Below are 72089 nucleotides of genomic sequence, written 5' to 3'. Positions count from 1 at the left end.
GGAAGACTTAGGAACTGTTAAAATATATAACAATGGGTATGCTTTCAGGATTGGAAAATAACAACAATTTATTCTGATTGAAATGATCTAGTAGAAAGGGAACAAGTGATGATGCAGAAGAGAGCAGGGCGAGCCGTTGGTGCTGTGTACATTACTGGGTGAGGATGTTCAAGCGCAGTAGAGGTGCTGGCCTGTGTGTGTACATCCTAAGCAATTTTTCTATGTTATAACATAAACTATGATAATAGAGTTATTTTTCCTTGTTATTTTTACTTAAACATTAGATTTTAATCTATATGTATCTCTATGCCATATTATGTATTTAAAAATAAATTATTATGCAGAGGCAATCATGTATGTTCTGTACACAATAGGATGAACAGAAGAAGTCTAAAAAAATTTCAATCCAATGCATGTCCCAGAGTTAAATTTGGTCTATATATCTTTCAGTTCTCTGCTGTATTTTAAGTTTTTATTGTTAACTTTACATTCAATTACAGGTGGAGTCTCAATATTCTAATAGTAAGTTAAGCCCCAATAAAATCATTCAGCTCTGTCAGACTTCCTTTTCACAGGAAGAGAAGGCATTATGACTCAAGGCAGCACATAAACAATAAAAACCAGAAATGATTTCTTTCAATTATTAACACCTATTTTAGAGTTGTTTTATTGTCTTGTTTGTTTGTTTGTTGAGAGAGAGAGAGAAAGCAAGCCGGTGGGGAGGGGCAGAGGAAGAGGGAGAGAGATCCTCAAGCAGGCTCTACACCCAGTGCAGAGCCCAATTTTGGGCTCAATCTCACAACCCTGAGATCATGACCTGAACTGAAATCAAGAGCTGGACTCAACCAACTGAGCCACCCAGGTGCCCCAAGTTGTGAATTTTTTTTTTTTTAAAGATCTTTTATTTATTTATTTGACAGAGAGAGATCACAAGTAGGCAGAGAGGCAGGCAGAGAGAGAGGAGGAAGCAGGCTCCCTGCTGAGCAGAGAGCCCCATGCAAGACTCGATCCCAGGACCCTGAGATCATGACCTGAGCCAAAGGCAGCGGCTTAACCCACTGAGCCACCCAAGAGCCCCAAGTTGTGAAATCCCACTGTCTCACTGTGTGCAGGTATCAGACATCACAAAGGCTTTATGACTGTGACTTCAAGCTTGGGCATGAGTTGTGATCTGTGATCAGAAAAGGTCTTTCTTCCTGTGGCCCTCAGATTGGCCTAGTCTCTTTAAGACAAGATTGTTTTATATGTCTCAGAAGGATAAACTTTATGCATCTTATAACATTTTGCTAATAATTTATGAAGAGAAAACAAAGTCCTTTTTTTGAGTAAATCTACAGATGTTTGGCCATTTGCAACTGGTTTATTTTTCACTACTAGAAACCATCTCTTCTGCTTAACTATAAAACTATAAAACTTAACTATTAAACTATAGTTTAATTAATGAGTGTCTGTAAGCTGGAATTAATTTATCTAGTAAATAAATTTTAAAGAACTTCTGTGTTTACTTAATGGTTTTATCCACCACAATTCAAATATTTAAAATATAACATTAAATGTAATAACCAATAATAATGTTAAAAAATGAACATTAAGGGACGCCTGGGTGGCTCAGTTGGTTAAGCTGCGGCCTTCGGCTCAGGTCATGATCCCGGGGTTCCGGGATCGAGTCCCGCATTGGGCTCCTTGCTCGGCAGGGTGCCTGCTTCTCTCGCTGCCTCTGCCTGCCTCTCTGCCTGCTTGAGTGTTCTCTCTCTCTCTCTTCTCTCTCTCTTTCTCACAAATAAATAAAATCTTTTTTAAAAAAATGAACATTAAGCTTTACCTAGTAACTTCAAGGTGCTTTTATTTGAAATTATATTTTATTTATTTTTTTAAAAGATTTTATTTACTTATTTAACAGAAAGATACACAGCAAGAGAAGGAACACAAGCAGGGGAAGTGGGAGAGGGAGAAATAGGCTTCCTGAAGAGCAGAGAGCCACATGGGGGGCTCCATCCCAAGACCCTGGGATCATGACCTGAGCTGAAGGCAGACACTTAAGACTAAGCCACACTTAAGACTGAAGAAATTTGACTCTCTCTGCTTGACTTATTTCACTCAGCATAATCTCTTCCAGTCCCGTCCATGTTGCTACAAAAGTTGGGTATTTGTCTTTTCTGATGGAGGCATAATACTCCATAGTGTATATGGAACACATCTTCCTTATCCATTCATGCATTGAAGGGCATCTTGGTTCTTTCCACAGTTTGGCAACCGTGGCCATTGCTGCTATAAACATTGGGGTACAGATGGCCCTTCTTTTCACTATATCTGTATCTTTGGGGTAAATACCCAGGAGTTATCATATGGTTTCACTTATTTGTGGAGCATAACAAATAGCATGGAGGACATGGGGAGATAGAGAGGAGAAGGGAGTTGGGGGAAATTGGAAGGGGAGGTGAACCATGAGAGACTATGGACTCTGAAAAACAGTTTGAGGGTTTTGAAGGGGCAGGGAGTGGGAGGTTTGGGTACCAGGTGGTGGGTATTATAGAGAACACGGATTGCATGGAGCACAGGGTGTGGTGCAAAAAATAATGAATACTGTTATGCTGAAATTTAAAAATAAAAAAAAAATTAAAAACAAAAAGAAACCAGAAACCAAATAGGATTACCCAAAGTAATATTAAGGAGGGCACATATTGCATGGAGCACTGGGTGTGGTGCAAAAACAATGAATACTATTACACTGAAAATAAAAGAAAGAAAGAAAGACAGAAAGAAAGAAACAAAACAAAACAAAACAAAAGACTGAAGAAATTTTACTTCTTAGTAGGACTTAGATGGTATCTCTGATATTTAAATTTTTGTAATGATTTTAATTGTTTAAACTCAAAATAACTTTATAGTTTTAACATTAGCAACACAGCTTTCAGATGTACAATAGGACTTCAAAAGGAGTGTTCCTTATAAAGAATGTGGATTTCACAGAAGAAGATACTTTTACTTCTGGGTGTTTTCAGTGTGATGTGATTGAGCTGCCAGAATTTCATTTTGAAACTCATCATGGTTCTTGGTGGCCTGACTTGCTACCTTGAATAAACAAGTTATACAGAGCAGAGAGAGCCAAGAGACCCAGACTAAGCACAAACTATTTCTGAGACCTAGTAGAGGATTTTTAGAACAAGTATGTCATGTTTTTGTGTTTTCCTTTCTCTTTTTATTTCCTCACTCCCACGCCCCAACACTGATTTCCCCTTCTGGAGATTTCAAGAAAATGCTCAGCTCTTGCATTTGGCTGTGAAAGGTCTTATCTGCTGGGATCATCCACCATTAATGGTTGTAGAAGAGAAAACAGCTGGTTCACACCAATAATTATCAAACAATTGAGCTGCTATTGTAGTGATGTAGGGATATCTTTTCCAGAACAACTGATGGAAATGACTCTGAGGTCACCTGATGAGACACAATATGTTTATCTAAAGAGATGCATTTCAATTTTGTTATATCACTTAAGATTTAGTTAAGTCATGTGGAAGAATCCCATACCTTAGCCTCTGGCTTTAGGGAAACAAGTATTTTCTGACCGACTGACCATTTAAGACCAATTTTTGATTTATCAGCAATAAACTAGTGTAAGCAGCTTGAGAATAGAGAGAAATATAACATATTTTGGAACTGACCTCTACATACCCAGCCAGTTGAGCTGCTTTTGATAAAACACCTTGAGTAGGAAATGGAGTCAATCAATAGTTCTCTTTTTCCAAAAGCAGTTTAAAAGTTAGAATTATCTCTAAGCATTTTCTTTCTTTGTTTTCAAATTTTCTACTCATAACTGAACTGTGTGGTTTTTACATCCTGGGATATTAACATAACATATTAAAAACCTAACCTTGAGATCCAAACCCCCTTGTGTAGAATCTAGATTCTACCTTCTATTAAAAGGGTGGTCCTGGGGCACCTGGATGACTCAGTTGGTAAAGTGTCTGCCTTCAGCTCAGCTCAGGGTCCCAGCATCTGAGATGGAGCCCCAGGTCAGCTCAGCAGGGAGTCTGCTTCTCCCTTTGCCCTTCCCCCTTCTTGTTCTCTCCTTCTCTCTCTCTTTCAAATAAATAAATAAAAATTTTCTTTAAAAAAAAAAAAGAATAAAAGGTGGTCTTCATCAATTTATCTAAATCCTCTTCTCTTCAGTGTCCTTATTTGTGACAGTTGAAGAATGACATGGTTGCCAATTTTGTAGGGCTGTAAACATGTGAAGGGATAATACATGTATTCTGAATAATCTATGGCACACAGTAAATGGTAAAACAAAGTGTGAGCTGTTATTTCTCTCAAGAGCATTTGCAAGTATGAACAGAGCAAGTATCACTGCACAGACACAAGGCTGAAGTTGATAAAAAGCAAACTTCTAGACATCATATAACAAAGATTTGCAAAGTTAACTTGCACAAGAGAGATGTTTGAAAAATTGGAGCTATTCTATTTTATATCTGTCTAGTGTGGTCCTTTGTCTGAGCGGACTCCAACAGATTAGGAAAAAAAGAAAATAAGTAAATATCCAAATTGGTTTAGAGTTAGTCTTACATGATTATTTAAATGTAATCTTTAGGAAAGTATCAATTCTATGGAAAAAAAAAAAAAAAACAACAACTAAGTCTTCTAGCATCTTCATCCCTCTCCCCAAAATGGACTTGATATATGTTGTGAGATCTAAATTTGATTTTATTCTCATCCTTATCTGTCCTCATAGGCATCTGTTTTCTCAGAGCCATATCCCTCTGTCCCCTGAGCATTGCTTCCCCTCCTGGTCATGTGAACTGAAGGGTTAGCTGCTCTAATGCACAGCCTGATTTTGTTTCAACCTGGGACATGTCCACTTGGGCATCAGCCATATTCCCCAACCTTCAGTCGTCCCAAACTCTGGTGTCTCACCTCTGCCAACAATAAACCTTTACCCACTAATTCCACCACTTTACTTTGGACATTTCAGCAAAATTAATTGGCAGGTGCCCCTTTTCCTGGCCATATCATGTTGTCCTATGGCAGCTCTCCATGTGGGTACACAGATTGGACCCCCATTTTGCAACATGAATCACTTACACAATACACATCTCCCCTTCTTCCAAGCCTTTGACTGTTTAGGCACAGGGTATTGGGAGACACCCTTCTGAACTTCTGTTCCCACAAAACCAAGGGGCATGGAAGAAGCTGGCTGTGCTTATCCTTCCTTCTCCTGTGTCCTCTCTATCCCAAACCTGTCCTGTCTACAATGTGTCAGATTTTTTCTGACAGAGAGTATGTGTAATTTTCTTGTTTTGAGGATTTGGACTTCAGCCAATGAGTTTCTGGAAGGATTATTTCCTCTAAACTAATAAAGTAAATCTGTAGATGCCACAAAGTGTAGACAAATTCATTACAAGACTGTTCGGGATCAACTAAATTGGAAGAAGACCTCATTTAATGGCTAATGGAGATACCTCTGATTTGGAGCACATAACAATTAGAGAAGTTAAAAGAATTAATAACATTGCAAGACAAATTTTTTCTATTTCAATATGTTAACTTGTGTTTCACGTATTTTCATAATACAGTTTATAACCAAGTCCAAAATGAGCACAAAAAGAAAACAGAATAGATGCTAAACTTAGTCTGATTTTAGAAATAAGTAAATTGAAATAAGAAATGGATATATGAATTGATTTTTAAAAGCTCCATCTACCCCAATTAATGATGCATTTCAATAACTCATTAATTTTTCTGTTCAAGTTATGTCTCAAATCATGAAATACATTGCATTATCAATTATTGACAAAAATGTATTCTTTTTTCTATTTTTTTAAGGATTTTCTTTATTTATTCCTTAGAAAGAGATCGGGTGAGGGGGAGAAGTGGAAGGGGAGGGAAATGGACAAGCAGACTCCTGCTGAGCACAGAGCCTGATGTAGGACTTGATCCCACAACCTTGAGATGACAACCTGGGCTAAAAGCAAGAGTTGAACACTCAAATAATTAAGTCACCCAGCTGCCCCCCAAAATAATATTTTAATTAAATCCAGAAAAAAATTAAAAACAAATCCTGACATTGCTGTTTTTAGTGAAATATTTTTGGCTAAGTCACTTAAATACTTAGTATCTTAGTTCTTTCCCATCTAAGAGACAACTAAAATAAGCCAAGTCATAGAGTATAGAGACATAAATTAGTTAATAAAAGCATGGTACTTCTATGCATACTGGGAGATAATATGCGCTTATGAAAAACATTAAACCATATTAGAATACTATAGTTACATTATTATTATCATCGTTAATATAGTTTGGTAGTGAGTTTTTTACTGCTGCTGTAACAAATTGTCAGTTTGTGGTTTAACACCTTAATTAATTATCAATAGCTGCACAGTTGGACATTTTGATGCAGATCTCAGAAAATTAAAATCAAAGTGTTGACAACACTTTGTTCCTTGCTAAAGGTTCTAAGGGAGCAAGCCTTTGAAGGAATGTCCTTCCTTCTTTAAGTTGTCAACATAGTTTAATTTCTTGTGGTTGTAGGACTGATCTTTGTTTTCTTCCTGGATATCAGCTGAGGGTCATTCCCTGTTCCCAGAGACCATTAAATTCCTTGGTTCATGGTCCCCTTCCTCCATCTCAGGGCCAGCAATGGCAGTTGAATCACACTGACACTTTGAATCTCTCTCCTTTTTATTTTTCCTGCTGTTGTCTCTCTCTCACCTAAGCTTCTGCCTTCCTCTTTCACTTTTAAGGATTAAACTGGACCCACCTGAATACTCCAGAATACTCTTTCATTTCAACCTTATCCTTCAGCTCTTCTGCAAAGTTCCATTTTACCACGTAAGATAACATAATCACAGGTTCCAGGAATTAGGGAGTGACACCTTTGGGGTCCATTATTTTGCCTATGACATATAGAATCTAAGTATTTTCATTAGTGTATTGAGGGTCCAATAATTGGGAGTTTGTATCAAAGCTTTAAGATATATTATTAATGCCATGATGTGGGTCTATTTATTATCCTTAAAGGCTTGCATTGTTTTCATAAAGTTCTGAGTAATAAAGTACCACTCCAAGAATTTTTGCATATAAACCCTCCCTATATTTAGCCCAAAACTTTGTCACATATAAGATAATATGAAAAAAAAGAAAACCAAACCTTTTAAAGAATATTGCAAAAATGATAAAAATCCAAATATAAAAATACTAACCAGGTCAATTTATTTATAGAAGATAATTTGTCATATGTGATACATTAAATTTGGTTTATGAAGATTAGCTATTGGATAGGGAATGCTTATTATATGATATTAAATTTGAAGGGATCAAGATACCAAATAAGTATACAGTAATGTGCCAATTTTATTAAACAATATAATGCATACAAAGATACAAAGAATTCTCATCTATAATGGAAGTATGAATGGATTACTTTTTAAAATTTTAGCATATATTAGCATTATTATCTTTTCTATAATTAGTTTGAATTATTTTATCTTCTTTTTAAAATTTTTCAGACTTTTTAAAAAATTAACATATAATGTAGTATTAGCCTCAGGGGTACAGGGCTGTGTATCATCAGGCTTACACACTTCACAGCACTCACCATAGCACCTACCTTCCCCAGTGTCCATAATCCAACCACCCTCTCCATCCCCACTCCAACCTTCTTATTACTCAGAAGGGCAGTTGCCAAAACATTCTTATTATTTAATAAAAGTAGCTGCCTAAGTGTCATAGTGGAAGATTTTGCGATTGAAACTACCTACGACCCATACATTACAGGCTGCATTGTCATTCTTGTAAAGCATTTACTTTCATTAGTATCAGCATTGCTCCTACGTCATATAGAATAGTCTTGCATCTTAGAAAAGCTTTCAAAATTATGTTAAGTATAAAATGTGACTCAAGAATTCAAGTAGGGTGTGGCTCAGTCGGTTAAGCTTAAGCATCTGACTCTTGATTTCACACAGGTCATGATCTCAGGGTCTTAAGAGGGAGCCCCGTGTAGGGACACAGCACAGAGTCTGCTTGTCCCTCCCCCTCTTCTCCTCCCCTCACATTCTCTCTCTCTAATAAATAAATAAATAAATAAATGTATAGATATATAATCTTTAAAAAAAATTCAAGTAATTGCTTATTCTAAGGGCATGGAATTGATTTTATAGCTACCACAAATGAGTAGAAGTTTACATACCAGAGAAACTGAAGGGAAAAAAAGAATATATGACGGTGAGAATAAGACAAGAAACAGGGAAAACTGAAAACGGCTGTAATATTTCTGGTCAAACAGATTTAAAGGATGTCAAGGAGGCTTTGAGTATGAGATGATATAAAAACTTTGAGTTGCAGGTGACCTTATGACCTTCAAACAGGGATGATCTCCAAGCAGATAAATAGAATACTGGAGAACAAAGCCATGGGCAAGTGGAGGAACATGTTAATAACCAAGAATAGCCAGAGGGAACTCTGTGGTCTTAGGCACCCATTGCTAGAAGGGCATAAACAGCAGAGAGGTCTTGAGCATTGGAGAATAAAGAACAGCAAGACCAGAGTCCACAAAAACATGTTTTCTTGGCTCCAGAATCATCAGATAATAAATCAAAGGGTGCCAGTGCGAACACTGATTAATTGGATATATGTTCCTCTATCTTGAGACTTCATTCAATACTTCCTTTCTCACTTTATCAGCACGAAAATATTCATTACTGGAACATGTTGTTTTGTGGCATAGATATGGGAAGAAAATAAAAAACGTACTTCCCTTTCAAATTTGTGGTTTGCTACCCTATACAATGTGATAAGGAACACAAAATGGGCTGTGAAATCATCGAGTTCTCTTGAGTGTGAAGTTATAAGCTTTAGTCACGTAATTAAGTTCTGTTTTTTTTTTATGACCTGTTGATCTTTTTTTACCCTCACTGATATTTTTGATATAATATATATTTTATCCTACTCACTGGTCATTTAATCATCCATTAGGCTAATGAGATAAAATTATTTGACTTCAAATCTGAGAGGTTTTGGTTAGACTGACCCTCAACTGAAGTTGAAGTTAATAGCAAGTAACATTCTTTTACCATAATATGTCACAAACATGAAGTATGGTCCATCTGGGGACAACCTAGATGTGGACTCTCTGGTTCATATCCTCCTCATTTCTTTATAGCTCCATTTTGCAATAAACTCTTCAACAATGATCCCAAAGAGGTTTTATAATATTTTTCCAAGTATTGTATTAAGAAAATTTCAAGTGTACAGAAAAGTTTTGAAATTTTATAATAAACACATATCTTCATTTTTTATTGTTATTCTAGAAATAATAATTTAAATTCATTATTTCTGTTAGAAATAATATCCTACTGTACTTGTTTTATTGTACATCTCTCCCTCCACCTGTTATTCTCTCAATCTCTCAATTCTTCCAATTTTCAATGAATTATGGTTAAATAAAAGAAATAAATTTACTTCCCCTTCAATTCTCTAACATGCCTATAATTAACTAGAGTTCAATATTTATTGTGGATTTATCTTTCATGTAGAATTTACACAAAATGAAATGCACATGTTTTGAGTGTACATTAATTGTGTTTTGACAAAAGCATATTAGTGAGCAGAAACTTCCCAATCTGCAATGAAAAGAGAAAACAGAATGGAGGAAAAAAAATTAAAAAGAACAGAATAGTTAAGAACCATGGGATAATTTTTGAAAAGTACAATATATACATAACTGAACCACCAGCATGAAGGGGGGAAAAATGATAATGGAATGGAAGAGTTGAAGTAGTAATGGCTAAGGAATTTCGAAAATTAATGACACCAAATTATGGATGCAGGAAGTTTGGAGAATGTCAAGCAGTGCAGGAGTAGGAAGAATGGAGGCCAGAAAATGATATGTAAGCACATCATATTCAACCTCTAGAACACAAGACAAAAACTCTTGAGATTATTCAAATGAGGGAGAGAGGAAGATGATGTAGTCTTTTTATCACAGTAGCATATACCAAGTCTTAAAAATCAAGTTGTGTGATACCCCCCAACTTATCTCTTTTGTTGTTTATATAATAATATAAACAACAAAATTAAACAATATAAACAACAGTATAAACAATAAAATTGTTGTTTATATAACAATAATAAAATTATTTGTTTTTCTAGTTATTTCTCCTCTCCATATAGATTTAGAATTAACCATACATACAAAAATTCCACTGGGACTTTTTTCCCTTTCTTTCTTTTTCTTTTCAATCTGTCCTTTCAATGCCATTCCAATCAAAATTCCACCAGCATTTTTCAAAGAGCTGGAGAAAACAATCCTAAAATTTGTATGGAATCAGAAGAGATCCCAAATTGCTAAGGAAATGTTGAAAAAGAAAAACAAAACTGGGTGCATCACTTTGCCTGATTTCAAGCTTTACTACAAAGCTGAGATCACCAGGAGAGCATGGTACTGGCATAAAAACAGACACATAGACCAGTGGAACAGAGTAGAGAGCCCAGATATGGACCCTCAACTCAATGGTCACATAATATTCAACAAAGCAGGAAAAAATATAGAGTGGAAAAAACACAGTCTCTTCATAAATGGTGCTGGAAAAACTGGATAGCTATGTATAGAAGAATGAAACTCAACCATTCTCTTACACCACACACAAAGATAAACTCAAAATGGATAAAAGACCTCAACATGAGGCAGGAATCCATCAGAATTATAGAGGAGAACATAGGCAGTAACCTCTTTGATATCCGCCACAGCAACTTCTTTCAAGATTTCTCCAAAGGCAAAGGAAAGAAAAGTGAAAATGAAATTTTTGGACTTCATTAAGATGAAAAGCTTCTGCACAGTAAAGGAAACAGTCAACAAAACAAAGAGGCAACCCACGGAATGAGAGAAGATATTCGCAAATGATAATACAGACAAAAGGCTGATATCCAGAATCTATAAAGAACTCCTCAAACTCAATACACATAAAACAGATAATCATGTCAAAAAAATAGGCAGAAGACATGAACAGACACTACTTCTCCAATAAAGACATGCAAATGGCTAAAAGACACATGAAAAAATGTTTATCATCACTAGTCATAAGGGAGATTCAAATCAAAACAACATTGAGATACCACCTTATACCAGTTAGAATGGCCAGAATTAACAAGACAGTAAACAACGTGTGTTAGAGAGGATGTTGAGAAAGGGGAACCCCATTACACTGTTGATGGAAATGCAAGTTGGTACAGACACATTGGGAAACAGTGTGGAGATTCCTTAAGAAATTAAAAATAGAGCTACCCTATGACCCTGCAATTGTGCTACTGGGTATTTACCACAAAGATACAGATATAATGAAAGGAAGGACCATCTGTACCCCAATTTTCATAACAGCAATGGCCACGGTCGCCAAACTGTGGAAAGAACCAAGATGCCCTTCAATGGACGAATGGATAAGGAAGATGTGGTCCATATACACTATGGAGTATTATGCCTCCATCAGAAAGGATGCATACCCAACTTTTGTAGCAACATGGATGGGACTGGAAGAGATTATGCTGAGTGAAATAAGTCAAGCAGAGAGTTAATTATCATATGGTTTCACTTATTTGTGGAGCGTAAGAAATAACATGGAGGACATTGGGAGATAGGAGAAGTGAGTTGGAGGAAATTGGAGGGGGAGATGAACCATTAGAGACTATGGACTCTGAAAAACAATCTGAGGGTTTTGGAGGGGCGGAGGGTGGGAGGTTGAGTGAGCCTGGTGGTGGGTATTATGGAGGGTATGTATTGCATGGAACACTAGGTGTGGTACATAAACAATGAATTCTAGTACACTGAAAAGAAATTTAAAAAATAAATAAAAATTTTAAAAAAAGAAAGAAGGAAAAAAGAAAAAAATTCCCCTTGGATTTTAATAGGAAATGAATTAAACTGAAAAGAAATTAAACATTTCTTAAATGTTCCATATTATTGGTCTGCCTTTTTTTTTTTTTTTTTTTTTTTTGGGTTAGGTGTTTGCAGTTTCAACATCTGAGATCTCACACATGTTTTGTTAGATTTGTTTAAATTGCTGTAAGTCATATGAAGCTTTTAATTTTAGTTTAAATTTGTTTAATGACAATATATAGATATAGGAGTGACTGTTGTATGTTGACCTTCCAAACCACAACCTTGCAAAAGTCACTGATTGTTTTTAGCAGATTCTAGTAGATTCCTTGAGATTTTCTATATAAAAATCCCATTGTAACCATAAGAGACTCTTAATCTCACAAAACAAACTGAGGGGTGTGGTGGGGGGTGGGGAGGGAGGGGGCAGCTGTGTGATGGACGATGGACATTGGGGAGGGTATGCGTTATGGTGAGTGCTGTGAAGTGCTGTGAAGTGTGACAATTCACCACCTGTACCCCTGGGGTTAACAATACATTATATGTTAATTTTTTAAAAAAAGAACAAAAAAATTGTGAGTTACAAGACCCTATTTTCTACAGAATATACTGTGGAACAGAAAAATAAAAGACCAATTAAGGGTTAAAAAAAAATCCCTTGTTTATATATTGGGACAGTTTTATTTCTTCCTTTCTACTCCGTATGGTGAATTACATGAACTGATCTCCAAACATCAAACTAGCTTTCCACTCCTACATAAATATCACTGAGTTTATTTCCACCTTCAAATCTCTTTCAGATGTATTCATGTTTCTTTTTTAATAATACTCAAAAATGAAAAAAAGAAATCATTTCTTAATTAATTCAGGTTTTGGGGTAATTTTTACAATGTGAATCAAGAGTCTAATTCTGCCTAAAATGTAGGTTGGATTCTTATTCCCTTCTCAATACTTCACAGGCAATTATTTCTTATAATTTTACCTCTTAGGGTTCCATTAGCTGTTACTTTTGTCGCTGAAAAGCATTCAGTGAACATGTCTGATGCTGGCGTGAAGCCATTCTTTTATTTCCTCCACCGTGTACAGTGTGTAACACAGACCTCTTCGAGCATGAACATTACGCTTTTGCTCTCTTCTCAATATCCTGGTCACTGTCGTTCCTTCAGAATAAAAGAAATGCTTGACGCTCCAAACTATATGCTGCCATCAGACCCATATACGTAAATAATATAGCTTGACATATACACAGCTTGTAAAAATTAAAGTAATACTTAAACAACATTCTATTAGGGTATAAATAAAATTTCAAAATAAGCACATAAGAATACAGTTACCTGGATAATAATAAATTAAAATAAATTAATCTTTGTTAAATTTAAACACAAATACAATATTACTGTTAATTAACTGTACAATAACCTGCAATACAGGAAAAATGCATTTAAACTATTTGCACATTAAGGCTTTCTTTTACAGGTTTCATAGGAGAAAAATGATGAATTTTTACAGAGTTAATTTTAACTTATTTGTTGTTGCCTTTGATCATTGTACCATATACAATTGATATTTTTATTGCCTTTTACTTGTAATTATTGATCAAGTCTAACTTAAAATCCTAATTGAAATGATATTTTGCTATTAATAGTAGTAGTAGTAGTAGTATAAATAATACTGCCTCTTTTTTCTCTACTTTTTGACAAGACCAATGCTTCCTTAAGTAATGAATATTACTCTTTTTGTCAAATTATGAGTTAAGGAATCAGCGAATCTTTGTTCAGTGTTTAGGGTTATGAAAATCAACTAGAACAGATATATAGTAGAAAGGTTTCATTAGTGTGGTAGAACAAAAGCTTTCTATCAGTTATGACTTATGACAGTTAAGAAAACTCTGTGATGTAATCCAATGACTCTCAATTAAGGGGAAAAGTCAAAATAAGAAGAGACGTACTGTAAGGACGTCATTAGAACCAGTTAGAGAATTGTGAACACCTGTCTTCTGACCCAGACCAGACTACATTCTACACCCCATCAGCGCAGTTAAAGGAATCATAACAAATATAACACGAAGGTAAAACAAAGCACATCTAACCATTTGACCCCCGTAATGAGCCATTGTTACTGACTGTACTAATTGTCTGGTTAAAAAAACAAACAGCTGGACATGGAGAAATTCCTGATGAAGAGTTTTCAATAACAAATTCTTATTTATTTTCTTCTTTCTTCAGCGTTTCCTCCTCTGTGAAATGAAGACTAGAATAAATAGCCCTGAGAGCTTTTCCAAGGTTCATAATATCTTACTTTTATTGATTTCCTGATTCAAAACATACAGCTTAGAAGTTAAAAAGGAATGTTGAAAATCTTATTTTAAACTTTTAATAAAGTGATCATTAAGTCTGACCAGAGTACAATATTTACACTTGTTATTATTATTTCAGTAACATCGTTGGTATCCAGAAAGATACATGTATGGGATTTGATGAATTGCTGGCAGGTGGCAAAAAGAGTTCTATTGGAGATTGTGATGGTTAATTTGATGTGCAAACTTGTCTATGCTCTGGTACCCAGGTATTGATCATACACCATTCTAGATGTCTCTATGGAGGTATTTTTTAGATAAAATCAACACTCAAATCAGTAGATTTTGGTTAAAGCAGATTACCTCCCACAAAGTGGGTGGGCCTTACCCGCTCAGTTGGAGGCCCTTAGAGAAAAAGACCGAGGTCCCCAGAGGAGGAAGGAATTATGCCTCCAGACTGTCTTTGGACCCAGGCTGAAACAAACATCAGCTCTTCCCTGGGTCACCAGTGGGTGGTGATATCCCCTGATTTCCTGTAGCATGCAATTAGAACAAGAATAAGAGGGTAGGCAGTTTCTCCATGAAGACAATGTAATTATATATCTGTCATTTAGATTTGTTGCTTCTAAGTGCCTGTGAAGTGCTAATGGAAGAAAATCATTGTGTTAGTCCAAGTATGAACTCAGGCCATGGTACAAAAGCCAGTAAACTTCTGTATTACTTTTCCAAGCATTAGTTCCAAAGTATCACAAACTGGAGGGCTTAAAACAATAGAAAATAATTCTTCTGCCATTCTAGATGCTTTAAGTCTGAAATCAAGGTGTCATTAGGGCCATACTGTCTTTTAAAATTGGAGAGAGAAAGATTTTCCTAGTTTCTCTGGAAGAGAATTTTGGTATTCTCTTCATATAAGGATACAGGTCATTGGATTAGGACTCACTTTAATCCAGAATGACCTTATCTTAACTAATTATATCCACAAAGACCATTTTTCCAAGTTAGGTCACATTCTGAAATTCCAGGTTGACATGAATTTTGAGACACTATTCAACACAGCACTGTTCCTATGGACAGTATTAAAGAAGACCCATCTCATATCTAGAAGGGTGACTGAGGTAGAAATCAATTCCAAGACTGCATTTGAAGGGAAATAAATTATAAAGAAAGCTAAATTCATAGCCCTATCTAATTTCCTTGTGGTAGACAGAATTTTGAGATGGCTCTCAAGATTCCCATTCCTGGTGTGCACACAGCCTCTTCCGGTATTCAAACACTAATCTAATCTGCAGACGTGTTTAATGTTCTAAATAAATTGACTTGAAAAAGGAAATTACTCTTGGTGAGCCTGATCTAATCAGATGATCACCTTTAGACTGAATTCTTCCTGGCAAAAGAGATTTAAACTGTAAGACATATTCAAGACAAGGACAGTTTTTCGTTGCTGTCTTTGAAGGTAGATGTCCACATGGCAAGGAATGTGGACAGCCTCTCTGAGCTGAGTTCTTCCATCAGCTCTACCCACAAATAAAGCAGTATCTCAGGGTTACAATGGCAAAGAACTGAATTCTGCCACAACCACATGAACTTGAAAGAAGAAGCTGATCTTCAGATGATAACACAGCCTAGTCAGCACCTTGATTTTAACCATGTTAGAACCTGAGCAGAGAATGCTGCCAAGACATGCCCACATTTCAGAACTACAGAGTTAACAAATGGATATTATGTTAAGCTAATAAATCCCTAGTGTCTTTGCAGCAATAGAAACATAATACTCTCCTACACTAAAATTATGGTTTCACAAGAAAGTAGTGGGCCCTAGAGCCCTGGAGCAGGAGCATCCTATTGGGGGTGTTTTAACCCCAGATATGTTTGAAACCTCAAAGCCCCTAACTTCTGAAACCATCCCCTGCACTTGGCTGGTAGGTATCAGCCCTGTCTTCTGTGAAAACCATGCAAAGTCCTACTCTCAAGGAGTTGCTTTGGGAGATAATAAACCATGATATGCCTAAGATGAGATAGATAGGCCAACAACATGGGTGTTGTTTGGCTCATCTTACCCCGAATGATTAAGATCAGAGAGCTGAAGTCATATCTATTTCATGCACTGAAATATTCCAATCCTTTGCATTATCCATAAGCTGCCATTCTTACAAAGCATTTTAAGAGTCTTTTAAAAGCTTAGTTAAGAAGCCAGCTTGAGAGAGTATTCTAAGGATTATGGTGCTGTCTTTTGAATAATGGTATATACTTTTCCAATGGCAATTATGTAATGCTATGTCCCCATAGGTAGAATATATGAGTGTGCGAACCAAGGTTTCAAAGTACAAATGCTTTCTCTCACTACTAATTCCAATGACTCCTAGGGGAGATTGCATTTCCAGTCCCTACAATTTTAGGGTCTTAGGAAATTCTGTCCCTAGGTGAGAAAAGCTTCCACAAGGAGAGTCAGCAATGATTCTTCTCATTTTAATGTTACAATTACTGCCTGCTAATTTTTGGTTCCTCATGCATGTAAACCATGCAAAGAAAGGACTGCCTGTCCTTACAGGGGTAACAGACTGATTATCATCAGGTGATAGAAGTGCTGCTGGCAATGAGGCCAAGGAGGAGTGTGTGTGGAACCCGAGCATTTCTTGGATTTTGCGTTGCTGATAATAACTGTCAATGAGGAACTGGAACAGCAAACTGACAAGGACAACATAAACGGAACTCGGAGGAAGAGGGGTTAATCCCACCAGGCAAAGTAGGTCTCTAAGATGGGCATTAGAGAAAGGAGAAGATAAATAGCATTTGTGGCTTCAGGAACAGCAGCAGCATCGAGGACTGGGGCCTGTTCCCTGGTTCTTATAGTAAATCTTGCTAGTTTCACTCAGGTATAAATGGTGACAGTCATCACTTGAAGAATCTCGGCAGGATCTGACAAATGGTATGGTTGGTACATGAGGATCTAAGCATTGCAAGAGACACCTGGTAGCAAATACTGCACTCATTTCCCCTGAATAAGAATAACAATCATAAAACATTGTAATAAAAATCTGCATAAAAGAAAAAGAAAATCAAGATTAATAACACCATCAATACTGAAGAAAACCATAATTAGGGGAACAGACACAAACTTTCAAAATAGTTTAGTTTATATTCATAGAGATATATGAAAAGATATCATATGCTTAAAAGTAACAGGATAGGGACACCTGGGTGGCTCAGTTGGTTGGGCGGCTGCCTTCGGCTCAGGTCATGATCCCAGCGTCCTGGGATCGAGTCCCACATCGGGCTCCTTGCTCGGCAGGGAGCCTGCTTCTCCCTCTGCCTCTGCCTGCCATTCTACCTGTGCTCGCTCTCTACCCCTCTCTCTCTGATTAATAAATTTAAAAAAAAAAAATCTTAAAAAAAAAAAGTAACAGGTTAAAGGGGCACCTGGGTAGCTCAGTGGGTTAAAGCCTCTGCCTTCGACTCAAGTCATGATCTCAGGATCCTGGGATGGAGCCCCACATCTGGTGCTCTGCTTAGCGGGGATCCTGCTTCCACCTCTCTCTCTGCCTGCCTCTCTGCCTGCTTGTGATCTCTGTCTGTCAAATAAATAAATAAAATCTGTAAAAAAAAATAATAGAAGCTATGATACACACACACACACGCGTGCGCGCACACGCGCACACACACACACACACACACACACTAACATTTTTCAGCCAAGAAGATTAAAAGAAAAAAAAAAAAAAAAGGAAAGGAAACCCTGCCATTTGCAAAAATATGAATGGACCTTGAGGGTGTTATGCTAAATGAGATGAGTCAAACAAAGAAAGACAAATACTGTATGATGGCACTTATATGTGAATTCTAAAATAGCTGAACACTTAGAAGCAAAGAGTAGAATGGTAGCAGATGCTGGGGGGTGGGCTGTGGTGGAGGAATTGGGGAGATGTTGGTCAAAATGTATAAACTTAAAGTTAGAAGATGAATAAATTCTGGGAATCTGATGAACAACACTTTGATTACACTTAATAATACTGTATTATACACATCAAAGTTGCTAAGACACTAGATATTAAATGTTTTCACCACAAGAAAGAAAGTATAATTATGTGAAATGATAGATGTGTTAACACTATGGTGGTAATCACATTGCAATAAATAAATGTTTCAAATCAATACTTTGTGCACCTTCATCTTATACAATGTTTTATGTCAGCTACATTAAAAAAAAAAAAATACTTGGCACTTAAACTCTCAATAAGTATTCTTAAAAAATAACAGGACCATAATAAATAAGTCACTTGAAAAGAAGGGCAAATGTTTTAAAAACCTTGAAAGTTTTATGATACACAAAAATGTTAAAGTGAAAATAATCTTCCATAATGCAGAGCAAAACAAAAGACAAGAAAGAAAATAATGTTTAAAATGTAAAGAAAGACATGAGATAAAATCAGGATGACAAAATCTCTTTATTAGAAAGAGGGAACAGAATGCATAAAGAATGGAATCAAAGAATTCATGAAAAAAATTCCCAAAGCTTAAAAACTAGATTAAAGTATTTATAATTAAAGGACTTGCCAGATAACAAACAGTAGAAATAAAAAGGGCTATCACCCAGGAATACCATGTTCAAATTTCAAAGAGTAGAAGTGAAAAAGGAGATACTAAGAGCTTTCAAAAGAAGAATTAAGTTATTGGCAAAGAAATAAAAACTAGATTGTCAGCACTGAACCCATCAGCAACACTGGGTTCAAAGCTCAATAAAGCGATCTCTTCACAGCTCTGAGCAAAAGTCATTTTGAATCCAGACTTTTTTTTAACTCAAATTACGATTTAGGTCGATAAAAATTAAACATGTTTTGATCCTGCCAGAGCGTCTACCCTAACTTCCACAAACCCATTTTGAAAATGAATTTGCTCTTGCATGTATTTTCATGAACCTGAAAATAAAGAAAAATGGAAGGACCCATGGACTCCCAGAATCAATGGACTTAATTAACGTGGAAGACAGTACAAGGAGTCCCTGCACAACAGCTCCGTGGCAGGCAGGAAAATCAATCCCTTTCATTTAAAACAAAAAGTCAAAAACCTGTTAAAAATTATTTATTTAAAAATATAGAGAGTTAATAATAAGGATAATGCCTTTGTACTTACTTATAATGATGTACATCAAAATCCTTGGAAAATAGGCACTTTTAACTCATTTGGGGGCATAGTCTGAAGTGACGAGAAGCAACATATATAAACTGTGTGATAGTTTTTGCATATATCCATGTTTTATTTAAGGCACATTAAAAATTTTAAGTATGGAGTTTTACCTTGAACTCTCCTACTTGTTATAAAATTTAGAGTACCTGCCCCATATCCCCTTCCTACAAACTGAAAAATATCTGAGTTCTAAGTAACAGCTTGCCCCAAGGTTTTCAGATGAGAGATTGAGGAACTGAAATTATAATAATAGCTCAGAAGACTGCATTCAGATTTGCAGATTTACACTTTAAAAACCAACTTGAATAGTTATAAATTTCAGAAGCATGGCTGGAAAGGTCACATATTCATTAACACCACAGTGTTATTCAGGAATGACTGATTTGCTTCATCACCACCCACTGAAGCTCATACTTCTTCAAGTAAAGCATTATTGTTTTGTACACCACTGAGATAGCACAATGCAGAGGCCCATCAAATCAGATTAACTAATTGGAGGCTGTACCTGGAATCAAGACATACTCACATTTCAAAGACACAAGAATCGAGAAACACAAGCAAAGTCTAGAGAAGTCCGACACATAGAAAGTCATAGAATGTGACTCTCCGGAATATTTTTTTCTGCTGGACTTGTATTCTCTCTTAGGGCACAGTCTCCTTATACCTCAGGCAGCATTTTAGGTTTAAAAACCTCTCCATTTTAGGGACCCTCCTACACTGTTGTTGGGAATGCAAGCTGGTGCAGCCACTCTGGAAAACAGCATGGATGTTCCTCAAAAAGTTGAAAATAGAGCTATTCTATGACCCAGCAATCGCACTACTGGGTATTTATTCTAAAGATATAAATGTAGTGATCTGAAGGGGCACATGCACCCAAATGTTTACAGCAAAAATGTCCACAATAGTCAAACTATGGAAAGAACCTAGATGTCCCTCAAGAGATGAATGGATGAATAAAAAAGATGTTATATATATATATATATATATATATATATATATATATATATATATAATGCAGCCATCAAAAGAAATGAAATCTTGCCATTGTGAAGACATGGATGGAACTAGAGGGTATTATGCTTAGCGAAATAAATCAGAGAAAGACAAGTATCATATGATCTCACTGATATGAAGAATTTGAGAAACAAGACAGAGGATCATAGAGGAAGGGAGGGGAAGATGAAACAAGATGAAACCAGAGGGAGACAAACCATAAGAGCCTCAATCTCAGGAGACAAACTGAGGGTTGCTGGATGGGAGCGGGGTAGGAGGGAAGGGGTGACTGGCGGGTGGACTGTGGGGAGGGTGTGTGCTGTGGTGAATGCTGTGAAGTGTGTAAGACTGATGAATCACAGACCTGGACCCCTGAAAGACATAATACATTCTATGTTAATAAAACAAAAATGAAAACACCTCCATTCTATACCTACATACTTGAAACTTACAGGAAATTTCTCAGGGATCCGTGCTCGACAGTTCCATGTGTTTGTTATAGCAGTGCTAAACCAGAAACAAGTTACCAAAAATGTTTTTACATAAAGATGCTCCTCCTAGCAAATACTGTTGTCTATTAACCAGAAGACTAATTATCAGCCTGTTGATAATGACATTAGAATGCCAGCTGTCTTCTCTCGGAGCATCCTCATGGCAAAGAGAAATAAATAGATCTCAGGCCAGCTGCTTGACTCCTTCATTTCCACCTGCTCCTTCCCTTGTGCCTATAGCAGTGTCTGGCACATCATAATCTTCAAATAATCATATCCTTAGTGATGAAATTAAAGGGATCTCACCAATAGCTACTGGCAGCCAGGAACACTGTGTTCAGAAGGAATCTGGGGCCCATATCTGGATTCCAGTGAAATGATACAACACTTAGTGTCCTAATGTCAACACCTAGAATTTACAAATTGTGAAAGTGAAAAAAAAAAAGATGATTGCTTTAGAAGTTCATTCAACAAAAGATTATAAATTTCTTAGTTTCTTTTTTTTTTTTAATGTTATGTTACTCACCATAGAGGACATCATTAGTTTTTGAGGTAATGTCCCATGATTCATTCAGATTTCCTTTCTTCATTTATAAGACCACTTCACTGTTCCTATTCTTTGGTTTGTTCTGAATTATCTTTGTGAAATTAATGGCGCTGATGATTGTTTCCAGTGGGCTTAGATGGACCTCATTCATATTCTGTGTTGTAATCCAAAGCTAGCTATCTGTAATTATCTATATTAGTTACTAAAAGAGCCATAGCAAATTACCACAGACAGGTGGGTTAAACAATAGAATTTATTTTCTCTCAGTTCTGGGATGTTAAAAGTCTAGGATCAAGGTGTGGGGAGAGTTGGTTTATTCTGGGGGATCGCTCCATGACTTGTAGATGACTTTTCCTTTTGTCTTCAGATGATCATTTCACTGTATGTGTGTGTGTGTGCTAATCTCTTCTTACAAGGAGACAAGTCCTAATGGATTAAGGCCCACCGTAATGACTTCATATCACCTTAGTTACATTTTTAAAGGTTTGAACTCCAAATACACTCACATTGTGAGGTATTAAGGATTAATACTTCAACATATGAATTGAAGAAGACACAGTTTGGCCCATAATATCACACAAAACAGAGTTGCCAAGCCATTTATGACCCAGTAGACTTGGCTTTTCAGCACTATTTTACTCTACTTGACTTTAAAGAAATTAAATACTATTTTTTCCTCACAGAAAAGTATTACATTTCCTTCTCTAATAAGATTCATTTGTGAGTGCATGTGATGTGTTCTTTTTAGTAAAGTAATCTGTCTTTTTGCAGGGGTACATTATTGACAGGACTAAATTATATAAATAAAATTAAAGAGGTTAAGAGTTCACCATTTGAATTTATAAATCTCCGCAAAAAATTTTGTTGTGGGAAAATCCACTCTAGAAATGACTCCTGGCTGGAAAATCTAAATCTATGTGAACAAAATATAGTAGTTTATAGAATCATGAAGAATTTGATGATAATCAACACAAAATAATACAGTTCAAATTAAGGAGTTGTCAATGGCTTTTGAGAAATTGTGAAAGCTTCCAAAGAAAATATTGCTTTAAAAAATGCTTATTACTGCTAAAAAAAAAAAAAATAAGTAAGGTTGTCTGTGTTGTAATCAACAATCTAATTTTTTCTTCAAGAATTCTCAACTTAGCCATAATTTATGTTTTAGGACTTTGTAAAGAATTCATGTCTGTAAAGATTCATATCTTCTATTATTTGAATTTTTTAAGACTCCAAAATATTCTATTCCTATTTTAAAGGCAAAAAAAGAAAAACACACACACATAAATTATCTAAGACCTTTAATATATATGTGATTTTTTGTAAACTAGAGTTAATTAATTTCTTTAATCTACTTTTTGTTTTTCCCTAAACTGTATGGGTCATGTCTATTTTATGAATCAAGAAAATAATATATCAAGTTACCTGGAAAGTGAGATTATAAATTAAGAAATAAAAATACCTTTCAGACTTCCAGTTTCAGCTCAGATATAGAGAAGCAGGAAGAAATCATTCTTACCATTATAATAAGAAAAAGATGGACAAACGGAAAATCAGTGACCTTGTCATGAACCTTGAGGTCTCAGAACAATCCACTATCCCCTAGGCAACTCCAGGGAGATACCGGATCCAACAAATTTGCTTTTTGGGGCAGAAGCCATTGGACTCCATATAAGCCAATGGGAAGATTGAGCTAGAAATTAAGACAAATTTCTGAGGGTTGAATATGGACTATCATGAGAATGAGAAGCAACTGGAGACAACGTTCCAGAGGACGTGACCGCACTTGCATCTTTCTGGTAGGAACTGCCAATTCCTCTGAGCACATGGATCTGCAGAAGAAGGTGCCTGTTGTCCATGGTGCAGAAAGTGCCTGTCGTTCATGGAGAGGAGGGGTAAAATACACAGAAACCCTTTTCCTTACAGAACAGAATCTCAATCTATGAGGGAAAGAAAATCAACAGATCCCAGTGATAAAGATTCCATTACAGCTGAAGGAAGGAAACTCAGCATAGCTATAGCCTCTTAGTCTCACTGAAAGACACAAAAAAGCCATAATCTGCAGGAAAGACAGCCTAAAGGGCATGGACTAGGACTACAGGAGGTATTCCCAGGAATGGGATTAGGGAAAAAGAGATAAAAATCTTTAGCTCTGAAGAAAAACAAAAACACTTGGGAAAGTGACACTCCCATGACACAAACCTACCCTGTGTTCCAAAGACTAAAACGTGAAAGATTTGAAATACCCTTCCCCCATCCTATCACCATGATAGTAAGTCTCCACTAATAACAGTATGAAACAGGTAGAAATAGATGAAAGAGGTAGACTTTCTTTGGGAAAACAGAAACCGCAAAGCCAGAAGGAGATTAGAAATAAGGTCACAAGGGGAGTTTGAAGGCTGTGGTTCCCATATTAACAAAAGACTTCAAACACAGCTCCAGAGCTGGGTAGATTAACAAAAACTCCCACAGTAAAGTCTTATCTACTAAGGTATCTGCTTCCCTGTGCTGCATACTTAGCTTTTAAAGAATTTACCAGCATGCTAAAAGACAAGACCTGTACAATATTAGGAGACAAAGTAATGGCCAAAACCATACTCAGATATGACACAGGCATTGAAATTATCAGATGCAAAATTTAAAATAATTAAAAGGAAACAACTTGCAAGACTAGATGAGAAATATCATCAGAAAAATCCAAACCATCAGAAATAATCAAAGGGAAGTGGTAGGCCCCCAAAACAGTGGCAAAAATTAAAAATACCTTCAACAAGCTCATGTGTAGACTCAAGGTAGTCAAGGAAAGAATCAGTGAAACTTAAGATTGGTCGATGGAAATTATTCACACTGAAATGCAAGGGAAAAAAATAAAAAGGTAAACACATAGAATAAAATACCCAAGAACTGGCAGATAGTAAGCAAAGTAACATTTGCATCTTCATAATCCTTGAAGGAGAAGAAAGAGATTAGAGCAAGAGAACTATTTAAAGAGATAGCTATGGGGGGGGGGGGGCGTTTGAGGGGTAGGAAAGGCATAAATGAAACAGGATGGGATCAGGAGGGAGACAAATCGAAAGAGACTCTTAATGTCACAAAACAAACTGAGGGGGGGCTGAGGGGAGGGGTGTAGGGAGAGGGTGGTGGAGTTATGGACATTGGGGAGGGTATGTGCTATCGTGAGTGCTGTGAAGTGCTGTGAAAGTGATTCACAGACCTGTACTCCTGGAGCTAATAATACATTGTATGTTTATAAAAAAAATTTTTTTTTAATTTTTAAGAAAGAGATAGCTATCAAAAACTTGACAATTTTTTTATAGCCAACAGACCACAGATCCAAGTAACATAGACCATATAGAATAGAACATAAAAACAAAACAAATAAACAAACAAAAAAATACTTCATCCAGGTATATTATATTCAAACCACAGAAAACAAAGATATGTAGATCAGCCAGAGATGTGGGAGTGAGGAGGACCTTAACTTAAGATGAACAAGAACAAAAAATACAACAGACTTCTTATTTGAAATCAAAGGAAGAAGATGCTAGACTGAAATCTTTTAAGTGTTGAGAAAAAAACCTGACAACATATTTTATAACTAGAGAAAATATTCTTCAGGAAAAATAAAATCTTCATCAGATAAAAACAAGCTGAAGGAATTTATTAACAACAGATGTGCCTTACAAGATAGGTTAAAAGAAGTTCTTCAAGCAGAGAGATATGTAATAGGTCAGACAACTGGATCTGTCCCAATAAAAAAGGATGTCAAAAAAGGAATATATTAAGACAAAATATAAGTTGATATTTTTCCCATTGTTCAATATTTTAAGAAAATATGCAATATGAAAAATTCAGAGTAATGTGTGTATATTTGAATAATACAGATTGCTCACCAGAATTTTCAACACAAGAGTTGGAATGACTTGACTGCTAGCCGTGTGCAAAAAAGAACCTCTACACAACCTACACAACTTACATTCTGTAAAACTATTTATATATATCTCAAATCAGGTCATAGACCCAAATGTAAAAACCTAAAACTATAAAACTTTAAGAAGACAATAAAATATAGGAGAAAATCTTCCTGGTCTGTGATTGGGCAAAAAATTCTTAGAACCGACCCTAAGAGCATAATCCATACAGAGAAAAATTGAGAAACTGAATTTCATCAAGATTTTTTATTTCTCTGCAAAAGACACTGTCAACAAAAAGAAAAGAAAAAATTTAGAGTTGGATAAATGTTTGCAAATCATATATCTCTAAAGGATTTGTATCCATAATATGCAAAGAGCACTCAAAATTCAAATAAAAGGAAACAAACAATCCAAGTAAAAATGGACAAAATATTTGAAGAGACAATTTAGTCAAATAGGATATATAGATGACAAATAATTACATGAAGATGGACAATGTCATTTAGGGAACTACAAATTAAAACTTCATTGGATGTCATGACACACTTATTAGAACGGCTAAAATGAAAATTCTTGTAACATAAAGATGGTGAGGCTGTTGAGCAAATGAAAACCTCACACAACACTTATGGAAATCCAAGATGGTACAACCTTTTTGGAAAACACTATCAATTTCTTGTAATATTTTATATACACTTACCATACAGGTATGACAACCCACTTCTAGGTATTTACCCTAGAGAAATAAAGTTACATTCAAAAAATTCTTACACCTGAATGTATGTAGTAGGTCTATTCATCGTGGCCCATATTTGAAAACTACCAAATATTATTCAACTGGTACATGGATACACAATGGAATATGAATCAGCAACAAAATGGACCAACTATTGATAGACTAAGTCGGATGGATCTCAAGGCATTATGCTGAGTGAAAGAATCCAGTCTCCATGGGTTTCTAGTGTTTGCCAGAGGCTCGTGGTTGGGTGTGTAAGTGGTTAGGGGGTTGTGTAACTGTGAAGAAGTTTTCTGGAGACCTAACAATATCCTGTTTCCTAATCAGTGGTAGTTACACAAATCTGTACCTGTGGTAAAACTCCTAAGCTGTACACCAAAACAAATCAATTTTAATGTATGATGTTATACATTTATTTTCAAAAATTTTTAAAAATACAATTAAAGGAATTGTGAATGGAGGCTAAGATACTAAGTGGGCTTGGTTTATCAGGTATCATGGTTCTCAGAATCCCTAACCCTGTAAGATTCTAGGTTGGGATTGGTTAAAAGAGGATTTGCATGAGATTTAGAATGAGAATGTATAACTATGACTGTCACTATCTAAATGCCACTGAAGTTGAGGGTGATGGCAGATGCAAATTGGCCAGTAGTTTCTGGCTTGTGCTTGCTTTCCTCCATATCATTCCTATTTCATACTCCTGAGTCTCACCCATGCTCACCAACAATGACAGCAGACCACTCTTGGGTGTAGAACCACAGAGATTGGCCTGACAACCATCCACACACTTCCCACCAGCAGTCTTTATTCAGGATTGCATTGATGCCTTTGCATCACCACCTTCTCATTTGACAGTTTTAGGACCTCTCACTCTCCAAGGCCAGCTGTCACTCTTTCTCCAGCCTTTCCAGTATTTGCAGAAGAGATAGATAGATAGATAGATAGATAGATAGATAGATAGATCGATCTATTGAAGAAACAGGGAAGATTATCACAAGTTGTGGAACGCTTGTGATAATCTTCCCTGTTTCTTCAATGTACTCTAGTGTCTATTGGAATAATAGAACTAAATAACTGTGGTAGAACAAGAAAAGCTGGGTGATAAGTAATTTAAGAAAGCTAAATCAGGGGTACTGGTACAGGAATACAGTTGGACCTTTCGTTTCAGCTCAGATCATGATCTCAGGGTCATGGGATTGAGTTCAGTGTTGGACTTCATGCTCAGTGCATTCTGCCCGAGATTGTCTCTCTCCCTCTCCTGCTGCTCTCCCTGCTTATGGTTTTTGTTTGTTTGTTTGTTTGTTTGTTTGTTTCTCTCTCTCAAACACATAAAGAAAGAAAGAAAAGAAAAGAAAGCTAAATCACAGCCACTCGTGAATGTTTGTCTTTTGGAATTGAAGCAGAAGAACAAATAGATTGTTGAAAGAAACAAGTAAGTAATTCTAATTTAAAGTTGTTTTTCTACTGTCCATGTTGATGTTACTTATAAAGACTTATAATGTTACTTATAATGTTATATAATGTTACTTATAATGTTATAAAGACTTAAGATGTTACTTATAATGATTTCAACATTATAAATTATCTGTGAAAGTTTATTTTATCTCACAAAGAATTATATTTTCATTATTTTATTCTCTTTATCATCCTGTTTCATCTATTTTAGAGTAATATCTTGCGATAGAGAATATTTGTAAACAGAAACCAGTTTATTCTCAGTATCCTTATTAAAAAGTGTCTACCTTCCAGTAAAACACTGGTAGACTATAATAACATTCAAACAGTGAAAGACTGCATCAATGACCCAAATTAATGGTTTCTTTGTATCTGCCCTTTCACTATGATTTGCAACTTCTCACAATCATAGGTGGTATCCATTTTTCCCCACCATTTAAATGGAAAGGTCTCTGTCTTCCTTTGGCCAAAAGAATGGGATGGAAATAACTTTGCAATCATCTATGACTTGGGTCCACAAGGCCTTATGCACATTATCTCAATTCTTAGAATTCAGCCCTCTCCCGTGAGAACGAGAGAGGACCAGTGTGCTCATAAGAAATTCTGTGGAGGGAAAACTAAGTCTTCCCACATAAGACTATTCTAACTGGTTGGTCCCATTGAACCTACCAGTCGGTCATAGACAATAAGAAGACCAAGGAGGCTTACCCAGGTCAACAGAACCCTAGACTCATGGTTGTTTGAAGCCCTTATGTTTTGTTGTTTGTTATGCAGCATTATTGGGCCAAAATATAACTAACGCACTTATTAACAGTCTGCATTGTTATTAATAGTAGTGATTATCCTCTGGAGATAAGCATCTATCTATTCACCAGGCACTATGCTAGGCTCTGTATATGGTACCTAGTTAAGAAGAGTGAATTTTAGAGAATCTAAATTGTCCTAGATTAGCTACATATTCCGTGCTACACCTGAAATTCAAACTGAAAACTCCAATGTCTATTTTCTTTTCCTGGATTCTTCTATCTCTTCACAGCTAGAAAATAATTTAAAGCCTAGGATAAAATGTTAATGGAAAATATGTTATTCCTTCTCCTGAAATGGAAACGATGTTATCTCTTCTCCTGATTATACTTTCCTCTGCTCAACAACACATACCCACACACCCTTTTTTAGTGACAAGATATTAATAGACACTTAAGGAAGAAAATAAGTCAGAATGATGTTGCTTTGTCAGAAAATCCCCAAAGGAAACTGGCAGAACCTTTACATAAACTAGCTTAACGAGCTTACAATGTTCCATTTTCAAAGAAGATAAGCAACACCCCCAAAACTAAAACCCAATCCTTCAGTAAAATCCTTGTACGTTTTCTACTCTACCCTACTAACCTCCACATAAATTAATACATTTTTAAATTTTTCGTCACTCTATTTCTTGTTACTTGAAGCTATCTGTGGTCTAATACTTTTCTAAATACATTTTAGAAAGTGAAAATATCTGTACCATACCAAACAACCTTTGACAATTCTCATTTTTTGGTATATAATTTCTTTTGCTTACCTTGGGAACTTGGGAAGCAATTAGGAAAAGAAAGAAAATATCTCCTGTGCTGTTTTTATAGTTTTACAAAGGCAGAAGAAACTATCTAGCTTTCTCTAGCTTAGGGATCATTAAAATGTTGCCACTTTGATGTGTGTGCAGGGAAAAAAAAAAAAAAAAAAAAAGTTTCTCTAAGAATTGCTCACAGGTTCCTGGATATGCCAAAAGAGAACAAACAGAAGGAAATGAAGATGCTAGAAGTCTCGAGTGGCTGGGGAGAGGCTTAGAAAATAGAATTCTCAATAATGCATAGTTCACGATTCCTTTCATCAAGCACGATGACACTGTAATATTCTCCTTTATTGTTCCAGTAATAAAATCACTAGAAAGACACAATATTTTTTTCCAAAATAAGTGAAGGTCATGAAGATATGAGCAAAAAATGGATTACTTGTTGATGTATACAAAGTAAAAGTATAAATAATTTGTTATATCTACTCACATAAATTTTGTATTTTGAGCTAAAATCCTAGTTTCTATTTATTTCATTTTGCTCTGTGTATATTGTATTCTAGGAAGCATAGAACTTGCTTTCATTTTATTTATTACAATAAGAACTGCACTTCTTTTTTTCAGATTTCGCTAGGGATTGCGGTACAAAGAACATTTACCTCTCTGGCTCTTTAAAATGTCCTTAGCAGTTATCACCCAGGCACAAAAGCTAGTTAAATTTAGGCTGTTTTCAATTCTCCCAGCTAATTTTGGACCCTTACTTTTTTAGATACATGGCTTGGAATATAAATGCAGGCCAAACATCACAACTTCCACATTCTCTTGATAGAAATGAGGATAGGCCATTATATTTTCTGTATTTTAGCAAACTGTGAGCCTTTTATGAAATAAAAGACACACATCATTACAACTTCTCACTTAAATATGTACTAGGGAGATAATTCAACCGCTGAATAGCTAGAGTTATTACCATTTCAACAATTTAGCATTTCTCTTCTTGTCATTGTAAGACTTCATTTTTTTTTTCTTCTCTGATTATATGAGTAGTTTAATTTCAACAAAAATACCCGGGCTTTCTTCCCAGCAAGCAAGGATTGGCAAAAGGGTTAAAAGTGCAATTGACCTACCAATCTTTTGCAAGTATTATTAAAATTAAAAAGATGGCTCTTGATATTATAGATAATGTCCTTCTATTTTATTTCATTTAAATACTGTAAAATATTCATAATGAAATTTTTAAAAATTTACTTTAGTAGAAAAGTAAAACCCAATAAGAATTTAGCTGGGAATATACTAGTAGAGCTTAGTGATTTATCAAAGATTGAGAAAAATGTTATAACTTTATAAGTAACATCACACACACACATAGGATGTTTCAATTGCCTGTAATGTTTATGGTAATTATTTTATTTTCCTTAAACATCATAAATTGCTAGTTCATTATGGAAACAAATGTAAAACTAACATTTTATGTTCCCTAAAATAATAAGAATAATGGGAAAGTGCTACCAGAACAGAAAGATGCAAAAAACAACTTTTGAAAAGTTACAGATTTATAGATAATATTTAATATATATTGTGCTTCAAGTACTCATTCATGCTTGATACAACGATTTTCAAGTTTAATTGTATATAAGTACACTGGATTGACCATAATGGACCAACTTAGTCTAAAAGTTTTTTTTAATTATGACTACTTTTTGAAGTTATAGGAACAAAAATGCCATTTCAATGCTTTTACCTATGAATTCAGAGTCTGCATCATTATTTCCAATGTCTCCAAAGTGATTGTAAAGATGGCCCAATGTACTCAGTTGACTAAAGAAGCTATTGTGATATAACAAAAGAACCGCTTTGAGAGTTGGAAGAAAGAATTTTATTCTAAATTCATCTGCTAACAACCTGTGGGACCCTGGGCAAATGAACGGAACTCACTCTGTACTTTTTTCTTTTTCAGTAAGAGACGAAATTTGACTAAGGTATCTCTAAGGCCTATTTATATGTAAAAGTTGAAACTCCTTCACTGAGAACTCTTTACTACTCATCAAAATGAAATACAGATTTCACCACATGCCAGATTTTAAACCATCTAAAAGGTAATATCGCTCTTGCTCCGCGCTAAATCCCAACGCAGGGCTTCATGCCTAATGGGGCATAGAGGACTCACTCAATAAGTGTGCTGAGTAGATGAACACGTGAAGGAACAAATGAATGTTTTCTCCCAATGATTATATCCATCTTGTCTTGAAACTCTCTGGACTGATTGTTTCTTCTCATATTTTAACATCGCTCTCGTTTTTCTGTCACTATTACCGGGATGCTTACTGGGCAAGTGTAATGAATAAAAATTTCAACACTAGTTTCATTTCCTTGGCTGATCTGATGTGGGTAACCTTGACTGGCCAGACCCTGTTCACAAGTTTTCAAGTGCCAAGAAAAATGTATACTTCCTAGGAGCTAAAAAAAATTATTAAACGATAGAATATGTGGAGCATTTGTCCCAAGGAGAGTGAATGAGAAAATGCAGAACATCCCTCCTGCTAAGCATCGGAGGCAAAGTGTAAACATCACTAGCACTGAACCAAGATCCGGCAGGAGATGGAGCTCCAAAGAGAACCTCTCTACAATTCTTAAAATAGGTGGCTGACACCAGATGAGTGTGAGCGGCATGTCTGAGTCTCTTGCTGTATCAGGAGGATGAAAGTTGATATTCACATCCTTGCAAAATGGGGCTCTGCTGAACAGTCTGTGACTTAAGTGGGGGCTCTGGAAAACTGTATCTCAGAAATAGGGATGAACGAGCTGTCCTTCCGAACTCAAATCTCGGTCCCTGAAATTGGGGTTAGATGACCACACACTGCTGGTTTGCCCAAGAGGTGCATGACAGAAGCAAATAAAAATTGCCTCAAGGCATTAAAGTTCTTTTAGGCTTCTGAATAATTCTTAAAACAATTTCATCAAATGCATTCCTTGGCACTCAGTAACCAAAGAACAAAGCCAACAATAATTTTGCTTGTTTTTGCAGGCAAGGTCACTCTTTATCTTTCTAACAGGAGAATTTACTTCTATATAAATTCTTCACTGAGGATAAATTCCAAAGTCTTGATTTGTTCCTTACTCCTTCATATGTATTTTATTTTATTGTTTTTAAAGATTTTATTTATTTATTTTACAGGGATCACAAGTAGGCAGAGAGGCAGGCAGAGAGAGAGAGGAGGAAGCAGGCTCCCCACTAAGCAGAGAGCCCGATGCGGGACTCCATCCCAGGACCCTGAGATCATGACCTGAGCCGAAGGCAGAGGCTTTAACCCACTGAGCCCCCCCAGGTGCCCCTCCTTCATATGTATTTTAATCAGGACATAAAAGAATCATATAAATTCTCAGCTTGGCAACTAGAAAATTTTAAAGAAATGTGTTGGAGCTATTCTTCAGTATATAAAACAACTCTCATCTTTCTGATATGACAGCGTTTTTGTTATTGCCAAAATAAACAACATTGTCAAGGGAACTTTTTTATTCTAATGAATACTGACATAATTAAAATAGATACAGTTGGAGACATTCTGATCTATAGATGCCATTTATTTTTACTGACAGCTCTTTAAAATTATGTATTGATATTGGAAGAGGGGGATCCTATGCACTCCAAGATAATGTATGGAATTCTAATATTTTAATGTGTCTCTAATATTTTACTTGGGAAATTACTGTGTGGCTAATAGATCATATGCAATATGGCCATATGCTCTTCTTAAGCAAAAGTGTATAGGGCAGCAGATATCAAAACACATCTTTTCTTGTCTTTCAAAAAAATCTCTAAAACATTAAATGACCAAGTATTATTTTCAGATGTGGTGGATATTACAGAATATGGTGATGTTACAGAAAAATGTGTTACAGAAAAAATACAGACACGTTAGCTTAGGATCCAATTATGCTCTTGAATCCTAATCATGCCCAATGCTCGGTGCTGAGCTGGGTCAGGAGGGAAACAAAGGAAGAAAAGAGATGAGCAGAAGGAAGGGAAAGGGTGAATTTGAGGGCACAGGAATGAATGAGGACAAGAGGCCTTGCCTCCCAAGGACATCGAGAGGGGAGAATTAGCCCAAGGAAAAGGCTGAGGGTGATGAAAACTTTTGTTCCTTGAATGGGGAAAGGGCGTCATTACTTGTTGCTAAGTCAAGAGTGCTGAAAACCCCCTTCACCTAAGAGTGACCTTCACACAGGGTGAGAAGTCCCTACGTACTCAAAATCTGGCACGTCCTCTGTGCTGCACTGTCCAAAGGCCAAGGCCAGTCTGTGAGGTTGTGCGGGTTGGTCCCAGCAGACAGTGGCTGTGGAGTAGCGACCGGTCACTGTAACCCAGCTCTTCCTTCGCTGCCACACTATGCACCTGGAAGCCCAACTAAGACTGGGACCTTCCTCTAGTTCACCTGAGATGGGCATCTTCCAGTCCTTTGTGGAAAGATGTTGTGTAGCACAAGTGACCCTTCCGAAGCACTGGACACCTTCCAACAGCACGGGTGTGGAGAGCAACACCACTTTTAGTAATGACATCTGCATAGCATTTCCTAATTTATGCAAAGAAATCTCTCAACTATGTAATATTAACTACTGATATTCCCATTTTACAGGTGCATAGATATTAAATTACCAAGTCAAAGTCTCAGAGAAGGTGGCACCCAGGCTGCTAAGGAGGTCTAGACCCCAGATCCTTGCTCTTAGCACCGGCAACTCTTACTCTCTCCCCACCTGATTTTCTTTCCCCCTTCCCTGTCCGCCTTCCACTCTCTCCCTTTCTCTCTTTCTTTTCTTTATTTCTCTTAACTTTCTCCATCCCTGATTATCTCTCTTTCTAAATCAGCTTCAGAGTTAATTGAATCTTTCTGGATAACTGGTTCTTGATTCATAAACAGGTGATTGTTCTCCTAAACTCACAAATGGATAGATTTTAATCTTCTATCGAGTTCTATGTACTGTTTCTTTTTCTGTTGCTGCTAACAAATGTTTATGCACATGTACCACAAGTAAATTGGTTTACTAACACACACAAAAAACGAATCAAGAGTTTTATCAATTTTCTTCTAGGATTGAAAAACCATGAGCGTTTCATAAGTATAATCTCAATAAGAATCCACACCATCTGGTTTAAATGACTTTTCACATGTTCATCTCATAAAAAAAAATATAAATTTTATCATTAAATGAGTATAAATTTTATCTTTATAAAACATATTTTGCAGGCTCTGAGTTCATAGAGATAATGACTAAAGTGCCGTTTTTGTTCATGTAACTTTAAAAGCTAATAACAATTTTTAAAAAACCTTTTAGACTAAGTTGGTCTATTATGGCCAATCAAGGGTACTTACATACAATATATGAAAAGAAACTTGACTTAAAATGTCAAGTACTTAATCTTTCTTTGAAATAGTTGGAGCCTCATTCACTTTTTCTACTCTACCAAGAGCTAACTAATCTAGGGGTAATATAGTGAACAAATAACACTACAAAGATCTACTTTATTGCAGAAGAGATTCAGGAAGGTGCTAGAGACCTGATGCTGCATGACATGCTTGAAGCAATTCCTGGTTATCATCTTCAGTGAATGCAAGGAGTCAAAAAATAGAATAACAGATTTACCATCTATTAGTGTGGATTAGGTCGCTCTCTTGATTGACTTTCTGCTGCAGTCTTGTCTTACAATCTGCCTCATCTTGAACGTTGAAACGTAGTTATCCAATGCATAATTTTTTAATCTACAAAATAATCTTGAAGTGACTTAAAACCTACCATGCCCAGGTCTTTTCAAAGTTAACCCAACCACCTAGCTACTTAGAGTTTGAGGAATGTCTTCTGTTAGAACTGTGTCATAAGGAAAACACGTTTGTCTTTTGTTAACACACTGACATCACATCAAATTGATCCGTAGGCAAAATCAAAAAGACGGCAAATAGAGTCAACATAAAGCGATGTTTTAATGCTTTTAAAAGAACCCAAAGCTTTGTAAATCAACCAGCTAATCCTCAGAAGTAAGCAGGAGGAGAAAGCCTTGCTGTTGGTGCACAGATTACAGGAAGATAACCACGGTGTAGAGACAGCTGGAACTGGAACTGATCAGAGCGCCAAGGCCATGTCCGTGTTAGTTACATGCTCAAACAGACCCACACAGCCATGCACATGTGATCTGAATGAAGAGAATAAAAGCAACAGCCAAAATATACAACCCGAAAGATATGTTTTCTATAATGGACATTTTCACACACACACACACACACACACACACACACACTTATATGATGTCAAATAAAAACATACCAAAATCTTCTCAAGAAGCTAGACCGCACATAGATACATTGTTTAGGCATTAAAAACCGTAGGCTGTTATGACATCACTGTATTTTCAACACCATATCACAAATGTAAAGTGGAGGGCAGGTACCGCAGGTGTCCCTGGTGTCTCTTTCAGATCTGAAGCGTGCATCGTGATCCCACAGCACCCCCCACACCAGGGACTGACGGTGGTGGCTCCACGCGGGGCTTCCAGAAATAACATATTCAGCCTTCAAACACACCCAGAGTCTGAATTTTCTAAAACCAAAATGATACATTGTGTGGATGACTTTATTAGGTTTTAGAAATGGAGTGCCAGGTGTTTTGCATGGAATTGGCTTTCCTGGAACGGACTCAAGATTTATTGAAGTGAAGACTCAGGGGTGCCTGGATGGCTCAGTGGGTTAAAGCCTCTGCCTTCAGATCCCAGGGTCCAGGGATCGAGCCCCACATCGGGCTCTCTGCTCAGCACGGAGCCTGCTTCCCCCTCTCTCTCTCTGCCTCTCTGCCTACTTGTGATCTCTGTCTGTCAAATAAATAAATAAATAAATAAAAATAAAGTGACAACTGAGCAGGAGAGTGAAATACTCACACCCACTTCGCCACCCCTCCATCATCCACAAATAAAAGCATTTCTTATCTTTACTTAATCTGTACTTTGAAAGTTAATTTCCTTTGAAAGAAGTACAATGTGGACAGAAATAATGTCTTTAGACAAACTTAAATAAATTTATAAGTTTAAAAATTCTGAGCTAAGATATCTATGTAGAAATACACATTTAATAATAAATTTTCCAGATCTGTTCATAGGATAATGAATAAACAAAAGCGTACATTTTAAATTAATAGGTGAAAACAGTGAAAAATAAGAACTTAAATAGTTTGAAAGAATATGGGCACAGAAATGCAAAATATTATTAAATTTCAAAAGCATCTGATTGCTGTTCTGGGGTTTTTTTTTTGTTTTTGTCTATGGTTTTATTGAATTAGAGGCACTCAATTTCTTTGAAAATTCTCTTATCCCATATTGATTTTGTGTAATAAATTAAAAACACAAATAAACACATTTTGAAATTAATTCCTTACAGGATTATACCAAAGGCGATGAAATATTCAGTAACACATAGAATAAAACAAAAAGATTAACTGCCCAACTATGTTCTCTAAATTTATTAATTACAGTTGATATAATTGCTTATAATTTTAATTTTTTAAATTATTGTCTTAACTCTTTAATCCCACAGGTACTCAAAATTCCTAATTGACACTACATATAAATAAATTAGTGGTGAAAACTTTCCCTCTGAAATACTTTGTTTTCTAATTTGAAAATATGCTTATTATAAATTAGTTTACAATAATGATATTTCAAATATATTAAATTATATTTTAAAGTGTAATTAATCATATTTTATCCACTAAACCCAAAATTTTCATTCTTCTGTACCCCCTTCCCCCTTAAATAATTTGAATAATTGCAAAATATCAACTAAGACCTTTTTCTCTTCTCCCAATATTTTAAAACAGCAAACAGGTCAAATTTCCACCAAAAGGTGGGATATTCATTTGGTACCATAACAAAGTCCAGACTACACAGACAAAATAGAAAGACATTTATCCCAACTCCAGGAGGTGAATATCTCTTTGTCCCACCATGCTCAGCTTTGAAACTATTCATTGTGTAAAATTCAATATATAAACCCTGCACTGCATCTTATAAGATTCTTTCCTGTCATAAGATTCTTCATCATGAAAGAAGAAATGAAGACTCGACCATCTTCTGCTGACCCTCTTCAGACTCCCAGGTGAGACCCTATGATAAGATGGTCTAAAACCCTTCTTCTCCAGCGATCTGGTTAAACCCAACCTGTCCACACAGCCCCCTATTTTTAAGGCTGTACTTATTTTGCAATGTTTCCATAAAGGCTTAAACTAGTGGTTTTAAATAGATTTTTTTCTATCCACATTTTTAACACTATATTCTTTGATTTAGTGCCATTATCTTTAAAGATTATAGACATTTAAAGTGTATAGCTATAGCTCATCAATATTCCTTTTAAAAGTGGAAATGCCAAAGGAGAATGCGCTTCCTTCCTTCCTTTCTTCCTTCCTTCCTTCCTTCCTTTCTTTCTTAGAGAGAGAGAAAGAGAGAGAGAGCATATGTGTGCAAGTGGGCAGGGGGAGGATGGCAGGGACAGAGGGAGAGGGAGAGAGAATCATAAGCAGGCTGCACACTGAGCACAGAGCCCCAAGTGGGGCTCAGTCTCATGACCCTGAGATCATGACCTGGGAAGTCAGACACTTAACCGACTAAGCCACCCAGGTCCCCCTCTAAGAAAGCTTCTGCAAAAGGAAATTGACCAGGCCACAATACTAATTTATCTGGAAACAACAGCTTTGTTGCTCTCATTTTCCTTTAGAATCTAAAAGCTGACGAAGAAGACTCTAGATAAACAAGAAGATAAAAAAGAGATAAACTTTGTAACCCGACATAATAGACAGTTCCAGGGTTCACTATATCACACATTACACAATTCATGAGGTTCTTTACATATACATACAAATTATATTGTGGTCTTTGGCTGAAAAGAGAAAAGTAACTGAAAAATGTTAAGGTTAGTATTTAAATATATGTATGAATGTATGTATAATATAAGTATATTTAATATATCATTTGTATTTGTTATAAACATTTTATTTATGTATATAAATTATTAATATAATCATATGAAATTTATATAATATAATGTATAGTATAAATATATGTTAGATTTATTTATTTATTTATTTGACAGAGACAGAGATCACAACTAGGCAGAGAGGCAGGCAGAGAGAGGGGGGGAAGCAGGCTCCCTGCTGAGCAGAGAGCCTGATGTGGGGCTCGATCCCAGGACCCTGAGACCATGACCTGAGCTGAAGGCAGAAACTTTAACCCACTGAGCCACCCAGGTACCCCTAAATATATGTTATAAGATTTTATATATTATCTTATATATATAGAACATATATGCTATATAATATAATAAATTATATATAGTATGTTTTATATGTTTTGTTTTTTGTTATTATATATTACATATATTTTATCTGTTATGTATTATGTATATACATAGGATATATATATAAACTATAAATCTCCTTATGGAATGGTGTAAATGTAAGTAAATTAAGGGAAATCATCAAAGGCAAAAGACAAAAAGAAAGAAAGAAAGAAAGAAAGAAAGAAAGAAAGAAAGAAAGAAAGGGAAAAGAAGAAGGAGCAAGAGAGTGTGAACCAAGAAAAAGAAACAAGATAAGCCAACTGTTGCCCTAGAAGAATTTGCTAGATCTGTTCTTTCTAATCACATCAGAAATTAAAGACACTTCTAGAACATTCTCAATCAGAAATACCAAATAAAAATCTCTTTTTCATGCCATAACCCAGTACTCAGTGATAGGTGAAGTGTAAGTATTCTAATACTCTCACATACACAATCTCTATCGCAGAACACATACTAACACAACAGACACTCAAAACCCACAGGACAATCTGTCTGCTTTGGCATTAGTCTGGGATGGAGGAGGTGTCTCTTCTGGGTATTGATGACCACAAGCCAACTTTCATGCAGACTTGGGCCTAAATGATCCACCAAGCATAAAATTTGAAAAAAAAAAAAAACAAAAACAAACAAACAAAAAAACAACAGAAAACCAAGAATGTTTTTAAATGAAATCCAGGCAAATAAAACTGAAATCACCACTCAGATAATTTAAGTTCAAAGTAATACACTATATAAAATCACAACACATGCTAAGAATGTGTTTTAGCACACTAAGAGTCCACTAAAAAAAAAACAAAAACCAAAAAAAAAAAAAAAAAAGAACATTAGAAATGGGAAGTATTATTGGGATTATTAAGTGTGGGATATAAAATAAACATCTGTAACATTTCAGGACATAAAATGGGAACTGAAAGTGTAAGCATGGAAAGAAGTATAAACATGAACAAATGTATTGCACTGGGTGTGGTGAAAAAATAATGAATACTGTTATGCTGAAAATAATTAATTAATTAATTTAAAAACAAACGTATTTGAATAAAAGGATCTGCGTACAAATATCGAGAGGCAATTTATAGAACCTTAAATTTTAAAACTCAGTGGATGAGTTGTGGTTTATTAGGAATTTACTGTCAGAAAAAGAACTAAATAAATCATTTAGAAAAAGGAACAAAGTGTGAAAGAAGCGGAAAATATGTAATTGAGTTTAAGAATGACAGACGAAGAACTTCTACCGAGAAAGCCAGAGATGACAAACTTGAAAGAACACCCAAGAAATTTTTAGACCTAGATAATTTGGAATCCACAGAGTTTGAAAGTACAATAAAGCCCTAAAATTTAATGAATCAGTAAACTAATTCATTAAATTTAAATAAATGGCACTCAAATAAATATAGTTCATGCTTCATAAAGGTAAAAGTATAGAGAAAACTTAGTACTTGATAGTCTGAAAATACAAATCAGAAAGGGATTTCAATTAGACATCTGAGTTCTAAATGGTAATCCTGATATTTGGATAAGAATTGAACACTATTACCAAACTTCTGAGAAGATATAATTCTCTATTGTGAACTATGTTTTTAAAACATAATAATACAATTTTTAGGAGAATGTTAAAAAACAGAGAGCAAAGGTAGACTTTGTTAAAAGTCTAAGGCCCTAAGTCTAAGTTAAAATTTACATTAAATTTAATTTAAAATTTAAATTCAAGTATAAATTTAAGTTAAATTTCTTTTTTTCCCCACTTTTAGGAGAGCCTGTATTTTAACAATATCCTCACATGATTCATTTGAACATTAGGACACTAATGTAGATAAATCTCTGGTCTCAGTAGGTATGAGCATCATAAAAGGTTAACAGCAAGCATAAATGATGAATTTTGGAACACTAAAAAAAACTAAAATAAAATAAAATGAAGAAAAAGGTTAACAACACAATTATTGGACTTTTTTTTTCAGTGTTCTAAAATTCATTGTTTATGCACCATACCCAGTGCTCCAAACAATCCATGCCCTCCTTAATACCCACCACCAGGCTCACTTATCCCCCAACCCCATTCCCTCCAAAACCCTAGGTTTGTTTCTCAGAGTCCACAGTCTCTCATGGTTCGTCTCCCCCTTGATTTCCCCTAACTCCCTTCTCTCCATCTCCCCATGTCCTCCCTGTTACTCCTTATGCTCCACAAGTAAGCGAAACTGTATGATAATTGACTCTCTGCTTGACTTATTTCACTCAACATAATCTCTTCCAGTCCCATCCATGTGGATACAAAAGTTGGATACTCATGTTAAAATTTGGGACAAATACTAAAAGAAGAATTACAGATTTCAAATTTTCAAATCAGTTAAAAAGAAAGCAAAAGAAACCCTCAATCAAATTATGTGTGTTTGCCTATATAAGTCATTAATTTTTACTTTTGATGATTTCTTCACTTTTCAAAGCAAAGCTCAAATTATAGAATATCTTCCTATACTGTAATGTAATTTATATTAAACAATGTAGATAATTTGTGTTGTTATCTTTGAAGTAAAGTTTAGGATTATAAGTTTGTTTGTTTGTTTTTAAAGATTGAGGTTTTTTTTTAAAGATTGAGAAATTTATTTTGTTAATAAAAGTTTTTGTTCATGAGAAGTCACCATAAAGAAAATAAAAGCCATATACCAGAGGCAGGTATATGTTAATATTATCAGAAGAAAAATATGTAGGATTCTGGCAAACCAATGAGTAAATAACAAACAATGAAACAGGAATAAAATGGGTAACGTACATGAACAAGTCTTTTACAGAGAATTAATAAATGGCTAATAAAGTGTAAAATGGTTCTCAATTACAGTAATATTGAATAAAATGAAAATAAGAGCATATAAGATACTTTAAACTCACTGACTGACAGAACTTTAAAAGTTGGTCAATGCTACGATGAGCAATGGGGGTTCTCAAATACTTGGCAAAGGTTATGAAAATTAGTGTAGTCACTTTAAAAACAGTAAAAATGAAGACTGGCAATTTTACTACAAGACACATAATCTAGACTTTAGAGACTAGAGAAATCTCTGTAAGGGCCTCAGATAAAAGGCACAAGAATATCCAGGGGGAAATTATTGATAATAACAAAATAACAAGGAAAAACTAGAAACCACTCAAATATTAATCAGGAAAAAATTGTGCGTAAATTATGCCATGTGCTCATAGCATAAAAAATTAGGAACTACACTAAACAGATCACAAAATCATAATACTGTGTTAAAAAAATCGAGTTACAGAGAACATGAAATATTGACACTATTTATAAAAAGTACCTATGGTTCAAGACTTTAAAGTGTTTTGTTTTGTTTTGTTTTGTTTTGTTTTGTTTTGTTTTTAGAACTGCAAAGAAGGCAAGGAAATGACTAACTACAAAGGTGAGTACCCCTGGTTACAACAGGATGGGGGAAAGTGTAAATAGGTTAGAAAAAGAAAGCGAGAGAAACTTAGTTATTATCACTGCTATTTTAGATCTCAAATTCTGTTTCTCTGTTCTATTTTTCAAATTCTCATTGGCAGTCATTTTGTTATTATGTTCAAGAACTTATATAAATGTGGTATATATTTATTACTTAAAAAAAAAATTAGGCTTTCCGAAAAGATGCAAAAACTCTACAGTATTTTTCACTGCCCTCTCTGTAGGCTCCCCAAATGTTCATGCCTTTTAACTGTAATTCAGTGATTAATACTAAGGAATTAAAAACGACACACTACTATTAGGTAAACTACAGACTTCGTTTGTGTGACAGGCAGAATTCTAAACAAATAATCCCATCCCCTGAGGATAGAATCAAACACTAATCTAGATATTGTAGCAAAGGATTCTGCAGGTGCGCTTGAAGTCCAAGGCAGTTGAGAAACAGTCACTTGACTCAATCCCATAGCCCTTGAAGGTAGAGAGACTTCTTTAGCCACCAGTACAAGGCAAAGAAAGAAAAGTGAGAGGATTTTGAAATATGAGGGCTACACGACACGGCTTCTTTGAAGGTATAACAAAAGGATGAAGGGACCCATGAAAAGAAACACAGACAGACTCTGGGGGCTGAAGATGGTCCCCGGTTACAACCATCAAGAGGATTTTACTTTTAAACTCATTTGGTTATTGGATTAAAACCTAACATCTTAGAAATATAAGGAGAGCCTTACAGTTAAACAAAGAGTAGACAGAGCTGATTGGATGGGCTGTGAAGAGATACAGCTTAAGAAAGTGTCTGCTGAGGCTTTTAAAAGCTTTCCTTACTTGGGTAGAATTACCCAATATATTTACCGAATTATATTATTTATATATATATACACTCACATATATGAATATGTTTAACCCATCTGTGGAAGACTCTTTTACAGATTTATTTATTTGTTTGTTTGTTTGTTTAGACAGAGAGAGAACGTAAGCCAGGCGAGAGGCCGAGGGAGCGGAAAGATTCTTTTAAAGAACTACCTAGTCAGGAAAAGGAAGGTATACAAGTTTCTATTTGATGATGTTTAAGACAAAAACCAGCCCTGCTCCAAGTCAGAATGGTAATAATTATTTTGCACAGTGTTGTCCATGGGAACCAACACCCTAGAGCAAAAGTAGAGAAAGGCCATAGACAACTAACACCACTTGTCTAAAGTTACTATTTGAATAAATTCTTACAAGTAAAGAAATATAATATTTGGAATTATAAGTATCTTCTCAGAGCATTTGACTTAGGTTTTAAATCTTTTGGAGAGTACTAAGTTAGGTTAAAAATAGAGTCCTTAAAGACAAGCGTCAACAAAATAAAATGTAACCAATTAATTCTTCAATTTTTCAGCTCATCTCACACAAAAGAGGGATGCTTGACTTTGACGTCTCGATTATCCTGGAGAATTACCTGAAGTTTTTCTGTTAGCATTCTATCAACTCAGAATGTTTTCACCCTCGAATACAATCAGTCTATCGCCACTTATGCAGTCATGAAAACAACTTGGAAATCTCAGCTTCCCAGTGAGAGGTTTGTTTGTTTTTGTTTTTGTTTTTGTTTTGTTTTGGTCCAATCCAGATAGATTTCTTATAACTTCCGTTGATCCTGTTGTTGTGTGGAGAATCCTAAGCCTCACTTTCATTAGTGGCACTATCCTATCACCTTGGTAGTGATGAAGGTGAGTGGTCATTATAACTTTAGCAGGAAATTATTTACATGCAAGTTAATACCTGGTTCTTTCATTAAACCTGACAAGTCAAAGTTTTAATTTTGGGGGTTCTATATCTGAACACATCTCCTGGAAGCAACGGTAACACTTCCTAAAAAAGCTTCATTAACCTTACAAAGAGAAAACATAAACCTTTTTTACAAATGGCATTTATAGATTTTACTTCTTTTTATGGTTGTAACCAGGTCTGATAATTAAGCTGTGAATTTGATTAATGAAAATTTAGCTAGCTTGTGTAAATAAATGAGACATAACTTGTCTTTAATTGAGACAGATACTCATTACTTACATCTAATAGGAAATAAATGCATAATATCCACTTTAAATTAATATCCAGCAATAAAACATCCCATGGTTTTCAGTATAGATATTTCAAAAGTCTAAATATAATGTTTTGTTTTATAAGAAGTAGTTGGGGAACCTCATAATAAATCACGTATATTATTTCCCCCTGCCCCAAGGTCTACCTTTGTCACTACTAGCATTACTAGTTGTTTTACAAATAGTGAGTGTTCTATAGGATTTGGAGTTGTTTGCTTTGTTCCGGTGTATGTATTCATGACTGAAATTACTTTGGTTCAACGTCTTACAAATGTGATTAGATCAATGGTGTTGGAACTAGCTGAGATGCAGAAAGGTGGGTAAGATGCCTACAAGAAAGGAAAGTGCTGGACAGCACTGAGTTCTAGGTGAACTCGGAGTGAAAATGTTATTATCTCTTAATTGAGAAATTATTCTTTAAAAAAAATGAAATATTGGTGAGTTTACATTTTTAAGCATGACCTTGAACCTCTTTTAGATACATTGTCTGTTTTCAGTGGTATGGATTTTTAATGGCACATCAGTTGAGTCAGCAAAACTCTCTCCTCACATCTGAGGGAATCTCCTCACTGTTTCTGACATGAGACTGTTCCACAGGCAGCAATCTGAGTGGCCAGTCTTTTGCAAAGGTCTGGAAAATGGCTAAGAACACGTTAGCATCCTGGCAAACTTAGCTGCCTGACATTGCTTTAAACTGAGCTTTCTTTTTATGGTGTCCAGATGGGATTTGGCAACTAACAATCCCAAGAGCCTTTTCGACGTTCAGTGATGGCCACACGCCTGACAGCTACTCGAAGAACAAGAAGCCCTCCCCCTTTGGAGTCTCCTGACTCTCTGAGAGTCTGTCCAGGTACTTAACCACTTGTCAGTCAGTTGGCTCTGACTCTTGCTGTCAAGCTGGAGGCCACTTCTGATCTCAGGTTATCATTCTAAACATACAACACAAATAAAACAAGGAAAAGCATAATTTATGTAATGCTACTCAAAAGGTAACTACAGACAGCACCAAGAGCGAAACATCATGTAAACTATGGACTTTGCGTGATCATGGCATGTCACTGTAGGTTCATCAGTTTTGACAAATGTTCCACTTTGGGGGTTGTGGGTAATGGCCTGAGAGTCATATGTGTTGATAATCGCATGTGCGTGATGGGGGCAGGGGGCTGGTATACAGGAAATCTTCACACCTTCTCCTCAATTTCGCTGCCAACCTAAAACTTGGCCAAAACTGTAAAATCTCTAATTTCAAAATTGGGCTATTTTTAAAAAGGAAGTATAGTAACTTGGACTACATCCTATACTACAGACATTCTAAGTCTAAGGTTCCAACTGGAACATTTTTAAGAAAGAAATTTCCTTCCTATCTCTTCTACTTTTTTTTTTCCCCCCTCACTGTCCATCTGGTATATCAAGGAAAGGGTTCCCAGGGTCTGGTCTGCAGTCCTTAGTTTCTGAGTCTTAGGTGCCATACTAGAAGTAGAATAAGAAATTCACTAGTCCACAGTGCTGGCTGGACTGAAAGGGAGGCTTCATTGCTATTGAATTTGGGGAGAACCTGTCTGACAACAACTAACAAAGAAATCTCTAAAGTTAGTAAGGTACAGATCTTATTTCAGATAAGCAAGTACTATTAAATTGCACAATGTTGTGAATCACTTGATGAGTTACTAATGTCCACAACCTATCCATATGTACAAGGGGGAAAAATGTACATGATAGCTTCTTCAGGTTAGCTGGAGAAGTTTACACCTTTAAAAGGATTAGAATGGGTTTTTTTGAAAGACACAGAAATGTGTGTGTATATCTGTGTGTGTGCGTGTGTGTTTTCTGTAGAGATCACTTAGCTAAATAAAGTGATCTTTATTGTTTTTTTAATTTGAAGAGTGAAAGCAATTGACAACAAGAAAGCCTACTGGATAGGACAGGTTTGGCAACCACTCATGTTTGAGAGGATGAGTCATAACTTAAGATATTTTCCTAAAACCACTCAAAAATAAAAATCAGCACAAGAACACTTGATCTGAAATGATATGTTGAGAGAAATATGTTAAACAATTATCAGACTGAACACAGAGCATTACAAATTATCTTTAATTCAACTTATACGTCTCATAAGCTAAAGCTAATGTGGCAAATATATCCTGAAGAAACTTTAAAGGTTATAATAGTCTTGCTAAGTAAAGATTAGAAGGCTCTGTTAAGTATTTTTAAAAATTCTCTTTAGTCTTGGGGCGCCTGGGTGGCTCAGTGGGTTGAGCCGCTGCCTTCGGCTCGGGTCATGATCTCGGGGTCCTGGGATCGAGTCCCGCGTCGGGCTCTCTGCTCGGCGGGGAGCCTGCTTCCTCCTCTCTCCTCTGCCTGCCTCTCTGCCTACTTGTGGTCTCTCTCTGTCAAATAAATAAACGGAAAATCTAAAAAAAAAAAAAAAAATTCTCTTTAGTCATATATAAAACTCTTACATAACAATGGCAACAAGATCCATTGCCTCTGGTGAAAGGTAGCAACAACATTTTCCATCTGGGAGTAAAGGTATGAAATCTTCTTGGGCACAGCATCCTGAGCTAATGTAGAGCACAAGTCCACTACTACTGAAGGAGTGGCAGGAAACTCTGTCTTACCAAAGAGCTCTTGTAGGTATGAGGCATAATCTACATGCCACACAGGGGAATTGGGAAAAGAATGTTGAGAAAACCCCACTCTGAAGGCCCAGGTACAAAATTCCAGGGGTTCACACAGTAGACCTGGACCCCGCATCACCACTCAGTGAGCTATTTCAGAGTGCAGTCGAGAGAAGCCACCTGCTGGCGGAGAAGCAAGAACATGGCCAAGATCTTCACTTCGGGACAAGTGTTCAGGGACTAATGAATGTTGGGAAAGAAGCAGCAACTCATTAAAAAACATCTAAGATCTTAGACATTACAGAAACCCCAAGGTGATAGCCCATCCCAGAGGGTATTCGAAACCTGAATAGTCACTGTAGATGACTGTGACAGAACAAAATCCACACCCAACTGAATCACAGACAAGATCGACTCAGTTCCTCACGCTAACTGCTTGACAGATGAGAAGGTGGGCCCGTCTCTGGGTGTGCTTGCCATTTCCCTTAGCAGTCTACAAGCAGCGTCTAGCTTTCACTCAAAAATCATGGAACATGCAAGAAGGCAAGAGAAAAACAACCTGTTTCCAAAAGCCAAAGTGAGCAGCGTAACTAGACCCAGAGATGTGACTCAGTTAGGAACGTTGAAATAGCTGTGATTTATACGCATGTTCAATATATGTATATTTCATTGCATGTAATTTTTGCATAAAATCTATACTCATATACAGAGATCTAACAATATGCATATGGAAGTATTTAGAATATTCAGGGCATCAAAGTATTTACTGACTTTGCGATATACTTTGAAATTCATTCAAAAATAAAATGTTATCGATAAATTAAGAGTGTCTGACAAAATAATTTACTAAAATATTGTAGAATCAAGTGGTATATAAATGCTTTTAATTTTTTAATTTGAAAAACATTTACAATACTGGATAACATGAATTAGATGACATATACTTAAAAAATTCATATTGGCCAACATACAAAAAAAAACCCTCAAAATTTACTAAAGGATGAAAGGCAGGAGGCTAAACTTTAAAATTACAGGAGAAAATAAGAAAATATCCTTATAAATTCAGAATCACAAAGGACTTGGTAAACAAGACAAAACCTATACTGGAAACTATAATAAATGAGATATTAATGTTATATAAACATATAAATTACCTCCCATAACTTATATTTACATTAAATGTAATAATAAAGTACAATTCATTGTCAACAAAGTGAAATATGGATAAAAAATTGTGAAGCTTAAATTTTACAACCCTCTATAATGTCTAAAATACATTAAATTATTAACTTTATAATTTCAGAAAACATCACTGTAAAAAGACATGTGTCTAAAATAGATTTCTGTCATTAAAGTGATTTAATTTCTTATTAAATAAAAATCTAGAATCACTGTGCACAAAATCTGTATTAATCTATGACATATGCCGGGAGATCTTATAAGGGATATGAGAAACGTGAAGGTACTTCATACCATCCCAAGATCTTTGTAAACAGATACTGCTAAGATACTCTTTCCTACATACACAATTTTCTTCCATTTTGTCTTGTTATAACTGTCTATTCTTAGTCACACTGTACCTGGCATCTTGTTAACAGAACAATTGTAATAAAAGCACAGAATAATATATGCCTTCTTTTTTTTTTATCAGATAGGAAAAGTTCTACTATTTATTCTAAAGACTTGGGAAAACATAGGCGAATTGTCCCCTTGTTCTATCCAATAATAAACATCTCCATTTAGACTGAAATAAATGTAATTAAAGAAATTATTTTTGGTTTCATGCTTCAAAGAAACTCCTAATGTAGAATGTTGTTTTAAAAGGAAATTGTTTTCAGACTACAATTAATTTTAATTATAATTATCTGTAGCAGAAGCACTGCGAAAGAGATTTAAAGACAATCCATGCCAAACCACTACAGCTGTTTCCTGAAATAAACACAGTAACAATATAAAATCTTATGGAAGTGTCCTACTCCATTTAACAATCCAATAAAGATACACGCTGGCCAGAGCGTATCTGAAATCTTACTGTCCATATTCGTATTGGTCCTTAAAACAAATTTTAAAAACACAGAAAACATACCCAGAGTACACAGATGAGAATGAAAATGGTGAAGGCCTTTCCTGAAAAGGTCAGATCAACAAACTTTGCTTTGAATGATCAAATTAAGTAGGATAAACTGACTATCATTTTACGATTTTAAAAAATTATTCCAGGGTGCCTGGGTGGCTCAGTGGGTTAAGCCTCTGCCTTCGGCTCAGGTCATGATCTCAAGGTCCTGGGATCGAGCCCCACATCAGGCTCTCTGCTCAGCAGGTAGCCCGCCTCCTTCTCTCTCTCTCTGCCTGCCTCTCTGCCTTCTTGTGATCTCTGTCTGTCCAATAAATAAATAAATAAATTTTTTAAAAAATTTATTCCAGTATAGGAAGAGCTGATACAATAAACTTTTAAAAATAATAAATAGTTTCTCAAAAATGTCAGTTTACTGTATTTAGATTGAGAGAATTTTAAAAATTTGCTTTTTTTATTCAATCTTTGAACCGATCAAATATTGTGGATCTCTGAAAATCCCAGGATGGCTAGTACAATTGAATTTAAAGGAATTTCATGAAAGTTAATCTTTCCCTGACATTGGTTCAAGAAAATCATGGCATGATTCTTAATTTACTTGAAGTATAGACTTAGAGGGAGATAGATTATGGACTTAACACACACACACACACACACACACACACACACACACACTCGACCAACAACACCAACAACCCTCAAACCATCAATATGAGCTACAAGAGATAAGAATGTTTTAATTAAAATCACAAGGATACAAAGAATGGGGGCAGGGTGGGTTGGAGAGCAAGTCATGAGTGTTATTTACACTTTCTGCACATTTCCGCTAAGGAAACATAAGACGCTCTAAAGGTTACTTTTGCTAATCACAAATGAAATGAACAATGAGTCATGATTCATGTTTTATTTTCCTCTCTCTCTCTCTCTCTCTCTGTCTCTCGCATACTAGTGCTTTCCTTAACCTGGGAATAAAACTGACTTTAATTAAAAAAATAGCAAAGGACTATACTTATTAGAGATACTGTGTATTCAACAAACACCCACTTTCCTTTCAAAGTAGCAGTAGAATAAAAAACCTTGCTGGTTGCAGCCAGGCTCTGTGTCCAAGCTGTTTGCAACTCTGTGTCTAGTGTGTATCCACCAGGGAAACTCAGACTTGGCTTCTGGCATTTCAGGCAGCAAAGAAAATAGAATAGAATCCAATAGAAGCCTCTCCATAGTGTAATCAATCTTCATTCTCTCTTCACATGCCACTATCAATGAAATCCCCAATTTTTCTTTCCCCTTTTCTCCCACTCCTAAGGTGTTTTTTCCCCCTCCTGAAAAGTTCAAAGAAACCTCATGACTAAAGATATTTGTTATTTATTCTAGCTTCCTGGGAGAAAGTTGGCAGTCAAGCAAAAAGAAATCTTGTCACTGATGGCAGATGGTGGGGAATGAACTAATAATTTGCTCAACCTAAATGCTTAAATGTATATATTTGGATTTTGAAAGATCAGGCTTTCCATATCTTAGTGAGAGAGTGGTTTATTAGAAAGGTGTGGGGCCTAGGCATGGGGAATGGCAAGAGGATTCTTATTACTTTGCTCAGTGGCCTCATCAGTAAGTTGACATCCGAAAAACAACTTGATAAAACATTGTCCTACATTATGATCTGCAGGACGAACTTTTCAGGCAGAGCAAACAACCACTGTCAACTTATAAAGCAGAGATGTCAACTTCTAAAGCAGAAATAGAGAGGACCCCAGTGTGGTTCCAGCACATTTAGGAAGGAAAACAGTTAATAGAAAATTAGTCCAAAGAGAAAATGGTGGGGGAGGGTTGAGGGGGGAAAGATAATTAAGTAGGGTTTTTTAGGTATTACATTGTGGGCCTATTGGATTTTATTCCAATGTACTGGAGAAGCATTGCAGACTTCAGGTACAGGAGCGATGTGGTCCAGTTTGTGCTCAGAAAGAACCCGTCTGGTTTCTCTGTTGAGAACACACTGCAATGAACAAGATAGGAGCAAAGAATACAGCCGAGAGGCTATTAAGGACCAGAGAAGAGAGGATAAAAGCCAGGGGCCGCAGTGGAGGTGGTGAGAGGTGGCAGGAATCGTTACTGTGTTTTGAAACTGGAGACAACAGATTTTTTGCCTGATAGCATCTGAGTGCAGAGAAAGACCAGAAAGACAGACTTTAAAATGACACCTTGTAGGTTTTTTTGTCCAAAGAACAGGAAAAAGCATTGCCATCCACTGAGATGAGTAGACTACAGGTGGAGGAGATTTGGAGTCGAGGGGGCAGAATATCAGTTTTGAAAGCACCCAATGTGGTAGGCTAATTAGAAACCAGAAGAAAGAAAGGTGCTAGAGGTTCACATATATTAATCTGGAGCTCTTACAGAGGTCTGTCTGAAGATAAAGGTGGAAAGTTCTTGGGGCTACATAAAATCACCAAGAAAACAAGTGTAAAGAGAAGGCTAAAGCAGAACATGTCAAAGGTAAATGCTTTGAGGGAAAGAATATTCCAGAAACAGAGGGTGAAGAGGAGTAATGGGAGAGGTTGGAGGGATATTCTACGAATGGGGTATTCTGGAAACTCACTGAAGGAACTGTGTCAAGAAGAAGGAAATCAACTCTGCACATGATGATACCAGGTCAAATAAGATGAGAGCTTGGGACTGACCACTGGATTGTTACCGTGTAAAAGTCAACCATGAAAAACCAAGATGCTTTCTTTGTTGGGGGCAGGTGATGGTAATAGCTTACTGAAAGAGAATATAGGATACTCTTGAGAAGTTTTGCTAAAAAGGAGACCAGAGGCTGACACCTACAGTCATACCCTCCTGACCATGCCTCATCTTGAAAAGGAGACCAGAGAAATGGGTACTGATCGGCAAAGAAAGAGGAGTTCTGGGAACGCTTTTGTGAAGGTAGGAGACTAGGCACCTATGTCCTTGCTATGGAAAATGCAGGAGGGAGGGAGAGCAAGCAGTCATGGGGGGAAGAGATGGGAGACTTGCTGGTGTGATGTGCTTATACATCCTTCATAGAAGAGGAGAGATCAGCTTAACAGAGAAGTCCAGAGTCCTTGGAGGGCAGCCCTAACAGAATTACAATGTAAGCATCAGAGGGGATTTTAAATTTTCTAATAGCCACATTTCAAGAAAAGTAAAAAGAGACAGGGGACATTCATTTTAACAATATGTTATTTAACCAAATATATCCAAAATATTATTTCAACATTTAACCAATCCAAACAAATTAAATAAAATATTTTGCATTCGGTTTTTCATACTGTCTTTGAAACCCAAGGTGGACTTTATGCTTTCAGGACATACAGTTTCAACTAGCCTCATCTCATAGGCTCCCTAGCCACGTGTGGCTGGTGGCTACCATACGGGACAGCCCAGATTTGGGATATCCAGAAGGAAGGTACCATATGCTTGGGGAGATGCAGATGCTTGGGGAGAGGGATTGTGGGAGACTATGGACTTTATTTTCTGATAACTTCAGGTTATTTGGTGAAGGAGGAATGATAGGGGGAGAGCTAAAGGTAAGAAAAAAGATGTCAGATGTTTGTGAAAAGAGAAGGTATGGGACAATAAAGAGTTTGCTGAGTAGCATGAGGGGCCACTTGAGGTTCATGACTATGAATGTAAGAAGTCTGGGTAGCATAGCTAAGCTCATTCGTGTGCAAGCGTAGCACACCCATTCTACCCTTCGGTCATCTGCCCTTGTTTCATTAGAATGGACATACCTCTCTGTTACCGCTAAGTGTTTCGGGGAAGTAGGATTGTTGAATCTATAACATGTGTGTGTGCGCACGTACGTGCGTGCATATCCTGATACCAGAATGTAAGTTTCATAAGCTTCATTTAGGGAGGTTATTTTTATCTGTTTTGTTCCCTCCTTATCCTCTGTGTCTAGCAAACAGAACAGGTGTTCACTTAATAAATAAATATCTATTAAATGAAGGTATCCAATAATATTGCTCTAAGAGTAAAGTTCCTAAAGTGTTTTAATGATACTATTCAGGATTTAAAAAATACAAATTGAAAACCTGGTTTTGTGTAAATTGGGTAGCTTTGAAAATTGCTCTATGCAACTCGCCGCAGTGCATTTGTTTTTTTCTTATTACCAACGCTGATGCAGTAATTAAATTGGATTTTTATTAAACCGAAACCATTCTTTACTGCATAGTTAACTGTAGCTTTATAAATTATTCTTACTGTATTCCAGAGCACCTCTCTACAGGCATTAATATATTAGATACACAGGTACTTATTACTGAGAGATAAACTAAATAAAGTCATCACTTAAACGGCAAAGTAGAAATATGTATATTTTAGCATTAATGCAGACATCAATTTGTTTACTTTGTCTCTCTTTGGTTTTGTATTAGTAAGTATTAGATCACATGCAAGAGTAGTCCTAGTTTGTATTCTATTTTATATAGTCCTAGACTACACTACAGTGGATACCTATGTCCCTCCCTGTGTATTTCGTCCTCTGTCCTACCACACTCCTTAAACACCCGTCTAGGTGTAACTGCACATCAGTGCTTGGCTCAAGGTTCCTCAGTGTCCCAAAGGATTCCAGAGGATCCCCAAGGATTCCAGAAGATCCTTTAGGACATATAAGGGCCCTGGTGAACTGAGGAATGGTTTTCGTAAGAAGCCGCATCTCCCCCAGGCCAGGGGATTGCTAAGACTCTAGGTCAGAAGGAGCAGATATTTCTAGCAGCATACACGGTCTCCTGGCGCATTGACACCTGTAGCTGACATGAGATTCTCATTTTCTTTCTCTTTCTCTCTTTCTCTCTTTTTTTAAGATTGTATTTGTTTATTTGACAGAGAAATGGAGAGAGCCAGAGAGCACAAGCAGGGGAAAAGGCAAAGGGAGAGAGAGAGGTAGGCTCCCCAAAGAACAGGGAGCCTGATGCGGGGTTCAACGCAAAGCTCGATTCCAGGACCCCAGGACCATGACCTGAGCCAAAGGCAGATGCTTAACTGACTGAGCCACCCAGAGGACACGCAAGATTATAATTTTCTAGAAGACTGCAAAGCAAGCTGTCAGGGATTCTGATTTTAGCATCACTACTGGGTGCCTGCATAGTGCCTTTTTTCCTGCTCCTGCCCTCAGCTCATTTCCAGGCACTTACAGAAACAAAGTTCGACTTCTGTGAGGACAAGCGTCTTAGTAATTTAGGCCCCGTAACTCGGTGCATCGTCCAGGAATCTTCACTAAACCAGTGCCCCCGCCCCACATACACCAAAAGCTGCTCCTAATGTCAGTTCTAACTTTATTTCTTGCAGCAAAAGGTCTTCTGCAAATCAGCGTACACTACTCCTCCCTTATCTGCAGAGGATACATTCCCAAACCCCCAGCCGATGTCTGAAACCACAAATAGTACCAAACTCTCTAAGATATCATGTTTTTTCTTCTATCCATATGTAGCTATGACAGTTTAATTTATAAATTAGGCACAGGAAGGGATGAAACCAGAGCTCATAAAACAATAGAACAATTATAATAATATATTGTAATAAAAGCTATGCGAATGTGGTCTTTGTCTCAAAATACCTTACTGTAGTGTGCTTAACCTTCTCAGGATGATGTGAGATGATGAAATGCTTAGCCGGTGTGATGACAAGTCCGGTGACCACGCATCGGACTTGTGACACAGTGTTCGGTCACTACTGACCTTCTGGCAATTTGTCGGAAGGAAGTTCATCTGCTTCGGGACCACAGTTGACCATGGGGACCTGCACATGGGTGCCACAGAGTATACTTAAATATACTTTTATTTAATGCCAGATAGAGTTATTTCCCAGTTTAACATAATCTCAAGTAATAAGATTTGTGAAATCACAAGGTGGGTAAGAAAATAGACCTTTTTTTTCTCTCTCTCTCTCTCTCTCACAGACATTATATGCAAAAATTTGTTGCATCACTTTGGAAACTCTGTCCCGTTATCTGAGACAAGGAGAACACAGCCTCTGCTCACACCGTTAATGTGAGAGAAAATAGCTTGACTCGAGTAAGCAGAGCGACGCGGAGGACAGCATAGATAAAATATCATTAAACTTATTATCAATTCTCTTAGCTTTATCACTAGTCCAGACATACTGTGTTCACTAAAGCATAGATCCTCCTAGGCAAGGTCTTTTTCTAGATAAGCAGACCAGTTTATTTCAAACTAAGATTTCAGAAGAGAAGCAGAAAGGAGGGAAAAATTTATATACATACACATGCATGTGTGTACAAACACACACACACACAATCACATCTGGTCGAAAGCATTAGTAAGCTTGCCAGTTGCAAAGGATCTGAGAGAGGAGAGAAATCCAACAAGGTAGGTCCAGTATTTGGTAGCCATTTTTCTGCTGTTCTGCAGGGACGGAGGAATACCTTTGGGACTGTGAACCAGTGCACACAGCTCAGGGTATCTAAGCATAGCAAAGAGCTATCTACTGAGAGCAAATAGGAAGTAGAAATAAATTAGTCCTCCTGCCCTGGCTCGTCTCTGATTGGATTAGAGGATCTCCCTCCACATAATTGCCTTTCCCAAAGCAAAAGGAAATGCCTTCTGCAAAATGGAAGCATCATACAGAGCAGTATGTCACTTCTAAACTGTTTCATCACAATGCCCAGTACATAGGGAGTGGGTAAGAGGCATGAGAAAGTCTAGACAGGTTGAGAAATGAGTGAAAAGATGAGGCACGGACAGAGACTAACAGGAAGCCCAGACACTGAAGTTACCAGAAAAGGACTTTAAAATAACAGAGCTAATACTTTCAAGAAATTAAATGACAAGAAGAATGTCAGTGGAAAATGTGATGCTACAGAGAATAAAATGGGGATTCTGGAAGTGCAATGACTAATATTAGGACCTGAAAAAATAGACAGGCTTAAAGTAGAGGAGAGGAGACTAAACAAGAAAGCAAGGGAGAAGGGAATTTTAGCCAATATCTCGAAGAATAAAAAGTTCACCTCACACAAAGAAGAGTCTAGAGTTATACGGAACAGGTGTGTGCACTGTCAGTTAAAGCAGAGTTCCATTTCCAATATGTTGAAAAATCCTAATGCATTATAGATTTCGCACCCTTTTTGCATGTTAAAACAATAAAAATCCAACTCTAAGTCTTTGGAATATCATTCTATTTTATTATCCTGAAGTCTCCTCAAAGTCAGTCTCTCGCTTCATTAACACATTGGAGGAAAATCTTTCTCTGAGTAGATCACATTTATTGCCATATACACACACATACATTATTTTGATATAATTAGAACTTGTCTCAGTTCTCAATACATAAACCCAGAGACACTTACCTCTTACCCAGATAAGTGATCAGGAGATACTTTTTTTTTAAATTAACATATACTATATTATTTGTCTCAGGGGTACAGGTCTGTGAATCATCAGTTTTACACACTTCGCAACACTCACCATAGCACATACCCTCCTCAGTGTCCATAACCCAGCCACCTTATCCCGGCAGCAACCCTCGTTTGGACATTGAATCATATAACCAGAGTAGGGCACATACTTGTATGTTTTCTCTCTTATCTCTTTTCATCATTAAATATAGGTTATCATGCCCACTACCATGGCTGGTTTCTGATGACACTGTTGTCGGTGGAACATCTCTTTCTATAAGAAACTAAAAGCTCTTATCCCATTCCTATTCTATTCTCCAAAGGTGAAAGCAAGACCAGTCTTTCCCAAGGGCAAGAATGTAACTGGGTCACCTTAGGAAAAGGAACGGTCTGATGTCTGAAGCCTGCATTGGATCAACCCTGCCCTTCGACAATTTTTCTGCATTTTTCTACAAATTGGTGTCATTTTCCCCTTTTTTGATGGCCAGGAGAGGCTCAAGACTGCACAGCAAGCTGAGGGAAAGAGTTATACATAAGGTTTGGCTTTTCCTGAGCCAGATAACATACACCTGTTTGAAGGAAGGGGACCATTCATCTTGCTTTGTAAAAGTAAGAGAAATTTCTCTTACAAAGCAGATACCATTGCCTTCAAGTGAAAGTGTAGATAATGAAATTAGTACCTAGAATTTGATTTAAGCAGCAAAGAGAAAGTTGAGGCAAAAACAGAAAACTAATAATGGAAAGAAATGTTCGGTACTATAAGGCAGAGGACATGCATCTCATCCAGCTGGGAATACAAAGTCAGTCTTGTTTCATGTTAAATATTGTAATCTCAATGGCTTTCTCTTATTAACTTGTGCCATTAGAATATACAAATCTCAGGGGGAAATATTATAATGGAACACAGATATCTCCATAAGTTTTGTTCAGGAAGTGAGAAATATTATATAGTCTTAAGGGACAACAAATCCTAACAATCTGTCACTTGTTGCTCTGTTTACAAGGCAGGTCATACAGGATATGGACTATCAATCTAATTAAATCAAATTTAAAATATTCTAAAATATTTCCCAAACTAAGTAGAATGATAAAAGCCTCTTCTCTACATTTCAAATTGTGGCATTGTTTTGCCAGTCCTTCTAAAGAAGTATACTGTTACTGATAATTTTAATATTCTTTTCCTTTCCCTAATATTTATAGTTAAAATATTGTATGGAAGTGTAGCAATAAAATATCATAAGGAAAAATATGGAGACAAAACATCTGAGTGAATAAAATGATAATCCTTCAAACGCAAGTTGTACTGATTTGTCAGTATGAGATATTATCTATCATAGCTAATGTTAGAGACACAGATGCCTATGACATAGATGAAAACTACATGGATACAAATATAGATGTTAATATAGATATAAATATAGAGTAAAAAGATATACATTTAGAAAAATTAAGATTATCCTACAATTAAATATCCTATAATTAAAATATCCTACAATTAAAATAAAAATCTTATTAGCAGCATACTAATAGTCTATAGTCTTTTAAATTAATAGCCTAAATTTAATAGTCTAAATTTAATAATAATAGTCTAAATTTAATAGATAATAATCTAACAGTCTATAGTCTTTTAAATTAAAAATCATAATAACTCAATTCCTTTAATTTATATTTCTTAACAAAATTGCAGCAGCAGTTAATTATCTAAAGTACAAAAAAGGTACATATACATACATGCAATAAAAAATAAAAGCAATTCCACCTAAAATTGCTTTTAGTGTGTATAATTAATACATTACTTCATAAAATAACACAAAGGATAAAAGATTGTGAATAATGACTTGCATATAGAAATCGTTCCTAGTTGATGTTGAAATTCTTGTGGGTCTAGAAGAAATCTTTTAAAATAGACTGGGCAGGGGCTCCTGGGTAGCTCAGTGGGTTAAAGCCTCTGCCTTCAGCTCAGGCCCTGATCCCAGAGTTCTGGGATCGAGCCCTGCATCAGGCTCTCTGCTCAATGGGGAACCTGTTTCCTCCTCTCTCTCTGCCTCCCTCTCTGCCTAATGATCTCTATCTGTCAAATAAATAAATAAAATCTTAAAAAAAAAAAAAAAGACTGGGCTAACCTTAATATTAAATCATCTTCTATAGGATATTTTGAAGAAATTTTAAAAATATTTTCTGTATATTTGTGGTTACTTGTAAAACTCTGAATTGCTGGATTTTTTGGTTTGTTTGCTTTTTTGAGTGTGGGTATCGGGTCCATAGGTTTTGTGTGTGTGTGTATGTGTGTGTGTATGTATGTATAATATATATATAATATGTATATTACATATGTATATGTATATACATATACAATATACATCTCTATATAATTTAATTCTATCTAATTTAATTTTTTTTCAGTGTTCCAGAATCATTGTTTATGCACCTCACCCAGTGCTCCATGCAATACGTGCCCTCCTTAATACCCATAGGTTTTAATGTAATGTAAATATTGCATAACAAAGGTATCAGAAACAGCACCAAAAATGGATTGACATTCTTTAGCAAATCCATTAAAAGTGAAGTCTCAAAATGACCTCAATTTGCGCTGATTTCATGCTGTAGTTCAACAGTGGGGGATTGTTGATAATCAGCTCTTGGGACCTACAGGACGGAAATACCTATGGTTGAATCTTGTCATTTTGACTACATCGATTTACAACTACAATATCTAAAACCAACACAAATATAAATAACTTAATCAATCTCATGTCAGTAATATGAACTGAAACTGCAAACTGAGATGATTTTTATCCATGAGTCCAAGGTTAGAAAAAAGATTTTCTGTAGTTAATGTTTACAGCGCCCATTATTATCATATTGGAGACTTTTAAAAACCTATGAAATGCATTTGAGAAAAGTATCCAAATCTAAATTTATTGCATGCCTTCCTCATTCCTAGCACATTGGATCTTACTGTATTAGTTAATACATGTAACAAATTCTAAATGTATATAATACTAGCCTTTATGTTCAGTATTAAAGAACAGTGTCTCTTATTTGTTCTGATACATCATTGCAAGAGAGAAGCTCATTATGCTGATTACAGTGAATATGAGTTACTGTCTTATGTGGACAACTGAGAACTGAAGTGAGACCAGCAAAGCTATTACATATACAAACAGGTCTTTGGGCTTTCGTACTGCTGACAGCTGTCATCCTAAAGCTCCACAGCACTTGGCCTTCAGGAAAATTAAACTTCTGCTCACCCATTATGCCAGTACTTACATCTAAAGCTCTTTCAAAATATTTTTATATGTAAACTGATTTTAGTGAACCAATAGCCATATAACAGATAAAATGTCAGGGATGCTAATGCTCTTTTCTGTCTCCTAGTCCTTACTGCCTTTGTCTGTGTTATTGTCAATAACCATGAACCTCTATTTGCATATTTTTTCATAATCAGCTAATTTATGCATATTTAAAATAAGAGTAGTGTATTTAAAAATTAAAATGTGGTACACTTAGACAGAAAACCTTTATACATTTCTGTCATTACAATGTTTTATTGTATTATTTTTTTAATTTATTTATTTGACAGAGATTACAAGTAGACAGAGATGCAGGCAGAGAGAGAGAGGAAGGGAAGGAGGCTCCCTGCTGAGCAGAGAGCCCGATGCGGGACTCGATCCCAGGACCCTGGGATCATGACCTGAGCCGAAGGCAGAGGCTTTAACCCACTGAGCCATCCCGGTGCCCCTATTTTATTATTCTGACCCAAATCTTAATATGTAAAGCTGAATACACAGAAAACAAAACAATACCAAAGAACGATGCATTAGGATTCTCAAAAGTATCTAATTAATCCAGTGGTTAATTCCAACTGAACAAATGTGTGTGTGTGTGTGTGTGTGTGTGTGTGTGTGTGTGTGTGTGTTGAGTTAAAAACAAGACAGAGAACATTGGGGTACAGATGGCCCTTCTTTTCACTACATCTGTACCTTTGGGGTAAATACCCAGTGGTGCAATTGCAGAGTCATAGGGAAGCTCTATTTTTAATTTCTTAAGGAATCTCCACACTGTTTCCCAAAGTGGCTGCATGAACATTCATTCCCACCAACAGTGTAAGAGGGTTCCTTTTTCTCCACATCCACTTCAACACTTGTTGTTTACTATCTTATTAATTTTGGCCATTCTAACTGGTGTAAGGTGGTATCTCAATGTGTTTTTTTTTAATTTTTTCAATTTATTTATTTTCAGAAAGACAGTATTCATTATTTTTTCACCACACCCAGTGCTCCATGCAATCCGTGCCCTCTATAATACCCACCACCTGGTACCCCAACCTCCCACCCCCCCGCCGCTTCAAACCCCTCAGATTGTTTTTCAGAGTCCATAGTCTCTCATGGTTCACCTCCCCTTCCAATTTACCCCAACTCCCTTCTCCTCTCTAACACCCCTTGTCCTCCATGATATTTGTTACTCTCCACAAATAAGTGAAACCATATGATACTTGACTCTCTCTGCTTGACTTATTTCACTCAGCATAATCTCTTCCAGTCCCGTCCATGTTACTACAAAAGTTGGGTATTCGTCCTTTCTGATGGAGGCATCATACTCCATAGTGTATATGGACCACATCTTCCTTAACCATTCGTCCCTTGAAGGGCATCTTGGTTCTTTCCATAGTTTGGCGACCATGGCCATTGCTGCTATAAACATTGGGGTACAGATGGTCCTTCTTTTCACGACATCTGTATCTTTGGGGTAAATACCCAGTGGTGCAATTGCAGGGTCATAGGGAAGCTCTATTTTTAATTTCTTGAGGAATCTCCACACTGTTTTCCAAAGTGGCTGCACAAACTTGCATTCCCACCAACAGTGTAAGAGGGTTCTCCACATCCACCCCAACACTTGTTGTTTACTGTCTTATTAATTTTGGCCATTCTAAATGGTATAAGGTGGTATATCAATGTGGTTTTGATTTGAATCTCCCTGATGGCTAATGATGATGAATATTTTTTCATATGTCTGTTGGCCATTTGTATGTCTTGGCCATAGTCGCCAGACTGTGGAAAGAACAAAGATGTCCTTCAATGGATGAATGGATAAAGATATGGTCCATATATACAATGGAGTATTATGCCTCCATCAGAAAGGATGAATGCCCAACTTTTGTGTCAACATGGATGGGACTGGAGGAGATTATGCTGAGGGAAATAAGTCAAGTAGAGAGAGTCAATTATCATATGGTTTCACTTATTTGTGGAGCATAAGGAATAACACGAGGACATTGGGAGATGGAGGGGAGGAGTGAGTTGGGGGAAATCGGAAGGGGAGATAAAGCACGAGAGACTGTGCACTCTGAAAAACAAACAGGGTTTTGGAGGGAAGAAGTGTTGGGGGTTGGGTAAGCCTGGTAGTGGGTATTAAGGAGGGCACATATTGCATGGAGCACTGAGTGTTGTGCATAAATGATGAATGTTGGAACACTGAAAAAAAATATAAAATAAATTTTTTTTAAAAAAGGAAAAATGGGGCGCCTGGGTGGCTCAATGGGTTAAGCCTCTGCCGTCGGCTCAGGTCATGATCTCAGGGTCCTAGGATTGAGCACTGCATCGGTTTCTCTGCTCTACGGGGAGCCTGCTTCTCCCTCTCTCTCTGCCTGCCTCTCTGTCTACTTCTGATCTCTGTCAAATAAATAAATAAAACCTTTTTTAAAAAATGAAGGAAAAAATGGACAAAAAGATAAAATGAGACATAGGAAAATCACTATAACTACACGGGTCCTACAAGTCTTGATTCATTTAAAGTGTGTAAGTTAATAATCCAGTTCACTTTCACACCACATTAAAATATGGTCTTCAATGGCAGAAATAAGATGCTCTGGTACATAGGAAATAACTGATTTATTATGAATCTCATGGCTTCAGGTATCTAATAAGAGGAACAATTTATTTATAGATGGCCCCTGGCTTGCCAGAGTTTGATGTAGGATATTCTGACTTGATGATGGTGCAGAACTGATTGCACCTAGTCGAATCCATACTTTGAATTTTGAATTTGGATCTTTTCTAGAGCCAACAATATACAGCCTCATCCTCTCATGGTACTGGCAGGTCCCAGGCAGCCATGCAGTCACAAGGGTAAACAACCCCTACACTGACAACCACCTGTCCCCCTACAACCATCCTGCTTTCCACTTTCAGTAGAGTATTCGATGAATAACATGAAATAGTCAACACTTGAGGGTACAGTGTTGGATGATCTTCCCGAACTGTAGGCTCATGGAAGTGTTCTGAGCATGTTTAAGGTTGATGAGGCTAAGATAAGTACTATGTTTGGTAGGTTAGTTGTGTTAAATGTATTTCCGACTTAATGATATTTTCAACCTATGATAGGTTTATCAGGATGAGGAAGATCTGTATTTTCAATGTTCCTTAACATTTTCTAGACAAACTGAAAGTAAGCGGTTACAAATACTAAGAAGTATTAAGCTTTTTTAATACTTTTGAATTGAGATTGTAAATTTAATTGGTTTTATTTCAGGGATTATGTGATAAGCAAGATCCTGACCTTCACTCAGTAGGAAACAAAAAAATAATAAACTTAAAGTTAGAATAAACTTTTACATTATGTTTCTAATCCCCAAAATAACTGGAAATAAAAATACTTAGCATAATTTTATTTTACTGTCTTGTAGACTTGTGTTTTGTAGAACATTGGTATTACTCTCCATTGGTGTTGTTTCTCTCCAGCAATGATTTCCATTCCCACTCTTCCTCTCTCCAAAAACAGACTTATTCCATTACATCACCTTCCTTAACATAATTATTATTCTAAATTAAAAATTTTAGAGGTAATTTATGAATTTTTATTTGAAAAAATAATCAATTGTTTCTGAGTGGTGATGTGAAGACAATGCCTTTTATTCCTGTTTGGAGTGCAAAATTTTCGCTCTTGATTTTTCATAAAGAAAAAAGAAAGGGCTCTGGAGTTGTATGTAGAAAAGGGTCAGAGAGACGCCAAAATTATGAAAATATGCAGACAATAAAATTTTATGGTTTTTGAGGTTAGATACATATTTTAGCTTTTAATTATTTATTTATATATTTATTTGTGTATTTTTTATTTATTTAATTTAATTGACATTACAATTAAGGTATATATTTTAAGTCAGATTTAACTAATAAGAGTGTTAATATTGGGGTGCCTGGGTGTCTCAGTTGGCTAAGCTTCTGCCTGCAGCTCAGGTCATGAATCTCAGGGTCCTGGGATTGAGTCCCCACTTCAGGGGGGGTCCTTGCTCAACAAGAAAGCAGGGAGTCTGTTTCTCCCTCTCTGTCTGCCCCGTCCCCTGCTAGTGGTCTCTCTCTCAATCTCTCTCAAATAAATCTTTTTTTAAGAATAAGAGAGTGTCAATGTTATTTTTTTGGCTATTTAAATTTCATTGATTTTGCTTTTGGCTATAAATTCTTCAAAGAATTTACTTACAGGATTTAAGGGTTTATGTCAGGGTGACCCAAAGGGAGAAAACCCTCAAAGAAGGGCAGTAAGAGGTAGGAGATAAAGCAATACAGGCCAAGCAATCTACGCCCAGAGAGCCCAAGTTTCTGGGAGTCCACTGGGCCAGACTCACATGTCAAGGTGCAACTCTCCATGGGAAGAGAAACTCTTCTCTTCGTGCTTTCTGCAGTGAGACCTCGCGAGGTTGGAGATTTTCAGGGGAGTGCTGGCCCATTTGGGCAGAAGATGGAGAAGCTACAATTATTTCACAGTTGTTTTGCAATCTGTCCAATGACAGAAGAAAGTAATATTTATGCCACACTGTGCTCTTACATAGAGTTGTGAAAAGCAAGTATTATAAAAGAGAAAGAAAACTGGTTTTAATCCTCTTACAAAATAAATACAATGAAATTATCTTAATAAGGCTTGTTGGTTTCAAGTATAAAGAACATGTTTACTATAGATATGTAAAAAACAGACAAAGTAAAAAATGCCAATAAAATATAACTTTGCCATTCCTGAAATAACTACTGTTGATAATTTAATAAGTATCTTCATCTTTTAGTTTTGAAAAATAACATGATCATATTTTTTAGTTTGCATGTCAAGATTAGCTGTAAACATCAGTTTGGCACCTGTATAACATGTCTTTAACTTTATATAAAATAATTGAATTGGTACTTTTCCAATTCTATATCTGCAGCATTGTTTGCTTTGTTTTACTATTACTTTGCTTTTTGGTATAATTTTAGAGCTCTGGTTTGTTTTTGCTCTAATACAAAAAATCTGTCATAAATATATGTGAGCAAAATTATTGGTCTTGGTTTTACCTCATTTCCTTATTGTATAATAGAATTAAATTATTGTTATTGCAGCTCTTTCTATATATATTGCTAATGGGTTTTCAGAGAAGAAAAAAACCCGGCCTATTTATCCATGAGCAACAACTAGGGTTTTGACTATGACTTTTATGCTACCTCCCTTCCAATATTATGTTGATGACAGTACTTACCAAAAGGAAACTTATCTTTCTTGATTTCTTAAAATATATTAAGATATGTCTATAGCTATACATGTATCTGTATTTCTTAATGTTGGAAATATGTCTTATAAAATACATGTGTTCATTCATATATTATATTAATACCCACTTTTACATTTTCATGGCTAAAATGAAATGCATTTCATCAGTAAAGTATTAGGTGGTCATTTTCCACAGAAAAACAGGAACATGTCTTGGTTGGCAATCTAGTTGGAAATGTAGGCATAACGTAGAAATGAGTAAGTAAAGTGATTTTCATCCTCACATTCACCCTGGTTCACATGAATGGACCATATGCTCTGGTCCTAATATTCTCTCTACATAGAGTAGAGGAAGCCCTAAAGTAAGCAGGGTTGGGGATTGGTCACCAGATTAAAGCCAACTAAAAGAAAGGGAAATAATCTTCATAGAGTCCTAACAATATGGCTGGAGACAAGCTTATTCTGAGTCAAGACTGAAAGAATGCCAAAAGTGAAATGGTCATTCAGATTTGAATTCTTTCATAATACATACGATTGTGTGGACTTTTTTTAAGCGCCATGTTTAAGGGTCCAGTCTTGGGGGTGCCTGGGTGGCTCAGATGGTTAAGCATCTGCTTTCAGCTCAGGTCATGATCTCTGGGGCCTGGGAGTGAGCCCCATGTCAGGCTCCCAGCTCAGCAGGGAGTTTGCTTCTCTCTCTGGTCCCCTCTCCGTCGGCCCCTCCCCCTGTGCTCATGCTTTCTCTCTGTATCTCTCTGTCTCAAATGAATATATTAAAAAAAAAAAAAAAAGAGTGCAGTCTTACAGGGTATTTCTGGAATCCAAACAGTGTTAGCTCTAGAACAAGGGAAATCTTCTAGATTAACTAGACCCAAAGTAGCTCTACCCTAGCAGATTTTGTTGATGGTGATGATGTGGATAATAAAAATGAGTTGAATGGGATGAAGACACATGTGGCAGGTTACCTTCGAGAGGTCTCTATCTAATCTCTATCTAATTTATCTTGGGAAAAGACCAAGGACTTGGGACTGAGGGACACCAGCACATTCTGACATGCAAGACTGACAGCAGAGTTTTGATTCCCCCCCCCCAGCCTTCCCAGAGACACTGCCTGTAAACAATTCTCAAACTTCAAGCATTGGAAAATAAATCGCCTTTTACTAAGTCGTTTTTGATAACCATTGACATGGAAATAAGTCAGGTATGCAGAGAAGGTGATGGCAAACACTATATTTTTAAAGGGAGACTTTCAAAACTGAAAATATGTTGAAATTTCTTGCAAAGCTCCTACTTAAGGGTCTTTACCCAGTTACATCTGGAGAATAATTGAAAAGGTAGTTGTGGTTGGAAATATGAATAATCATTTATGCAGTAGCACAAAAATATTTAGTAAAATAAGTACTCATAGAAGGCAGACCCTTGAGTCTAAATCTAACTGAAAAGACTATAAAGATTCAGAATAATAATGTGTTTTGCCTTGTACTCTCTGCTTTTAACAAAGAGACACAAGAAAAAAGTTAAATACAAAAAAGAATCAGTCTATTTGTATGAAGAAACGAAAGTGAATAGAGATAGTAATTTAGGGCTTTAAAGTGTTAGAAAAATTGATTGCCTCTATACTTCAAAAGTATGGGATAAGACATAAGCAGCTTTGAGTGATGAAGTCTTGTTAATATTCACATTGAGACATATATATGAGTATGCCCTTCTCACCTAATGCCATTATTTCTAATAGCCTCAAGGTAGCTGCCATTAAGTTGAGAGGGAAAAATACCTGTTGGGCCAGGGAATACAAGAAATAAAAGTTTTTAGTTCAATTATCCTGCCCCTGGTTTAATATCCCATATCAGGTTTATATGGACAAAGGTGGGGGAGGACTTATAATTTAACTTGTTAGTTGATAGGTCACACTAGACTTGGAAGCTTCCTCTCTGGGACTGATGGTTGGAAAAGAGTTGCATCCTTTAAAATTTTTGATTTGTGATTGGATTCAGGAATTAGGTATAGCCCCTGGGAGGGGGAAAGAGGATGAAATGGCTTTTGTTATCAGAATGTGACTGTTATTGACATCTGATCAACCAAGCCTGTTTATCCCTCCTGAGCGAAGACTCGCGACTACATTTCCCAGCCTCCTCTGCAGTGGTAATTGGGTAGGTGTTTGATTTCGGGCCAATAAACAAAGGTAGAAATACTTGAGCGAGGGAGGCTTATCACATGCAAATCTTTCATGAGTAATTTTCCATGTTTGCTTTGTGAATAGATATGACTTCCCGGATTACCTTAGTAGATGCAATGGTATTGACAATTGTTTGACCTACCAAAACAGAAATTTCATATGGCTGCATCACATAACACAGAGAAGTACGAAGACAGATGAGACTAAATTTCAAACTAACATTTGGAAGACGTGACCTAACCAAAAGCCCGATAGACAGTTTTAAGACCAAAAAAGAAAAAAACAAAAAACAAAAAACTGACTCAGGTTTCTTTACTCTCATTCTACCACATGTATAAAACAAACAAACAAACAAACAAATTTAAGCTCTATCTTATAACATCAGTTTGGATCTGAGAGGATTTTCCAAAAATTAAGGGTGCAGGGCACCTGAGTGGCTCAGTCGGTTGAACGTCTGCCTTTGGCTCAGGTCATGATCCCAGGGTCCTGGGATGGAGTCCTGGATTGGGCTCCTTGCTCAGCAGGGAGCCTGCTTCTCTCTCTGGCTGGCTTCCTCCTGCTTGTGCTCTCTGCCTCGCTCTGAAAAATAAATAAATAAAATCTTAAAAAAAAAAATGTAAGGTGCAAGAGATTACTGTAGGACCGATGAAAAGCGCCTTCAGACTGTTTGCAAGTGAACATCTGTGGGGGGAAAGGAAGGGGAGGGAGGAGACAGGCGGGAAGACTGCATGAACGCCGGACGAGGCAAAGATAGGTTTGGTCAGGTTAATGCAGAGACCTTGAGCCAGTGTTGTCCAAAAGGGAAGACTATACCTCCCTCCAATGGGCCTGCTTTAGTGCCACTCCAATGCCAAACATGACCTGGGCCACAGCCCATCAAAAGCCTGGCATCGGCCTCAATGCAGTGGTTCATTCAGAGAAGCAGCAGCTGGGGAATACTAGCAAATCCTGCTTCTCACAGTGGGAAATCCGAGCAACTTATTATCATGGCTGCTGCAGTCCTTCCCCTGGGAATCATTAGACTTTGGCTGGTTAGCCGAGGACAACAGGGCAGGTAGGGTAATGAAAAAGCTAGCACAGCATGCATCTCCAGCCCTCCCGCAGTCTACATGCTAACCTTACATTTACTCAGAGACAAAAGGACAAATTCTTGTATTTCTTTTTGCAGATTAGCCTGGCTATTAGGAAGGAACATGTGCTTTCTAGGGGAGATTTTCCTGAGACAGACAGACTCCTGCAGGAAACAACAGATGAGACATTGACTAATAGTTGGCTCTTACAGGCCCCAACTATCAAGATTACAATGCTAATGACAGTTACCTGGTGGAAAATAAGAAACTGAGTTACTATGTCTAGATGCCTTTTAAAAATGTTTCTTTAGGGACCCCCCGGGTGGCTCAGTGGGTTAGGCCTCTGCCTCTGGCTCAGGTCATGGGAGCAGGGAGCCTGCTTCTTCTTCTCTCTCTGCCTGCCTCTCTGCCTACTTGTGATCTCTGTCCATCAAATAAATAAATAAATTCTTACCAAAAAATTACTTCTTTAAAACAACAAAACAAAACAAACAACAAAACAAAAACCTTTCTTGTGGTATTAGTTGAGACTGAGTTAGCAAAAGGGTCTTGACCCCAGGACCCACCCAAATAGCAATGTGAATGAGATTGTTGAATAAAGGTATCTCCCAAGCGGGAAAAGTAGCAGTAATGATGACCTTCTTATCTGATCCAGAGTTTTGGCTGTGGGAACTGAATGCTCTTCCGTCCTAGCTCTAGCCCTGGGGGAAGGGGTAGAGGGTGGGTGGGGGGAACATTCAAACCTGAATGTGTTTGCTTCCTGATGCCCACCTTGACCCATTTGTTGCAGAACTGATGCCATTTGGTGGCCTGCCTTTCTCTTCTGCCCTGAATTGTTTGAAAGTAAGGTGAACAGGAGAAACCCTGACTTACAACCAAAGCAAACTATGTTAATACGCCTGCACGGAACTCTTGAACACAATCTAAAGCTTAAATTGTAACCAAGATAATCATCAATATTTTTTTAAAGCTCAGCAGGGAACATAAAAAATGCAACTGATGCCAAACCAAAAGCATGTGACAGTCAAATGATTACAACCAGGGATTTGTTCAAGACAGACAGACAACCACAACTAGAGTCTAGATGCTCCTCTGAAGAGTTATAATTAACCTTGGATTTTATCTGTTTGACATTTGAGACTTCTCTCCCCTTCCTTTCTCCTTTAAAATCCCCTGCCTGCGCTGAGGTTGTAAGAAGTTTATTTGGGACATTCGTCTGTTACCTTCTCACCATATGTCAAGCTTTTCATTTGTTCACTTTTTTCGTTTTGTTCATTTGTTCATTTATTTATAGAACATAGGCTTCAAATAATGATTTTACACCACAACAGAATATTTGTAGCTCTGCACATTTCACACATATATAGCATATTATGTATGTGTGTCTGTCTTTTTCTTTTGTAAACCCCGCCTGAAAGCAACATAGCATAACTCACTTCAAATTTTATCGAGTTTCTGTTTTTCCTTCTCACTATACATCTTATAATGTTCACAACTGAAAGGCCTAGAAAGAAAGTCCTCTCCTACAATTAAGATTAAAATAGTTGTCTTATGGGGCGCCTGGGTGGCTCAGTCATTGGGCGTCTGATCTCAAAGTCCTAGGATGGAGGCCAACATCAGGCTCCCTGCTAGGCAGGCCTGCTTCTCCCTCTCCCTCTGCCAGTTGGTCTTCTTGCTATGCTCTCGCTCTCTCTCTCTCTCTGTCAAATAAATCTTAAAAAAGAAAAAAGTTGTCTATGTCACCGACTGATTAGTGTAACAGTCAAGATCATTTGGATATCAAAAGGTAAAATATCTTTTACTGTATCAGACCACAAATATCACCACCTTATCCATCACACAGAAAGTAAACATGTGTTTTGTATATATGATGCTTGGGATAGTAAAGCAATTGAAAATGAATGCTGGGTATTTACCCCAAAGATGCAGATGTAGTGAAAAAAAGGGCCACCTGTACCCCAATGTTCATACAGCAATGGCCACAGTCACCAAACTATGGAAAGAACCAAGATGCCCTTCAACGGACAAATGGATAAGGAAGATGTGGTCCATATACACTATGGAGTATGATGCCTCCATCAGAAAGGATGAATCCCCAACTTTTGTAGCAACATGGACAGGACTGGAAGAGATTATGCTGAGTGAAATAAGTCAAGCAGAGAGAGTCAACTATCATATGGTTTCACTTATTTGTGGAGCATAACAAATAGCATGGAGGACATGGGGAGATGGAGAGAAGTAAGTTGGGGGAAATCGGAGGGGGAGACAAACCATGAGAGAGTGTGGACTCTGAGGAACTAACTGAGAATTTTGGAGGGGAGGAAAGTGGGCGGATGGGTGAGCCTGGTGGTGGGTACTAAGGAGGGCACAGATTGCATGGAGCACTGGGTGTGGTGCATAAACAATGAATTTTGGAACACTGAAAAGAAATTTTAAAAAAAAGAAAAGAAAACCAACTTTCATATTTTCCATCTTTCCAACCTCCTCTGCAATACTCTGCATAATTAACTTTAGGTAAGAATTCTAACACTAACGTTACTTGACTTTTCTCCAGAGGAATTATCTTGCCTTGAACACTAAAAATCAGGAGGACAAATTCAAAGCTTTGTTTAAATGAGACTGTTCCCTGTGGGGTTCAACAATACCCTCGTAAATAATTATTGAAGTGGTAGTATTTCCTGAAGACCCATTTGATTTACTCACTTTTTATGAAGAATTCTCTATTAAACACCTTTGCATGGAAAAACCCCTTCAGGTGGCGGCCATTTTCAGGTGCTGGATAGTGTTTTATTATCATTAAAATTTATCAAAATAACTCTTATAATTCCACACCAAATTTTATCCTTCAACTAATGTTTCTATTTTCCACAAGATAGTACATCAATCCTATGAGGGATATGCCTTCCACCAAAAATGTGAACCAAAAATTAATTTTCAGAATTACTTAACCACTTTTGTATTTTTGATAACTCACCAACATCAAAAGAACTTTGAAAGTACAAATATATATGTCTATACAATATATACATATAAATCATATGGCTATAAATAACAGATTAAAAAAATATTAATTTACTAAGGTGCCTGGGTGGCTCAGGTGGCTGGTGGGTAGGCATCCAATTCCTCATTTCAGCTCAGATCACGATCTCAGAATCCTGGGATCCAGGAGGCCCAGGTCTCCATGCTCATGGAGGGATCTGCTTAAGGATTTTTTTTTTCTCTCTCCCTCTCCTTCTGCCCCTCCCCCTGTTTGCAAACTCTCTCTTTCTCTCTCTTAATAAATAAATTAATCTTTTTTAAAAAAAAAGATTTTACTAGTGAAATCATATGGTATTACAATTTATAAAACAATATATATTTGCTCTTATTCCTGCTTCTGGCAGAGCTCCCACAACTCTTAGAATTCCCTGATTGATGAAAAGCAACAAAGAAGGTTTTGTAATGTTAATGAGCTGGCTTTGGCACTCCACCCAAGGATGGAGGGTGGTTAGAACTAACTTCGTGATTAGAGGGTTGGAACTTTCAGTCCAACCTGGCTAACCTCCAGGGAGTTGAGAGGGGTTGGAGATTGAATCAATCCACAATCTAATGTCATACCTATGTAATGAAGCTTCCACGTAATGAACCCAGAAGGACAGAGTTCAGAGTGTCCAGGTTGGTCAATGTGTAAAGATCTGGGGCCAGTAACATGCTTGGAATTCTATGAATAATACAGTTCGAAATGCCATGTCATTTCCCTATACCTTCCCCTAAGCATCCTTCCATCTGGATGTTCATCTGTATCCTCTATCACATCCTTTTACAACAAGCCAATAACTCAATAAGTAAAATGTTTTGGAGTTCTTTGAGCCTCTGAAGCAAATTTATTGAACCCAAGGAGGTCATGGAAACCTCTGACTATAACCAGTGGGTCAGAACAGATTACAGCCTGCACTCACGTGGGCACCTGAAGTCCAAGGAGTGTTCTTGGACCTTCCCATTTTTGGCCAGCCAGCCAGTCAGAAGCTGGGGAACAAGCTGGGCTTGCCACAGGTGTCCAAAGGACTTAGGGCCACCTCGTAGGACTGAGCCCTGAACCTGTGGAATCACACACTTTCTCAGGGTAGAGAGGGCCAGAATGGAGTTGAATCATAAGACACGCAGCTAGTGTCTGAGTGTTCCCTTTTTGGTGGTATGGGGAAGTTAGAAGTGGGTCCAGGAACTTAAAAGAGACTATCATCCGGAACAAGTGATTTTTTTTTTTTCTTCTGTATGACTTGGAAGTGTTTTCATGCAAAAATACATTCCTAATATTTCAAGTGGGTTTATAAACAGGCCACTTTGGCTAACCCCTCGGCTTCCCATACACACTTCCTCTAACG

The sequence above is a fragment of the Mustela nigripes genome, chromosome 12, assembly GCF_022355385.1.
Source record: "Mustela nigripes isolate SB6536 chromosome 12, MUSNIG.SB6536, whole genome shotgun sequence".
NCBI lineage: Eukaryota > Metazoa > Chordata > Mammalia > Carnivora > Mustelidae > Mustela > Mustela nigripes.
This window is presented reverse-complemented; position numbering follows the sequence as displayed.